General features: G+C 38.1%; 3 protein-coding genes, 1 non-coding gene and 1 pseudogene across 4 annotated transcripts; 3 read left to right on the plus strand and 2 right to left on the minus strand.

The window, feature by feature from the left end:
- Positions 1-7097: 7097 nt before the first annotated feature.
- Positions 7098-8058, plus strand: LOC144293277 (olfactory receptor 4C16-like). The gene is given in 3 exon segments (XM_077864363.1): positions 7098-7155; positions 7158-7846; positions 7849-8058. Coding segments are annotated over 3 exon segments (957 nt in total).
- A 1745-nt stretch (positions 8059-9803) lies between these two features.
- LOC144293161 (olfactory receptor 4P4-like) lies at positions 9804-23276 on the plus strand (annotated as a pseudogene).
- LOC144293517 (small nucleolar RNA SNORA18) lies at positions 10278-10403 on the plus strand. Its single transcript, XR_013360737.1, has one exon. It is a non-coding gene; the product is annotated as a small nucleolar RNA SNORA18 (small nucleolar RNA).
- A 5626-nt stretch (positions 23277-28902) lies between the features above and the next one.
- LOC144293278 (olfactory receptor 4S2) lies at positions 28903-29838 on the minus strand. Its single transcript, XM_077864364.1, has one exon. It carries the CDS (start codon positions 29836-29838, stop codon positions 28903-28905), a length of 936 nt encoding a protein of 311 aa, XP_077720490.1.
- A 19223-nt stretch (positions 29839-49061) lies between these two features.
- Positions 49062-49994, minus strand: LOC144293279 (olfactory receptor 4C11-like). Its single transcript, XM_077864365.1, has one exon. The coding sequence runs from the start codon at positions 49992-49994 to the stop codon at positions 49062-49064; it is 933 nt and encodes a 310-aa protein (XP_077720491.1).
- Positions 49995-72089: the final 22095 nt, after the last annotated feature.

The raw sequence follows: 72089 nt of genomic DNA on the forward strand, positions 1-72089 counted from the left end.
TGTTTCTCTTGCCTTCATGGATGAATCTTGCAAGAAGTTACTGTGGCCAAGTTCAAAAAGGGTGTTGCCTGTGTTCTCCTCTAGGATTTTGATGGAATCTTGTCTCACATTTAGATCTGGAAAACCATGTGGAGGTTCCTCAAAGAGTTAAAAATAGACAGAACATAAAGACTGCTAACTCTGGGAAACGAACTAGGGGTGGTAGAAGGGGAGGAGGGCGGGGGGTGGGAGTGAATGGGTGACGGGCACTGGGTGTTATTCTGTATGTTAGTAAATTGAACACCAATAAAAAAAAAAAAAAATAGATCTGCCCTAGTCCCAGCAATTGCACTGCTGGGGATTTACCCCAAAGATACAGATGCAGTGAAACGCCGGGACACCTGCACCTCAATGTTTATAGCAGCAATGTCCACAATAGCCAAACTGTGGAAGGAGCCTTGGTGTCCATCGAAAGATGAATGGATAAAGAAGATGTGGTCTATGTATACAATGGAATATTACTCAACCATTAGAAATGACAAATACCCACCATTTGCTTTGACGTGGATGAACTGGAGGGTATTATGCTGAGTGAAATAAGTCAGTCGGAGAAGGACATACATTATATGGTCTCATTCATTTGGGGAGTATAAAAAATAGTGAAAGGGTGTAAGGGGGAAAGGAGAAAAAATGAGTGGGAAATATCAGAAAGGGAGACAGAACATGAGAGTCTCCTAACTTTGGGAAACGAATAGGGGTGGTAGAAAGGAAGGTGGGCATGGGGTGGGGGTGACTGGGTGATGGGCACTGAGGGGGGCACTTGATGGGATGAGCACTGGGTGTTATGCCTATGTTGGCAAATTGGACTCCAAAAAATTAAATATATAAATACATAAATAAATGAAAGAAAGAAGGAAGGAAGGAAGGAAGGAAGGAAGGAAGGAAGGAAGGAAGGAGGGAGGGAGGGAGGAAGAAAGAAAGAAAGAAGGAAAGAAAGAAAGAAAGAAAGAAAGAAAGAAAGAAAGAAAGAAAGAAAGAAAGAAAGAAAGAAAGAGAGGTGATTAATGCCAAAAAAAAAAATTTGCATACATCTGAGTTTTAGGCATTAGTGCTTAGGTGGCCTTCTTATGCAGAAAATTCACCTGAAAGTCTCTTCCTTTGGATTCCAAATCACTGTCCTCTTGTGATTTTACTCATGATTCTTTGAACATGCTTCTTAAGAGTTTTTAGGTATTCTTTTAAACGTTGTTGTAACCCTATATTTTGTTGTTGCCTCACTTCTCCATACTACCTACCTAATTTTTTTTGGTGGGGCAGGGTGACCTCACCCAATTTCTTGATTTAATTTATCATTTACAAGTAGTAATATCAAAATCTAGTTTTACATTCCGATCTTGAAATTCATACTTAAAAAAATCCAGGTGTTTACTGAATATTTTCACTCATATATTATTTGGCTACCTACCTATGTTTCAAGCTAATCTTACTGCTTTACTATTACTTCTAAACTCCTCAACCTGAGATACCAATACTAGCCATTAGAAATTTCCTTCATCATCACTTTCTAGTACTTCCTGGTTTTCAATTTAGGCTGCTGTCAGAAAAATGTGTGGAATAAGGAAAAATGATGAAAAAAAGGAATTATTGATACAGACCTCCACGTTGAACTTAATAGATGTGCATCCTGACAAGCTGCTTAACTTCTGTGAATTTTAGGTATTTTTCACGTGAAATATCATTGCTAATACCTACTTCATGAAATAGTTATGCAAATGAAAAAGTATAACTTACATAAAATGATAAAAGGTAGTATTTAAAAGGCATTTAATAAATATTTGGTGAAATAAAATTATTTCAATAAAATGAATTCTTTAACAAGTATCTTTTTACTAATATAGTTAGCAAAACAAATGGAATGTACTTGAAAAAATATGAGATATTTTTCGGTATACATACTAATACTCAAATCACTTGCTCCAGATCTGTGGTTCTTTGGTGAGGGTTAGCTATAGCACACAGAACAGAACTTCTAGTTTTAGGACATCATACTGTCTTCCCTAGATTGTACTTTTGAATAAATTATTAGACATAGAGAAGCTTGTTTCCTAAAGAGCAGGAGGGCAACTTAGGACATTGAGTGGGATCAGAGTAATTTCTTGGAGGCTCAGATTCTCTTTTGCCAAGGATAGATTTTTCTTCTTCCTGTTCTCTAGCACTATTCATTTGTATTTTCCTTTATTTTCTCTGTATCTTTGGCCAGCATGAGGCACCTAATATCAACAAACGCTTATGTGTATTTGGTTCCTGAGTCTGAGGAGAGTTAACTTATTCTACTACGGGCTAAATGGATGAATCAAAAGTTAAATGTATTACAACATCTGAGATGTTTCTGATTAACAAAGAAGGGAATAGTTTAGGGAATCGTATTCTCTAGGGTGGTAATATTTTATATCATTATGTCTTAAAATATTCTCTCTGGGATGCAGAATGGGCTTTTTTTTTTTTTTTCTGGCGATCTATGGGAAGGCTGCTTTCAAAAAGGGTTGGAAATATTTGGCAACTAACTTACAGTGTTCTGACAGGTAAGTGACAGATTTCTTACATCTTTGTACTTGAGGCATCATTATAGAATAATCCAACAGATTAAAAATATGTTTCCATATATCTTGTGACTATTCCTTCCACTTCCTCTGAGAAGGGAACAGAAAAAAAGAGAATATTTTTTTTAATTTACTGTTAATATAGTAAAGAAATAAAATGAAATATAAGTTTGGGAATAAAGTAATCTTTGAACTCAGCAAATATTTTATGAGTACCAGGCATGTGAAAGCCTTTGTGTGGCTTCCCATTGTTGTGTGGGGATAGGAGGATGAGTTTCATGTCCTAAGGTTTGTTATAGTTTCTTGAGGTGGTTGATTGTAGAAAAGTTCACAAATGCTTTTCCCATAAGGTAGCTGAGGAGGATAAGTCCTCAGTCTGGACATTAAAAGTTAGAAGAGCTTATGGCTGGTGAGAAATTAGAGAAAAGGTCAATTGAGGCAGTGACCTTGACAGCTTTTGGAGAATACCAGCTATCCCATCTCTAAGTGACAGAAATAAATAGAAAGTTGTGAAGTGTCTGGGTGGTTCAGTCTGTTGAGCAGCTGACCTTTGATTTCAGCTCAGGTTGTGATGTCAGGGTCCTGGAATCAAGCCCTACTTTGGGCTCCATGCTCAGTGGGGAGTTTTCTTGAGATTCTCTTTCTTTTTCTCCCTCTGCCTCTCCCCTCCCCTGCTTTCTCTCTCTTTCTTTCTAAAATAAACAAATAAATAAATCAATCTAAAAAGTAAATAGAAAGTTGTGCAACTAACTCCAATATGGAATTAGTGTTCTTCACGTTTCCAAAATAATATCATAAGAATTTAATTTGCAGTTGACACACATCTGAGATTTAGTCCGAGACCTGAATAACTACTTCTCATGAAAAGTTCAGAGGAAACATGGCGATGTGGAGACAATGCAGTATTATGAAAATGAAAGGTAATGCACCATATATGTTGGAGGATTTCTTTTTGAATCCTTCTTCAATTTGGGCTTTTAAGGGTAAAGAATCTGGGGACAGTCTATTAACCTTTCCACAGAAATGGTGGATTTTGCATAGAAATGAGTGTAGGGATTTTCTCAAAGTTAGAAATGTAGTGTAACCGAATCAAGGAAGGTTGGCTAGTTGAAGAAAGCCCTCAGGGAAAGCAGTGGTTCTCACCATGGCTGTTGCAGTAAAACAGATTTTTAGGTCAGAATGATCCGCTTGATACTTTTTATTCCACCTTCATCTATCCTCCACTTTTTTTCTGTGTTTTTCTTTCAGCTCCTCTTTGTTATCTCCAAACGCAACATGCAATTTGTTCATTACTCTGCTGACAAATTGAACCATTCAAAAGTTGGCTAAAATTGTTTGAAAAGTCTACGTAGGTACAGTACTTATTAGAAGACTAGCTATTTTACTAGTGCTATTTGTCTCCAGGTCATTGCATCTCACCTTTGTATCAGATTCCTTGGAGAACCAGATGAAAGATGTTGATGTGTCTTTGGAAAAAATGGACATATGGTCATCCACAAAGACATGGGCAAAAACATGCCTCAGTTGCAGGAAGATATGAAAAATATCAAGGCTTTCCTTGCATTCTTTGTGAATTAAGGATTCATGTAAAAAATGTTAATGTTTAAGATGATCATTTTTTATGGATGTCAGAGTCTCACAATCTGACATGGCTGTGTGGTGCTCTTCAGAATACAACATCTGTTCCATGTTTACTACATTGTTGAAAATTGATCTCAGCTTACTTCCTGGATTTATAAATTGGGAGCATGTTTGTCTGTCTGCTATAGACAACAGTTAGAAGGCCACTGTAGACTAATGATGTGGATGTGTTTTATAATCAGAATATTAATAAAACAATCAGATAAATATTATATGTTAAGAGATAATTGAGAAAATGTAATTTAAAAATGCTAAGTATCTACATGGTACAAGGCATTGGGGTTGGATCTGTGGAGAATAAAATCTTGAGAATAAATAGTTTTCAAAGATTCTTATTCCAAAAAAGAAGTTAAACAAAGCACTCATGTAATTGACTTTAAGCATAGAATGTAATATTATAAGAAAAGCTGTAAAGGATGTCATTGGAGAACAGGAGTGAGAATTTCTTTTATCACAAAATAATTACTGAAGATCTCCAGAGGAGGGTTCTTAGAATTTGGGTCCTGAGGTTTTGAGAAAGTTGAAGTAGATAGAAATGAAATGATATTCCTGGTAAGAAGGAGATTATTGATTAAGCTGTTGGTTAAATATTTGATGAGGAATCACTGTTATTAATAAGTTAAAGAAACCATATGTATTTATGCTTCTTAATTTATTTAAAAATATATGTCCACATGTGTAAATAATTTTGTTTTATAAATGGACAGTCTAAAGGGATTGATAACATACAAACCAAAACCACACACTCAAAAGAGTAGTCACAATCATGGGCTATATTTTTCAAGTACAGATATTTTATGATGGATCACTCTTTCGAATGGATAAGGAAAGAATGAGCTTATTGTGATTATAACATCAAGACTCATTTTCCTTGTGGTTTGAAGTCTTTGCCAAAGATTACACAATTCAAAGAGATTTAAAAAACAACAACAAACTGAAATTCTAAAGTAAATAACATCATTAGACACTTTCCCAAGAGTGGTTTTTGTTTTGGAGGAAGATAAGGTACATTTCAAGTATGTTGGGGAGAAGAAACTTTACCAAGGGAGAGGAAAAAATATATAGGGGAAATTTTCTGTCTGTTTAGTCTATCTGTGCTATGGACACAACTGTCAAGACAGATATTGAAGGTATGATGAGTTTAGGAAGGAACACAATGGAATAAGTAAGTCTTCCAAATTGTATTTCAATATATCACATTTGCGTTTATACTTTTATTTGCTTGTAATGTCCCTCTCAACACAGATCTTTGAGAAGAAGGGTCTAGAGAAAAGATTATGTTTTTGGCAGTGAAGTCAGTGGTAATCTTTTTTATTTTTTTTCAGATTTGAAAAAGGAAATCTTCATTTGAAAGGAGTGAAATTTCAATGATGAATGATTCATTGACTTTGCCAGGATAGAAAACAAATGGAATGAAGTTCTTTTTTTTTTTTTAAGATTTTATTTATTTATTCATGAGAGATACACAGAGAGAGGCAGAGACATAGGCAGAGGTAGAAACAGACTCCCTGCAGGGAGCCCAGTGTAGGACTGGATCCCGGGACCCCTGGTTCCTGAACTGAGCCAAAGGCAGATACTCAACCGCTGAGCCACCCAGGTGCCCTGGAATGAAGTTAGTTCTGACTATTTACTATTCCTCTTGTCTAAATCTGTACCTGCTCACCTCTTCTGAATCTGCTGTGTTACAAGCAAGAATGTGGGATTTTTTTGGTACCTGGAAAATAAAAACCCTATTGGGGATTATAATCATGATTTGGTCCTACATGAACTGCCTGGTGATATCTCCCCAAATGAGCTCAGAATCAAAGTGCTTAAACTAAAATTTGGATTACTGAAAACATGAGCTATTGAGTAATAATATTTCCTTTTCATTTGCATGTAACCTCAGGGATTTTGGGTCTCCTAAGGAGTGCTTTTCAGAAATGGGAGGGAGAAAATTAGAAATGCAATATTTGAGATATTATCCACTATCAAAGAACATTCATTCACTTTCCTGCATCAGTTTATGTCAAGTACTAAATATCATAAAGATGTTTGAAGGTAATAGAATATTATTTAAGTTATAAGGGGCACCTGGGTGGCTCAGTGGTTGAGTGTCTGCCTTCGGCTCAGGTCATGATCCCGGAGTCCTGGGATCCAGTCCGACACTGGGCTCCCTGCAGGGAGCCTGCTTCTCCCTCTGCCTATGTCTCTGTCTCTCTGTTTCTATGCATCTTGTGAATAAGTAAATAAAAATTTTTTTTTAAAATTTTTTATTTATTTATGATAGGCACACAGTGAGAGAGAGAGAGAGGCAGAGACACAGGCAGAGGGAGAAGCAGGCTCCATGCACCGGAAGCCCGACGTGGGATTCGATCCCGGGTCTCCAGGATCGTGCCCTGGGCCAAAGGCAGGCGCCAAACCGCTGCGCCACCCAGGGATCCCCAGTAAATAAAATTTTAAAAAGGAATAAGTTATCAGTATTTCCTGTTCCTCTTTTCAAGCCATAATATCTGGGAGCAAGTGTTTAGTGAAGACGGACATATTATACATTTATAAAAATAAACATTCTCTTTAATATGTATAACAAATAGTTGAGCATCTGCCTTTGGCTCAGGACTGGACCCCTGCAGGGAGCCTGCTTCTCCCTCTGCCTTGTCTCTGCCTTCTCTCTGTGTCTCTCAAAATAAATAAATAAATAAAATCTTTAAAAAATAAAATAAATAAACAGAGGGACAAATGGTTGAAGTGACTTGTAGGAAAGTACCCCTAATACATCCATGATGAGGAATTTTTCTTAAAATATTCCATAAAACCACATATCACACCATGAATTAATTCCTTTATTTTTTACAGATCAGTAACTTCACACTCAGCCTTCTCCTCATTCGTGAAATCATGCACCTGAATAATAATGTGACTGAGTTCATTCTGCTTGGATTGACCCAGGATCCTGTTAGAAAAAAATAGTGTTTGTCACTTTTTTGTTTTTCTATTTGGGGACATTGCTGGGTAACTTTCTGATTATTACTACTATCAAGACCAGCCAGACACTAGGGAGTCCAATGTACTTCTTCCTTTTCCACCTATCCTTGTCTGACACCTGCTTCTGTACTTCCATAGCCCCTAGAATGATTGTTGATGCACTTTTGAAAAGGGCCACAATCTCTTTCAGGGAGTGCATGATACAAGTCTTTTCATTCCACTTCTTTGGCTGCCTGGAGATCTTCATCCTTATCCTCATGGCTGCTGACCGCTATGTGGCCATCTGTAAGCCCCTGCACTACACAACCATCATGAGTCGACAGGTCTGTGCTGTGCTGGTGGCTATTGCCTGGGTGGGGTCCTGTGTGCATTCTTTAGCTCAGATTTTTCTGGCCCTGAGTTTACCTTTCTGTGGTCCCAATGTGATCGATCACTATCATTGTGACTTGCAGCCCTTGTTGAAACTTGCCTGTGCAGATACCCATGTGATCAATCTACTGTTGGTATCCAATAGTGGGGCCATTTGTACACTGAGTTTTGTCATGCTGATGTGCTCCTATGTTGTCATCTTGTATTCTCTGAGAAATCACAGTGCTGAAGGGAGGAGGAAAGCCCTCTCCACCTGTATGTCCCACATCATTGTAGTCGTCTTGTTCTTTGGTCCTTGCATATTTCTTTCTTTTTTTTTTTTCCTTGCATATTTCTATACACACGCCCTGCAACCACCTTTCCCATGGATAAGATGATAGTTGTATTTTATACACTTGGAACACCTTTGATCAATCCTTTGATTTACACACTTAGGAATGCAGAAGTGAAAAATGCCATGAAGAAGTTATGGAGGAAGAAGTTGATTTCAGATGACAAAAGATGAATAGGAGTTTCAAATTTTTCTTCACAGTTTGGATTTGCCCCGAGTCCATAAAGAATGTTATCTTTTTATTGTGGTGTTAACATAATCTGGGGGCATGAGAACTCATTTCTTCAAGAATGAACATGTAAACTGGTCAATGTTGAGTCAGTTTCATGCAGAGGAAGAGACAGCATCAGGTACAAACAGCCATGTCATGACAAGTGCCTTAGATGTTCACTACTGTGTCTCCTCTTGCCTGCCTAGCATCACTGTGGTTTTAATTTAGTTTTTCCCTGTCCTTTTTCATGTTGACTTCTGGTATTCTCTTTATAGTTACACTTTTGTATGCTTGTATCTACAGCCTGGCTGGCTTTTCCTCTTTCAAATGTCTTCCTTTGTATTAGACACTTCAGTCATATCATATTTGATCATGGACTGTCAACTTGTATGTTTTTTTGTGATTGAGCAGAAAGCACCAGATTCAAATAATTGTAAAATCTTCATGTTTTAAGGGACAGTCTATAATCTAAGCAATCTCCCTTCTGTTTTTGGAGTTATACTACAAATTCTTCACATATTTATTTATATCCTTCTAGAATAGTGACAGAATATATTGTTAATATCACCCTTTTGAAGGAATCTTTTTACCTTAGGAAGGTTCTGAGAGTTGGGGTTGTACACATATTATTCTTTTTGTAAAAACTACTTTTTGCTTCTACATTGATCACTCCTAACTTGGAGGAAGCTTCAAGTTTTTCTTAGATCATACAAGTTATAAAAAATTTTGTACTATTGGGTTATTATGATTGAAGCATAGATGGCCCAAATTAAGCAGATATATTCATGAGGGCTAGAGGTAAAGCATACCAGCAACCAATGGTTGAAATCGGGAATTTGAATATAATAACTGATTAAGAATATTGGAACTCAGAAGACTCTTTTTAGGCTTTGAAACGGAAATAGTTAAATTGTAGATATGAATTGTCTTAGTGAGTTTTAATATAATCTAGAAAAGAGGGTAACATGAGAAATTTATTGGATTAAAACTGCATTTATGCAGTGAAGAGGGATATCACCCTTTGTTATCATTCATCAACATCACAGTATTGAAATACGTGATCACTAAGAATCTTTCTGATTTCAGTTTGTTTTCTTATTTGTATTTTTATCCATATAGAAAATTTAACATGAGTATTTTTATTTTGTACTTATTTTTATTTACAAATTACTAAATTATGTTATAATTATGAAATCTGTATTAACTTTTTCATACCAGGAACCTCAGAACTTCTTAGCTTGAGGAGCACCTGACTGGCTCATTTGGTAGAGCATGTGACTCTTGATCTCAGAGCTGAGTTCATCAAGCCCCATGTTTGGTGTGGAATCTACATAAAATAAAAATTTAAAAGGAAAAAAAGAACTTAGCTTGAAAAAAAAAAAAAAGATCATCTATTCTCTGCACTGCTTGGGAAAGAAATACTGTGAATTCCACAATGAACACTAGTGACATATATAGATCACTTTTTCTTTTCAGATTCAGAATTTATTCATCTCAAGCAGTTTATCATTGATAATAGCTGCTGATTTTCCTCTTGCAATGGTCGCACTTTAGTAAATCTCAGTTGGCAGCGTTTTATTTGAAGTCCTCTTCAATTTCAAGACAAGGCATATATGAAAAGGGGAGTATGTTGGATCTAATTTAGGTACCTCCCCAGAAACACTATCCAACATGCTTCCAATATGGAGTTCCCAAGGCTGCTGTCACCATGTCTCTTGCTAACAGAGATTATGATCTAATTCCAGTTCAGAATTTTTTAATAAAGAGTGGAACTGCAAAGGTGATAGAACATGCAACTTCACCAGGATTTTCTTTCTGAAGTCAGAATTTTGATACAGAGTAAGACTGTGATATCTAAAGTAGACACATTTGTGTGGGGAAGAGGGAGAACTCTGAACTCACAGATGATCTTACATCCTCTTGGTTGTCATAAGTAGCTCCCTCTCCCTTGAAAGAGGACAATATAGTCTTCCCTTGCTTAGACACATTGTGATTACCTCATTTGAACAAGTCAGACAATGATATTTGGTTATCTCATGAGCTTCCTCCTATACCCTTCTTTGCTTCCAAACATCTAATTAGGTACAAGTCACACGGAAGGCCAAGCAGGAAAGTCCTTTCTTGCTCTAGGAGGATATGTCATTACATGTGTTATTACAGTGTAGTATAATAGAAGTTTAGAGTTGAGGTCTATCCCAATTGGCTTTTTCTGCAGACCTACATTACTGGAGATGCATCATCAAATAACTATGTTGTTCACTTTACTCACAGAACTATTAGATCTTTTGAATAGAACTATAAGACAGAGCTACCAAAAGTATGAAAGACCTAATAGCGCTTTTTATTTTAATCTTAGGTATTAGCATGTCCTCAAATTCTGTTTAATTCTTGGATGTGCTAGTTTAGGAGTGAATATGATTTAAACTCATTCATACTCAGAGAGTCCTAAAGTAAATTGCTTAAAGAAATTAGATCCCAAAGTTTCTAGGTAGAAAAATATGCTCTCAGGAAGTCATCAGTGTGTCCATATTCAAATGGAGAAATAATAAGCCCAACTAACAGAATCACAGCTTGACATGGCAACTGAGGACTGAATATAGGGTATATATGTATGTATATATTATTTTTAATTTTTGCTTTTTAGCATTCTTAGAATCTTCTTTATTAAATTTTTAAATTTTTTAAAAGATTTCTATTTATTTGATAGAGAGCACACAAGCAGGGGGAGTGGTAGAGGGAGAAGCAGACTCTCCACTGAGCAGGGAGCCTGACATGGGGCTCAATCCCAGCACCCTGGGATCATATCTGAGCTGAAGACAGACACTTAACCAACTGAACCACCCAGGGGCCCCAGAAACATCTTTATTACAAATGCTTTTAAACACTTCTCCACCTGTATTGAAGAATGGAATAACTTCCATTTACTGATGCTACACAGTTCTCAATGCAACTTGCAAGTTCTTATTTTTTTTATGACAATCATATTACAAATATATTAATATATCAAATCAGCATGTTGTACACCATACAATTACATAAGATATTTTCCTTTTTTAAAAAGCAACATTCTTTTTAAAAGGGCTATGTTGAAGAGAAATTTTAGTTTAAATTTTGGAGGAACTTAGGCAATCTTAGTGGGAAGTGAGAAACAATCACATTGAGATTTTCTTAATAAAAATTTACTGACTTTAAATAATGTTGGCTACTGTTGTGCATAATAATTTTTAAAAAAACCTTTTACATTTAAAAAATGCATATGTCTGAAGACAGAATTTTTTTTTGACATGACGTACTTTCCTAGGTCTTAAAATTTGCTGTTAGGGGTTGAATTGTGTCCTCCAAGAAAAGAATAGTCCCTAGTACTTTAGAATGTGACCTTATTTAGGAATAGTGTGTCTGACAATTGACTTTTGATTGCAATGTAATGTACTAACATTAAGCTCTGATGGTTGAGACATCCATTTCAAAAACATCTCCTGTGCAGTGAATACAAGGCCAACTACAAAACTAGATGAGGAGCCACTGCCCCACTCATGAAGTACCCTTTCTGGAAAGCTCTGGGTGACCTAAAATGGACTATTTAAGTGACCCTGTGTTTTTCGTCCTGTACTTTAATCCAACTCCTATGTTTTAAATTCATTATTGGTGAACCCCCATACTCTGGGTACGCCATTCTTTTTTTTTTTTTTTTTTTTTTAAGATTTTATTTATTTATTCATGAGAAACAGAGAGAGAGAGGTAGAGACACAGGCAGAGGGAGAAACAGGCCCCGTCAGGAAGTCAGACTGCATCCCGGGTCTCCAGGATCATGTCCTGGGCCAAAAGCAGCGCTAAACCCCTGAGCCACCCAGGCTGCCCAGTACCCCACTCTTGACCTCAATAAAGGCAGAACCTCAGAGTGGCAAGCTCTTTCTGTCTCTCCCTGTCTCTAACTGTGACCAAACTGTGTGGCCCCAGGAGTGTCATGTACCTTTTGTGACTTGGTGAAAAATAAACCTTGTTTTGTCAAAGTGCTCACCTAATTGTTTCACTTGAGAAAAGGAGGAGAAACTGAAAAGAACACAGGCCTTTCTTTGGGGTCTCAGAATTGCAATTCGGGGTGCACAAATTTTGGAATAAACAAGTAAAGTGTCCTGCTCATGTGGGAAAAGCAAGAGTTTTTTTTTTTTTTTTTATGAGAAAGAAGAAAGGTACAATCAGATGATTTAGATTAAGAAAAAGAGAAGAAAATTTAATTTGGTACTGACAGATGAAGCCACTGTTGATTACTATCTTTTCTTTTTTCTTTTTTAAGAGACAGAGTTTGGAGATGGCAATCAGAGGAAGAGAGAGGGAGTCCTAAGTATTCTCCACACCCAATGCAGGGCTGGATCTCAGGACCTTGAGATCATGACTGAGCAGAAATCAAGAGTCTGATGCCTAACTGACTAAGCTACCCAGGCATTTGCTTTTGATTATCATCTAATTGATTATTCTACTGAAGCTGTCAAGCAAAACTATTCCTGGTTTGCAGTAGTTAACTCTTCTTTCCTCATAAAGTTCTTATCAGTAGTTTTATGGTCCTAATGACAGTTGTTTTGTTGGATTTTGTGAGAAAAATCTTGAAAAATTAGCACTGCTCTGGCCCAGTTAAAGAATTCATTCATTAGAAAGAAAAATGGAGCTTCAAAATGGAGTCTCTTGTCTCCAGAAATTTTCTAGCTTGCAGTTAGCAGGAAGGCAGGTAGAGAAGGTTGACTCTCAGCTCCCAGATGTCTTTGCATGTGTGGCCCCTTTGTCTTCAAAGCTAGGAATGGGAAATTTTATTCTAATTGTACTTTGAATCTTTTTTATTCTTCTGTTACCAATCAGGAAAAAAAAAAATTTTCTTTCTTTCTTTCTTTCTTTCTTTCTTTCTTTCTTTCTTTCTTTCTTTCTCTCTTTCTTTCTTTCTTTTCTTCTTTCTTTTCTTTCTTCTTTCATTTAAATTCTATTAGCCAACATACAGTACATCATTAGACACAGATGTAGTGTTCAACAATTGTGGGATTAGATAAGATCCAAACATTTAACTCAAAGTCAGCATATATCAGTAATCTTAATTACATTTAGAAATCCCTTTGGACATGTAATTCTTCATTTAAAATTTTTAAAAAATATTTTATTTATTTATTCATGAGATACAGAGAAAGAGAGGCAGAACGTAGACAGCGGGAAAAGCAAGTTCCATGCAGGGAGCCCGATGTAGGACTAGATTCCAGGAGTACGGGATCACACCCTGAGCCAAAGGCAGATGCTCAACCCCTGAGCCACCTAGGTGCCCCTACATTTAACATTTAACATATGATATATTATCACATTTCCAGTCCCAGGGGCTACGGCAGGAAATCCTGAGGGGCATTTTGGAATTATGTCTACCACAGTGTTAAAGAAGTTTTGAAAAATTATGGCTTTAACCCCAAAATGGAGAATGTACAACTCAGTGTTTCTAAAATGAGGATAGCTTTATCTCTATTAAATATGCCACCTTTGCATCCCATTCCAAATGTTATCCATGAGGAAAATACGACATTCCCTTAGGTGTGGAGTAGCCTTAGAGGAAGTATAAGTAACATTTTATATTTACTTAATCATTGAATCCAACTAAATATATGATCTTCATCACGTATCTTATACAATTAACTCAGCTATAAAAAATTGTCTACATAAATGGACATATCAATGCCATGGATGAGGGCCTGGAGTGAGGAACTGACATTTCAGGATGACAGAGTTTTGCACAGTGACCTATTGTCTGATCTTGTCCTTAATTGTCAATGACTTCTGTCTACAGATTGTGATCTGAATGCTTTGTCCTGTAGATATTTCCAAGTTTCTTTGTAAATTGTATCAGAAAGTTTCTAATAATAATAATAAATAATAGCAGTAATACTAATTCTAATAATAATAGTGACTAAGTATTACTGATGTACAAAATAATTGTACTTATAGGTAAAGAATCTAAATTTCAATGAGATAAGTGTCTTACTCAAAGTCACATAGCTGGTAAAAGGTACACCTGGGATTCAAATTCAGACCCTTTGTGTTCAGTGACTGAGGTGGTAAACATGAAATCATCCTGGACATCTGGCAAACGTATGTCATATAAAATTACTTCTTCTTCTAAAGATGCATATCTAATTAGGTTTTGATGCCGTTGTTATGGTGCATCCTTCAGCCATCTCTCTGTTTTCATTCACATGCACACATACATGCCCCCACACACAAAATAATCAGTCTTCCTTGCAGTGTTTCTGACATCAAAAACACAAAAATGGGATCCCTGGGTGGCGCAGCGGTTTGGCGCCTGCCTTTGGCCCAGGGCGCGATCCTGGAGACCCGGGATCGAATCCCACATCAGGCTCCTGGTGCATGGAGCCTGCTTCTCCCTCTGCCTATGTCTCTGCCTCTCTTTCTCTCTCTCTCTGTGACTATCATAAATAAATAAAAATTAAAAAAAAAACACAAAAATGAAATTGCTTAGGTAGTGAAATAGAACTATAAGTGTAATTCAATAAAAACTGAAAACCAAATCCTTTAAATTTTATGTTACTTCACTTCACCATCATCAATTAATCAAAACTATAAAAAACATCTTAGCAATTTATTTTGTTGGTGCTTTTGAGGTTGTACTATGAGTGGAATGTATATTCTGGGAAAAAATGTATCCTAAATTTACAATTCAAATTTAAGGGTAATTTTGAAATATTTAGTACATTATTTTATTATTTTAGTAAAAATCTAGATATACTTATTAAGTACTTACTTTGTGTGAAGTGTGATAGTACTTGTCACAGTCATTGTAGGATCAGTAAAGTATCTTAGCCAGGGTCACATTCTACTGTACTAGTTACTAGCTGCCTAGTCTTGTCAATTATTTCTTTGTGTCTCTATGGAAATATTAATCATATCATCTCATGGGGTCATTATGTGCATTACATTTTAAAACTCCCTTTAAAGTCCTTAGCACAATTACTGGCACATTGTAATGACTTTCCAATGACTTCTGTTACACTGGTCATCATTGAAATTTAAATGAGAAACAATAGACCTTATTTTCATTGAGTTAATAGTCTGTTGAGAAGATAAGAGAAGAATACCAATATTTAAAAAATAGCCACAAAACCCCTCAAAACAAAACATAAAACCCTTGGACTATCTATGAAATGGGATTCAAACAATCTGGTGAAATCAGGTATTAGGAATGTAATGGGATGACTTGGAGTATGGAATTAAGTTTCAGAAAGGTGATATAATGAGGATGAGCCTTGTGGGAATGGGGACATTTAAGTTTGACCTTAAGTATTTTAAGCAAAAGCCCAATACCTTCAATACTAATAAATAATTAGCCTTGGTAATGGAAGCAATGAAAGACCCTTCATAAATATAATGAATGCATTAGGGTTTATTCCTTTTGTAGAAAGTAATAAGACATTTCACTGACCATAAAACCTACATTTGATGTTCAATATCATATATTTGAAGCAATCTAAAACAAATCTATATTTAAAAGCACATTTCAAAAACCAAAGCAATAACAAATTAAAATCACCAGAGTTTATGTTTACTAGGCTTGTCCAAGAATTCCTATAGGGATTGCCATTGACACTGCACCCACATGTTGGCAGTGTCTTGAAACACTTTTCCTGGCAGTTCCCTTGCAGCTTCTCCAACAGCCCCCAGACTCCAAACATTTAGGGAAATAGACATTTCTGCTCATTTTTGTGCCAAAGGGAAAAAAAAGGCAAGATAGAAAGACCCAAACACAATTGTGATTTTCCTTCCAGTTTTATGATACACTTCTCATTTCCTATTCTGAGTATACATAGTCAGTTTTTTAGATATATTTTGTAGTTTCAAGTTTTTATTTAAATTCCAGTTAGTTAACAAATAGTGTAATATTAGTTATAGGAGTAGAATTCAATGCTTTATTTCATTTTAAATATAATTTGAAAACTACTTACCAAGTATGAGACTTTTTTCATTACTTTTTTTGTCCTAATATATCTATTCATTCTTTTAATTTTGAAGATTTTTTTTTCATTTATTGTCATGAGTTTAAGAAGACAGTGATATTCCTTTAAATGTTAACTGGAATCGGCTGATACTAAAAATGTGAGTTCTTATTTTTTTTCTTTTCCATCTTTTCTTTATTCTTACCTTTTCTATTTTTGCATGCCTGAGCCTGTGTTCTCTCTCTGAGCAGCTATAGAATCATCTATCCTTATCCACTTGTTTTCTAAGGTAATTTTTTTGCATGAATAATATTATAGAAATATATCTCCTTGATAATGATTTCTTTTATAACCTTTTAAGCTTCTAATTCATGTAACAATTTGGCATTTTAATAGTTGACAAAACAACTTTAAAATGTCTGTGTAATAAAAAATGAAAAGTGGGAATGCTATTTTGAAATCTTGATTTCAAACTTGAGAATGTTTAGCTGCCAGATCAGGAGGCTAAGAGAAATTGTGAAATGTTGTGTACTCTACTTTAGATAGAAAAGCAATGATAAAAAAATACCATAAAAGTTTGGGAAAAATCAAATAATTGAATAAAATAGATGATAAAGTGAATAAAGATAGTAAGAAAATGATTGAAAATCAATTGATTATTTTGATAAACTGGTAAATGAGTCAGTAAATCACTTGATTAAAAAAATTAGGTCTTTGCAGCTGGAAGGATCCATGGAAAGTGTAATTCCTAATTTTCTTATGGAGAAATAGGTACCCCAAGAATTTGAGGAACTTCTTCCTAATTCACATGGTCCAGGAAGTAGCAGATCAGGACAAGAACCTCTATTTCTCACCTCACTGTGCCATAGGTCTGTTATACTGAACAATAATCTGTGATATTTGAAATGAAGAGGAATAATTTGGAAAAAATTTTAGTCATCACAGAGTTTATTATGTAATTTATGACTATTCATTTAAAAAGATAGATTAGATATATATTAAAATTTCAAAAACCTTCAGAAAACTACAAAATGACCTAAGTAAAATAGTGGCACGAAAAAAAAAAAAGAAAAAAAGAAAAAAAATAGTGGCACGAAATTATTGTTTGCTTGAAGTGTTTGATTCACTTATTCTAAACAGTAAGAGAGAGATTATATTTTGCAGGTATTGGAGGTCTTCATGAATAAATTTTTACCTTGGTTTTAGTTCTCCCATCTATGAAAGGGGAAATCCTATTACCTACTCCAAGTCTTGGTCATTAGTCTGGTATTTTCAGTAGTGGTGAATTGTCAAAATACTTTATGACTTCTGTAGAAATTTATATTCTGTGGCATGTTAAACTCACTATTCCCAGAGCCCCCTTTGTCCTATGAATGGTGAAGCATTTATAGAATATTAAACATTTTAAAATTATAATGAGTTAATATTTAGCTAATTTTCATAATGTATTAAATGCACATATCTGTACCTAATTTTTTTTAAGATTTTATTTATTCATGAGAGTCACACACAGAGAGAGGCAGAGACACAGGCAGAGGAGAAGCAGGTTCCACGCAGGGAGCCCAATGTGAGACTCAATTCCGGGTCTCCAGGATCACACCCTGGGCTTAAGGCAGGTGCTAAACCCCTAAGCCACCAAGGGATCCCTGTACCTAAATGTTTTATAGGAATATTTTAATCTGATTTTCACAATAATCCTATGTGGTTGGTCTTATTATTATCACTGCTTTGCAGATGAAAAAAAACAATGCTCAGAGGCTTTGTAACTTGCTTAAGATTATTTAAATTTAGTGGACCATATATTGGAATGCATCAGCCAAATTCTAGCACTCTCTTCCACCAGGATGACCTGTCTCCTTTGAAAATAAAATTGCCAATTTTATTTTAGGAACTGAAGATTAGCCATTCAGTCTTGTGCCCTATGAAATATTTTCTGTGAGACTAAGGACACCAAGATGATCCTGAACATCAGGGGTTGGGTATTTTCCTCCCCTTTAAATGCCTTTTTAGAGGTTGTAGTAAGGCAGAGCAAACATCAATGTCCTGACTGTCCCTTTTAGGATGCTGTCTGGTGTAGATTTTCTTAATGAACATGTTCCAGCAGAGATGAAAATTTTAGGTAATCAGAAGTTTTATGTATGGTATGTAAGGTGGCATTTCTAACAAGCCCATACCTATCAGAGGCCGTTAACCTTTTGCGTAGCACCTCTTGATTATTTATCAATCTCTGTTGCAGATTTGCTGTTTCCTTCAGTTAAAAGTAAAATAAGAGCTAAAGTTAGTTCAGCAGGGGATCCCTGGGTGTCTCAGCGGTTTAGTGCCTGCCTTTGGCCCAGGGAGAGATCCTGAAGCACCGGGATCGGGTCCCACATCGGGGTCCCCGTATTGAGCCTGCTTGTCTCTCTGCCTGTGTCTCTGCCTCTCTCTCTCTCTCTCTCTGTCTATCATAAATCAATCAATCAATCAATCAATCAATCAAAAAAATAAAGTTAGTTCAGCAAAACAAGGAGCCATGAAAAGAGCTAATTATGAACTTGTGTCCTCATAAATAAGAGCTAGAGATTTGATAAATCACCTTGAAATCTCTTTAAATCCTATTAGGATTGCAAAAGTATAACTAAATGTGCTAGTGCTGATATAAAGACCAAATCCAGATATAGGTGTAAAAGAGATACAGATATTAGTGCGAAGGTAGATGCAGATATAAATGTGTTTCCTGTTTCCTTATATCAAATATCTCCTCATGAAAGAGTGTGGAAATTGGTTACATATGTGTCAGTATAGTTATATTTACATTTTTATTTTTATTTTTTATTTTTTAAAGATTTTATTTATGAGAGAGAGAGAGAGAGAGAGACAGGCAGAGGAAGAAGCAGGCTCTATGCAGGGAAGCCTGACATGGGACTCCATCCTTGGTCTCCAGGATCATGCCCTGGGTTGAAGGCATCATTAAACCACTGAGCCACCCAGGCTGCCCAATATATTTACATTTTTAAATGACAATTGATGACATATGATGCTTGAGGAAGAGTATCTATGTCTAAACATGCTAAAGTCTTTGAGGAAACAATGTAGTAATTAGTGATAAACAAGTTATTTGAGTTTACTGAATTACTCTTCATTCTGCTTTATTTCATTCCTTATGTATTGTGTTCTTCTTAAACCATATTATAAAATGATGAATTTGGAATTAACTTTAAGTACAGAAGTAATAATGAAATATAATCTCTTTAATAAAGAAATTAAAACATTGTATAACACTAAAATCCCTTTTGGCCATCACCTTTATTTCTGAGAATTAAATCTTTCCTTCCACACTTTTTTTCTATTAATTTATAAGTACAGAGGTTCTCACAGAAACTAAATGGCATTCTGTGACTGTGATCTTTTTTTTTTTTTTTTTTTTTTTTAGCATGCACATTATCATACTGTGGTTATTTTCGTGTACTTCATTATGTTTTCCACATGAAAGTATGTTTTAGTGATTGGTATCATGTTAGATGTCTCCTAGGTATCATCAAACTATTGCCTAGTTTTCCATAATGAGAACATACTAGCCCTTATTTCCATTCTATTTTCAGGTTTTAGATCAATTCTATTTTCCAAATTTGAATGAGTCTGTGAAGAATATCCTTTTGTATAGTTTCTGAGGTAGTTTTGCTGGGTCACTCATAAAAAATTTTAATGAATACCTTTTGAAATTTTAGTTTTATGAAGTTGATGAGTGAGAATATAATATCTCATTCCTGTTTCATCTGCATCTCCCTAATTCTAATGAGGTTGAATATTTTTATATATATTTGGGCAGTTGTGATTTTCTTTCTGTGTATTGCCTTCCCAAAATTTTGCTCTTTTAGAAAATTGGGCTACTTATCTTTATGTGATCAATTCACAGGATTTATAAATAATTACTCCCATTTGCTGCTTTTAAAAATATTTGGTTTATATGAAGTTTTGTCATATGGAAGATTTTAAAATAGATTTTATATTTTTATGAATTTGTTTTATGTTCTTTGCTTTAAAAATGTTCCTACATAAGATATAAACCCATTCTAATTATTCTCATTTTTTTTTCTTTTTTTTGATACATTTGTGTTTTTTGACCATCTGGATTATAATTTTTTGTGCCTTATGAGTGATATTTTTTTCAGAGAGAGATTTAAAGTCCTCAGTTATTAAAATTCAAATCAAATTGATTTCCTGGAGTTTAAATCAATTTGAAATTTCAACTTAAATATGGAACAAATTCCGATATATATGTATTTATTTATTGACTGTCTTCAAGTCCAGCAGTCTGTCTTTACCTACAACTTTTTAAAAAAGATTTATTTATTTATTCTTGATACAGAGAGAGAACACAGCCAAGAGGGGCAGACACAGAGGGAGAGAGAATCTCAAGCAGACCCTGTGTTGAGTATGGAGCCCAACTTGGGGCTTGATCTCATGACCTTAAGATCACAAGAGTTGGACACTTAACCAACTGAACCACCCAGATGCCTCTACCTACAACTTTTTAATTGCTATAGCTTTATAGTATATTTCAATTCTGAAAGATATGTCTATCCTCTTTGATCTCTTTGAAAAAGTTAGATTAGCTACTCTGGCTATTCTTTCTAAATTTTAGAACCAGATTTTTGATGAAAAATGTCAGAATTTTTGTTTAAATTATTGAATGTATTAATTGGGAAGAATTGACATCTTTCTTATATTGATCCTCCCTAGCCATAAACATGGTATAATCTTTTAATTCGTTATAATCTTTTTAATCTTGTAATACAATTCTATATTCAATGAGGGAATTCTGTTTTTAAGGACAGAATAGGGAAGCCTGGGTGGCTTAGCGGTTGAGCGTCTACCTTTGACTTAGGGAGTGTTCCTGGAGTTGCGGGATCAAGTCCCACATCAGGCTTCCTGCATGGAGCCTGCTTCTCCCTCTTCCTATGTCTCTGCCTCTCCCTCTGTATCTCTCATGAAGAAATAAATAAAATCTTTTTAAAAAAGGACAGAATAGATAACTCACAGATTAAGTAATATTGAACTGTTTATTTTAAACAAATAACACCATATCCCAGAATCATTGCAATTGGTTTTATTTATGTGACAGTGATATTTTTCAGAGATTTTTTTCAAGAAATTAGACCACAGGTTGTTAATTTGTGGTTCATGGATGGAATTCAAACTGAAAGTCCACAAACTCCATCAAATCCTATTAAAAATCTCTTTGCCAAATGTACCTTTTTCTAAAAATAAAAAGTATTGTTCAAATGTTGTTATAACCCTTCACAAACTGGCTGACACCTGTTAATCAGTCTGTAGTGTTTATGTTTTATAGAGCTGGGCATTGAGTTTAGCAGTTTTGTGGTACATTTTTTGCCAAAAGGAAGTAAGAGATATAGTTTAATATTTTGCACCAAAGCAATATGTTATTTTTAGTTAAAATATTTCAGGACTGGGACCCATGAGTCTGTTAAGGAAAGAAAGTGCTTAAATTAAAAGAAATACATGGTTTTAAAACAGACCTAGTGAAAAAGGATCTCTGGATGCAATTTGACCCTGCAGGGGTGCTGTCTTACTGGAAAGTGACAGAAAGTGGGACTAAGGGATGAAAACTCCTGGGTTAGACTGAAAAGTGAACTGGGAAATGAGGTCAATTCCAGGAAGCCACAAATATACTGGAACCTCATACAGTGGAGCAACTCTTCCCCAACGATCTAATCTTTGCTCAATGTTTGCAAAAGGTGTTAAAGGCACTTTATTAAATTGTCATTTAGAGATCTAATATTTAAAATGATGAACTCACTAATGATTAATGATGCTACTGAATTTTCAAGGTTCAGCACAGATTTAGTTCCTGGGAAGGACTGAGAATGGTAAGAATGCCATTGATGAAGAGATAACCTCATACTGTTTATACATAACAGAGACTCAAAAATTACTCTTAAGGTATACTTCTGAAATCACATCTCAAAATTAACCTAAAAAAGAACATTGCATCTTCCAATTATTCATCATTTTATTCATTCATAGTAAGCATGAGACTTTGGGATTTATTATATTTTCAATTAATTATTTGAGCTATTATTATTAGCTATGGCTACTCTAAAGAACTATATCTACTTGTTGATAGATTGTAGGTATTTTGTATAGCTGCACCCTTAGCATTAATTTTGGTGTTTTCATCATAATAACCTACGTATATTTATCAAATAAATGAATGACTTTTAAAATAAATCAATAATTTAAAAAAGTTGGGTGTTTCCAGTATGTTAACTTTCCCCTCTACATAATCACACCCCCAGAAGAATTGGGACATGAAAATATCACAGAATTTAATCTCTTGGGACTTTTTAGTGAGGAGGATGCAAAGGCTGCCTACTTTGTGCTGTTCGTACTTTGCTACATTGCAATTCTCTCAGGAAACTTGCTCTATCTTCTCACAATCAGGGGCAGCCGTCTCCGTGAACAGCTCATGTACTTTTTCCTGAGCTACCTATCTTTCATGGATGTCTGCTTCACTTCACAGACCTACTGGCCCAGCAGAAGACCATCTCCTACAATGGCTGCATGGCCCAGATGTTTTATGCCCATTTTTTTGGTGCCACTGAGATCTTCATCTTGGTGGCCATGGCCTATGACCGATATGCAGCCATCTGCAGACCCCTTCACTATATGGTCATTATGAGCAGACAGGTGTGCTATGTCCTTGTAATGGCCTCAATTCTCGGAGCATTTACCCATTCAATCATGCAAGTATTGATTATTATTGAATTTCCCTTCTGTGGCCCCAATCAGAAGACCACTATTTCTGTGATGTTTTCCCCTTGCTGAAGCTGGCCTGCATGGATACTAGCTTGTTGGTTATTGTGATCATTACTACCACAGGAGTGCTGTCCATTTTGACCTTTGTTGCCTTGGTAATTTCTTACATCATCATCCTGTCTACCCTGAGGACCTACTCATCCCAGGGCTGCCGCAAAGCCCTCTCTACCTGTGGCTCACACATCACTGTTGTGTTCATGTTCTTCTTGCCTCTCATCTTCACATATGTCCCCATGACTGATTCCGTCAGTAATGACAAAGTGTTTGCCCTATTTTATACCATGATTGCCCACATGTTCAACCCTCTCATCTACACATTGAGAAACACAGACATGAAGAATGCCATGAGGAAAATGTGGTGCCGGGATGCACGATTTGAAGGGAAATGAAGTCCCTGGTGTTCAAACCATCCTCTGGATCACCTTCTATCCACAGCATCCTAATGTCAGCAAATATGGCAGGTACAGAGAAGTGGTGTGTTGTCATCAAAAGTTGCAAGACTTGAAGAGAGAGGGCCCTTAACCACCTTCTTTCTGTTACTTTATTTTTCTGAACCTATGTAAAGGGGATGAATCATATGACCTCCATGTCCCTGCCAGCTTTAACATTCTGGAACTTATGTCTGGCATTTTGGAATATTCTGTCCATCATGATCCCAGACATAGTGGACATATAGCACTATTATCAGGGCACGCTATAAAGACTGCGTGGTCTGACAGTTATGCCTTGCTTTAGGAAACAGATTTTCGACTGAGACACCTCTTACAAAGACAGAGAGGTCTTAAGCACTCCATTTTTTACTGGTGTCCATTGCAATAGAAGAAGCAAGCAATGCCCCCAAATTTGCAAGTGTTATTGTATATTTTAACCCTTTACATAAACAGATAATGCTTGTAAAATAATGGAATTCAGGTAATTACACTATTCACACTGTCGTTATTGTAATTAATTCTTAGTACCCTAATGATGGTGTATTCCAGGAATTAGAAGTTTCAAATTAAAAAAAAAAAAAGAAGTTTCAAATAGGATAATGAACACCACTTTTCAATCCTTTGAATGTAACTCCATGACCTCATAAAATAACCTCATTTTAAAATCCTTCATGAATGTGCAAATTGATGCTTTTTGTAAATGTGCAATGTGGAAAATCTCCCATTCTGTAAAAGACCCTGAGCTTAAGCAGCCACACAGCTGAGTGTTGCCTAGGTGGCTCAGTTGGTTAAGTATCTGACTTTAGCTCAGGTCATGATTTCAAGATGCTCGAATTGAGCTCTGCACTGGAATTTCAATGGGGAGCCAGCTTGTCCCTCTGCTCTTACCTCCCCCTCCCAATAAATAAATAATATTTTTTTAAAAAGGGAAGCTATATAGCTGAAGACATAGATGTCCCTGGGGTACATTCTGTAGATCCTCACTGCTCTTAATGCAAATGGCATATTTTGACATTTTCCTTCTACCATTTGTGCGATGCAAATCTGTCTCACTTAGACTCAGGCAGTCCCTTATACTAGTGAGAAACAGAGAAAGTTAGTTTGAGAAGCAGATGCAACTCACTGAAAACTGGAGTATAGGCCAAGATCAACTTCGGTGCATTGAGGTGTTTCCAGTTTATACAAGAATTCTCAAATTTTCTGAATTGGAAGGGGCCTCTGACATCATCTAGGGCCATCCACGAACATGAGAAGAGGAACCAAGACCCAGAGAATGGGTTCATCAAGTTTCCAAATATGAGAGGCACAGACTTGTTATTTTCTGGTGCTCCATCCTCTTCAGTAAGTCCCCGTAAAGAAATTGAATTGTATTTACTTCAAGTATTCCTGTCCTTTGTGCACCAGAAATCTGTTTCTTTTGTTTGTTTCTTTGTTTGGGATTACAGTTGATACCGAATGTTGCTTTAGTTTCAGGTGTACAGCATAAAGATTCTACCAATCTCTGTTTTGCTGTGCTCACCACAAGTGTAGCTACCACCTGTCCCTCTGCACTGCTACTATAATACCAATAGACTACATTCACTATGCTATGCCTTTTATTCCTGTGACTTATTCATTCCATAACCAGAAGCCTGTATCTTCCAATTCCCTCCCATTTTGCCTGACTCCACTCCATCTACATTCCCTCTGGCAGCCATGGGCTTGTTCTCTTTATTAATGGGTCTGAAGGAATCTGGGTTTTAAGGTGAGGAGTACATTTACAGGAATTAGCCATAGTTGATGATATTTCAGCAAATTTTTTCCTTCCCCAAAAGACCTTGACATGGGTACTGTCTGCAAATTAAGAAACTTAGAACATAATGGGAGGCAGAAAAATAATGAAGTATATTGAAAAGGAGGTAAGAAGGACAATAGCAGATTAAGTCAGGATTCATGTTTTGATGTTGATCTGGTGGCAGTTATGTCCAAAAAAAAAAATGTGTATAGCTGTATGGGCTTTTGCCTAATTCTGGTGCTTATTTTTAATAAGCCTGTTATTGATGCATATACAGGCTACATTCTCTGATAATGAATTAAATTTGCTCACTGTGACAAATTTGCTGTTTGGTTTTTCCCCAAAGAAGACAGGCCTTTCAGAAGTCCATTTGAACCTGGCTGTTATTTATCCTTTGTTAACATTCTTCTCATAATTTATCAACAAGTGAGGGTTGGAATGGAAGCTACCCAAGAATAATAAATATGTCATTCTTTTCCTATTTGTTATCCATAGTTGAAATAGTGAAAGGGAAGTTGGATGTATATTTAGGTTAGAATTGGTCCCTTATGTGTATAATCAAGGTTATGTGCTGTCCCTCATATCCATTCCTTCTTACTTGGCCTTTTATACTACTCCTTTCAAGTTATCTTACACTAAACATACTGGAGGTGTTACTAGCTCAGGAGTAGGCCTTCGAATCCCCACTTCTACAGTTTGACCATGCTATTCTTGGATCAGACAGCTCAATAATATTGTGTAAACAAGCCTTTGGAATATTTGTAGCTTATACAACAAGCATTTAGTTTTTGCTCATGTGTCTTTGCAAAAGGTGGGGTGTAGCTGATCTAGGGTAAGTTCAGGTATACCTAATGCGGCTCTATTTTTATAAGGCATAAAAGAAAAATGCTATCTTAATCTTTGTTAAAATGAAAATTTATATTCTGTGCATGTGATGTTTGACATTACCCTTGACTTAGGAAGTTCGGCTTTGTCTGTCTCTCTTTATACTGTGGTGCACTTCTCTGGTGGATTTTTAAATACTAGAATGTAAAATAAGACATATTTTGAAGATTTGAAAAAAGTAACGAAGTTTGCATTATACCTCAGAACAAAACTGGTCACTATGAAAGATACGGATATATTGAAACACTGTCAAAGTGAGGTACTCCCACAATGTTATTATAAAAATGATAAATTGTAGAGCCTCTGACATATGATAAATGTTTTAATTTCCAGGATATGTTAAAATGAATAAAGGGATTACATATGGAGGAAGATGAAAATATTTTACATATTAAACTGAGCAGTGCAAGAAACCATGTTAAAAATGTTTTGCTACTCCTAAGGACAGAAGTATAAACACTAGTTGTAAGATAAAAGGAGATACATTTTTATTTTCTACTGTGAAACAGACTAATTTATCTATCTGGAAAATCAGAAGGGTTGCCATTTATTTCAATCAATGAAGGCTTTAAACAAAGTCAATCTGTCATCTTATAACAGCAAGGTTGAAAAACTACAAAAAATATAAAACTCCAGGGGTTGGCAGGCAAGGCTGTGATCACATGTCTATGAAATAAAATGGTATAAACCAGAATCACCCTTACTGAAACTGGGGAGAGTCTAATGAAAGAAATGATCTTTTTCCAAGGAACCAAGAATAGACCATCTGAGCACCTCTGATTGGGATTGACTCTGAGGACCTTTTGTGAACAAGAGTAAATGTAGAAAAAAAAAAAGAGTAAATGTAGAAAGTCATTGATAGAAATCTAAATACCATTTACTATGTCCTTCTTCTTAGTCTCTGAGAGTAATAAATCTGTAAGTTTTTATTTTCTAAGGGATGTCAGATGTTCAATAAAATGAATATCCCTTGGGGATCCCTGGCTGGCTCAGCAGTTTAGAGCCTGCCTTCAGCCCAGGGCATGATCCTGGAGGCTCAGGATTGAGTCCCACTTCGGGCTCTCTGCATGGAGCCTGCTTCTCCCTCTGCCTGCTTCTCCCTCTGCTTGTGTCTCTGCCTCTCTCTCTCTGTGTCTCTCATGAATAAATAAATAAAACCTTTAAAAAACAAAAAGAATGAATATCCCTTACCAGTCAAAACTTTAGTTCAAAGGCATGACTAAAAGAGTGTTGTGGAGGAAAGTTACAAATGGATACTTTCATTTATTGCACTCTTTTCTAAATTTAGTTCAAATTTAGTTCCTTTGCATCAGTTAGTAGAATAGACAGGGGCATATATTTAAAGGTGCGACTCCTTGGATTTCATTGACTCAGAGTTCTCCTGTGCTCTAAGAACATCAAGTATCATCTATTCCCAGTATTTCCAAATTGAAGTGCTCAGATGTGCCACTGTCTGTATAGCAATTACAAGATGAGCTTATTAAAATATGGATTTTGAATGGCCCTTAACTATGGCTTAATAAATTGGAAACTCATAACACAGATACTTTATCTCTTCAAAAGTTTCTCCAAATGACTCCCATGATCAAACAAACTAGAGAAGTACTGATCTAGTCATCATTAAAAACTGAGCAAGTGGAAGTCCATTGAGATTCCAAACTGGGACAATAAACATGATTTTGTGTATTTCCAGGGCTAAAGTTTCTTAATTGTAACGTCTATTCCAGATATGGTACTACTTTTAGTCTTTCTCTTCTTTATCTATGTGAATGCATCAACAGCAGAGATAATCTTTTTATTTATTTATTTTATTTTTTATTTTATTTTTTTCAGGGATGATCTTTTCAAAGACTATGTACAGATCTTAATGTAATGTGCACACACACACATACACACTCTACCATAAACACTTACCCAGGTACAGGCAGTAACAGAATAATCAGATCTTTGCAAAAGACAAGGAAGTAATAAGAAGAATAATCAGTGATGTGTTCATTTGTTATAGAAAAATAAAGCTCAGATTGCAGGAAGTGAAGAAGAGATGTGTGATAAAGGGCTCACTGTGTTCAGTAAAACTGCTTGGTTCAAACACTGGAGAAAATACAGTTTCCCAGTCAGTCCTTTCAGTATTTTATTTGCCCTGTTGTTTGAATCAAGTCACTTACTCATCACATGTGTATTTATTTTCAATTTCCTCAGTTTTTCCTTTTAGTAACTGCATGTCAATTGGAGACCAGTGGCTACAGACAAGTCAAGATTAGTCAGGTAGCAGGAGCATATGAATGGGATATTAGAATTACAATGCAGATCTTTGAGGCAATTTTTCCTCCAGTTTCCTTACTATTTGGGTAAAGAAAATGAGTCCTAGAGAATGGAAAGCTTTCTCTCCAGAGCAGAGGATTAGGACAGATCTTTTGTTTTTTAAGTGTATTTTATCTCTTTTTCATATGCACATAGCTCCCCTCCTTTTGAAGCCTTGCTAGGTTTAGTTTCTACTGTGTTTTGGCTTAGATCAGAACCCTATAGCTCAGATCTCTCTTATTCTTCCTGTATCCTATTGTGCAAGTAACATATTCATATTGAGTGCTCAATATGTTTCCATCACAGTTCTAAATGATAGAAAATGGCCTTAAATACTTCCAGTAGACTCTCATTCTTTAAGGAAAATGGCAGAGTCCAAAATGGGAAGAAGAAAACAATGGTGCTGAGCTTCTGATTTTAATAAGATTCCTCTAGCCTAGGTCTTTCAGAAAATTTACCTACATATGAAATATTAGAATATAATGATGATAAATAATACCTCAGTTGTGTAGAATGTTTTATTATCTCTTTTGTTCCTCCAAAACCCATGTGAAGTCGTTGTTACTGTCGTCTTTGAACAGAAAAGAAAATTTAAGATCATTCATCTTAAATTATTATTTTCAGCTATTTATCGTTAGCCTCTGAGAAAACCTTCCTGCCCCACAGTCTTTTTATTGTATTTTTTATTTCTGCATTTCTGAGTGTATAGATCAGAGGATTTAACATGGGGGTGATAATCGTGTAAAATACAGCTACCATCTTATCCTCTGAAAAGGTAGTATCAGGGCGCATGTACATGAAAGTACATGGGCCAAAAAAGATTATGACCACAGCAATGTGGGAGCCACAGGTGGAGAGTGCTTTGCGCCTACCTTCTGCTGAGTGTTTTCTCAGGGACACCAGGATGACAGTATAGGAAATTATCAAGATAACAAAGCTCCCTAGAGCAATGGTACCACTGTTGGCTGTCACCACAACACCAACAATATATGTATCTGTGCAGGCAAGTTTCAACACAGGGTGGACATCACAAAAGTAGTGATCGATCTCACTGGGTCCACAAAAGGGTAACTGAACTACCAGAGCCACCTGGATAATGGAGTGTAAGAACCCTCCTATCCAGGTTCCCAACAACATTTTATTGCATCTGTTCCGGTCCATGATGGTGGTATAGTGTAGGGGTTTACAGATAGCCACGTAACGATCATAGGCCATTACAGTAAGGATGAAGATCTCTGTGCAACCAAAGAAATGTACTCCAAAGAGTTGCAACATGCACCCTACATAGGAAATAGTTTTGCTCTTGGCTAATAGATCAACAATCATCTTGGGAGCTGTGACTGAAGAGTAACAAATATCCACAAAAGACAAGTAGTTGAGGAAGAAATACATGGGAAACTTGAAAAGGTTGCCCATGTAAACAGTCAGCATGATGAGGAGGTTGCCAAGAAGAATGACCGTATAGAAGAAAGAAAACACCACGAAACAAACTTCTTCAACCTCTAGGTTCTGAGAAAGACCCCAGAAAATGAACTCAGTTACATTATTCCTTTTTTCCATGGAATTAGTCTAGCACACCCAGTTCCCAAGAGACAATGAAATTATCTGAAAGAAAAACATAACAAGGAACAATGACATTTATTTCTGACTTAAAATTATTGGAGAATCATAGTAGCTGGAACTTGAAAAATGTGTAGTTATGGCTGCTTGGCCAAAATACTTACAGAAATTGATGTGTGATCATCTTACCTGCATTTTTAGTCAATTCATTCACATCAGATGAGGAAATAAATCCCAAAGAGATAAAGCAAATCCTCTAAGTCTCATATCTAATCAAGAATCTTGCTTTTATGAAAAGTTTTACTCATCTGTTTGTTTCTAGAAATTTGCTAGTTCTAATTCTGTATAGGAACCTAATGTGATTTTGAAACAACTCAATGTTGGGGGATATGGTAATATTTATATATCTGGAAAAGCTCATCTTATTTTTGGTACAGAAATGAAAACATACACCCATATTTTCCCTTCTGAATACTGCCATGAGAGTTCAGTAATTGAATGTGGATGACCTCCACAGATTCTCCTTAGGATACTCTAATCTTTGAGTACGTGAATTTATGGTCCCCATTTGATACCAGGCTCTTTTTATCAAGAGGTGGTGGGTACAGTCAGAAAGAGGACAAAAATTATACATGTCTCATTCTGAGACTTGGTGCTGTATTTCTAGATAAATCATTTAGCCTCACAGGACTTCTGTCATCCTATTTGTGAAATGAGAAAGTTTCAGTTCAATGCCATCTATCATATGAACAGTTATTTCTACTATGAAAGGAAATCCATTCTGTCAGCTTGGAATAGTCATGAAATCCTGATGAAGAGGCAGAGATAAAAGAAGACAAAGCAATGAAAGGAACCACTGGACACACATCAAGACAAAGGAGAAAAAGTAAAATCTGGGGTGATTTCTCATCTTCAGACTCGGTGTTTGAGGTTTCCTCAGGAATTACTTTTAAGTAACTATTATATAAAACAAATGTCAGAGAGAAAGAAAAAAGGAAGGACTCTGCCCTTCATCTCACTAATTCCTTCAGGTGTCCTTTGAATCTTTCAAGTTTTATGCTAGTTTATATTAATTCTCCCACTCGGGATGCATTAGATATTTTGAAGCGGTCATCACTGGAAATACTTTTAATACTTTAGATTTAGAAATGGACCATATCAGATGCATCTTCAGTGCTGGGATTTTAGGTCCTCTAGTGAGGTCATTGGAGTATTGGAAAGAAGTATGTGCAATAGTTTTGATTGAAAACTAAAATTTGGGCAGCCCCGGTGGCGCAGTGGTTTAGCGCCGCCTGCAGCCCGGGGTGTGATCCTGGAAACCCAGGATCGAGTCCCACATCGGGCTCCCTGCATGGAGCCTGCTTCTACCTCTGCCTGTGTCTCTGCCTCTCTCTTCGCTCTCTCTGAATGAATAAATAAACAAATCTTTAAAAAAAAAAAAAAAAAGAAAACTAAAATTTCTCCTCAAGCTAAGCCACAAATGTAAACGATTCCTTGAGTAGTAGGTTGGGATGGAATTGCACAGTGTCTAATGTCATTAGGAATTTTGTCTAGGGGATCCCTGGGTGGCTCAGCAGTTTGGCTCCTGCCTTCAGCCCAGGGCGTGATCCTGGAGTACTGGGATCGAGTCCCACATCAGGGTCCCTGCATAGAGCCTGCTTCTCCCTCTGCCTGTGTCTCTGCCTCTCTCTCTCTCTCTGTGTCTCTCATGAATGAATAAATAAAATCTTAAAAAAAAAGAAGGAATTTTGTCTGTCTGAGGCCATATCCCCTCATGACCTGTCACGTGTATCACATATAGCTTCTGCTAAACTGTGTGCTCTCAGCTGTCCCTTTGCAGCAACAGTGTGTTTGGCTCTTCCAGCTTTTGGGAAACTACAGCACTATGTTTTCTGTATATTAGAGCTGACAGAGTCATTGTTACATGTGTGCCTTTCCTTATAGGACACAAAATAATGATAATAATAACAATGGTAAAAATCATAATAGTAATAATAATTCAGATTCGGACACAAGAATACTTCACCCTGCTTTGACATGTTCATTCTCTTTTTCCTTCCGAATTAAAAGAACAAAAAAAATATCCCAAAACACTATTTCCACTGGGAAAGTCCTTCAATTTAAGAGGTCTCAATACTAGTAGTTTTTGATACCTGTAAATTACATTGTTTGGCTTTCAACTAGAAGAATCTGGGCATATAAACAGAAACCTCGGTTTTGTGCTTCTGTTATTCAATCTATATGGTCCTTGAGGAACTCTTATTATTCCTTGAATTAAGACTCATCTCAAAGAATTTCTTCCTCCATTTTCTGAGCATTTCAAACTTGACAATGTCAATTTGTTTTGAAATTATTTATATTTTCATGTTCACAATCCTTCTACTTATTTTATAATCATGTATAGATGCACATTATTATCTGATCATCATTTTAATAATTTTATTTTCTGCTTACTTCTGAGACTAGTTTCTTGCAATTGTCTTTACAGGGAACAGTAAAGCAATTTTATTTAATCCCCTTTTTCTATATTCTTTTTTACTTTAATTTTAGAAGAAAATAAATCTCACCAGTATTGTCCAGGGCTTGAATTTTTATTTATTTTGCCATTTCTTCTGAGGCAGTTTGGGTGCAGCGCTCCACAACAGACTAATGCCTTAGGAATTGCTTTGTGAATAATTAGTATCAGAAATTCCTAGAACCCCCAACTCAAGGTCTGGTAAAAGTCATATTGTCCTTGCTGATTCTGTCACCCACTGAAACCTGCCATTTGTAGTATGTTTACTATGCTCCTTTCTCATCTTCTTACAAGGTCTATTATAAGAGAATGATGAAAATGTTAATGACCTTGGGGAAAGCTTTCTCCCAAAGTCTCCCTCCATATTCAGAACCACAACGGAGAACTAACAATGAGCTACAATTTCAAGATGTCTTTAACAACTTTTTAAAAATGTTAAATTTATCTTTATTTGCTAAATTTGAAAACAAATCAATTATTGATTTAGGGCCATAGCAAGAATCCAAATGAAGAATTGTTTTATGAGTGATATCTTGCTCATGGGATTAATGTGTTTAAATATGCATAAATATGCTAAATATTTAATGTAATGCATATATTAAAATATCTATTTTGGAGGTATTTTCCTATTGAAATTTATTTCCTCTGCTCTTTTGACAGTTCTATTTGATTGGAAAAGAGTTGGTTCAATAGTGCCATTGGAGTTTATTGCTTTTCTTTTTAATTGAATCTCTGCTGATATCTGGAGAAATTGCTGGGAAAGTCACTTATAGTTTATACTTGGAACAACTTTTTTTTTTTTGTATATTTTTTATTGGAGTTTGATTGCCAACATATAGCATAACACCCAGGGCTCATTCTGTCAAGTGCCCCCTTAGTACCCATCACCCAGTCACCCCATCTCCCTGCCCACCTCCCTTTCCACCACCCCTTGTGGGTTTCCAAGAATTAGGTGTCTGTCTCTCATTTTCTGTCTCCCTCTCTGATTTAACCACTCATTTTCTCTCCTCTCCCCTATAATCCCTTTCACTATTTTTTATATTCCCCAAATGAATGAGACCATATAATGTTTGTCCTTCTCCGATTGACTTACTTCACTCAGCATAATACCCTCTAGTTCTATCCATGTTGAAGCAAATGGTGGGTATTTGTCATTTCTAATGGCTGAGAAACATTCCATTGTATATATAGACCACATCCTTATCCATTCATCTTTTGATGGACACTGAGGCTCCTTCCACAGTTTGGCTATTGTGGACCTTGCTGCTATAAACATTGGGGTGGAGGTGTCCTGCCATTTCACTGCATCTTTATCTTTGGGGTAAATTCCCAGCAGTGCAATTGCTGGGTCGTAGGGTAGTTCTATTTTTGACTGTTTGAGGAATCTCCACACAGTTTTCCAGAGTGGCTGTACCAGTATTCCCACAACAGTGCAAGAGGGTTCCCCTTTCTCCACACGCTCTCCAACATTTGTTGTTTCCTGTCTTAATTTTCCCCATTCTCACTGGTGTGAGGTGGTATCTCATTGTGGTTTTGATTTGTATTTCCCTCTTTTGCCATCACTCCCTGATGGCAAGTGATGCAGAGCATTTTCTCATGTGCTTGTTGGCCATGTCTATGTCTTCTTTAGTGAAATTTCTGTTCAAGTCTTTTGCCCATTTCATGATTGGGTTGTTTGTTTCTTTGCTGTAGAGTAATAAGTTCTTTATAGATCTTGGATACTAGGCCTTTATCTGATAGGTCATTTGCAAATATCTTCTCCTATTCTGTAGGTTGTCTTTTAGCTTTCTTGTCTGTTTGTTTTGCTGTGCAGAAGCTTGTTATCTTGAAGAGTCCAAATAATTCACTTTTGCTTTTGTTTCCCTTGCCTTTAGAGGTGTATCTTGCAAGAAGTTGCTGTGGCCAAGTTCAAAAAGGGTGTTGCCTGTGTTCTCCTCTAGGATTTTGATGGATTCTTGTCTCACATTTAGATCTTTCATCCATTTTGAGTTTATCTTTGTGTATGGCGTAAGAGAATGGTGTAGTTTCATTCTTCTGCATGTGGCTGTCCAATTTTCCCAGCACAATTTATTGAAGAGATTGTCCTTTTTCCAGTGGATGGTCTTTCCTGTTTTGTCGAATATTAGTTGACCATAGACTTGAGGGTCCATTTCTGGGTTCTCTATTCTGTTCCATTGATCTATGTGTCTGTTTTTGTGCCAGTACCACACTGTCTTGAAGATCACAGCTTTGTAGTACAACCTTGAAATCAGGCATTGTGGTGTTCCCGGCTCTGGTTTTCTTTTTCAATATACCCTTGGCTATTAGGGGTCTCTTCTGATTCCACACAAATCTTAAGATGATTTGTTCCAACTCTCTGAAGAAAGTCCATGGTTTTTTGATAGGGATTGCATTGAATGTGTAAATTGCCCTGGGTAGCATAGACATTTTCATAGTATTAATTCTTCCAATCCATAAGTTGGAATATTTTTCCATCTCTTTGTGTCTTCCTCAATTTCTTTCAAAAGTGTTCTGTAGTTTTTAGGGTATAGATCCTTTACCTCTTTGGTTAGGTTTATTCCTAGGTATCTTATGCTTTTGGGTGCAATTATAGATGGGATTGACTCCTTAATTTCTCTTTCTTCAGTTTCATTGTTAGTGTATAGAAATGCCACTGATTTCTGGGCATTGATTTTGTATCCTGCCACACTGACAAATTTCTGTATGAGTTCTAACAATCTTGGTGAGGAGTCTTTTGGGCTTTCTTTTTTTTAAGATTTTTTATTTATTTATTCATGACAGATACAGAGAGAGAGAGAGAGAAGCAGAGACACAAGCAGAGGGAGAAGCAGACTCCATGCAGGGGGCCCAATATGGGACTCGATCCTGGGACTCTAGGATCACGGCCTGGGCCGAAGGCAGGTACTAAACCACTGACCCACCCAGGTATCCCCTCTTTTGGGTTTTCTATGTACAGTATCATATCACCTGCAAAGAGGGAGAGTTTCACTTCTTCTCTGCCGATTTGATTGCCTTTTATTTCTTTTTGTTGCCTCATTGCTGAGGCTAGGACTTCTAGTACTATGTTGAATAGTAGTGGTGAGAGTGGACATCCCTGTCGTGTTCCTGATCTAAGGAAGATCCTCCCAGTGTTTCCCCATTGAGGATAATATTTGCTGTGAACTTTTCGTAGATGGCTTTTAAGATGCTGAGGTGTGTTCCCTCTATCTCTACACTCTGAAGAGTTTTGATCAGGAATGGATGCTGTATTTTGTCAAATACTTTTTCTGCATCTATTGAGACGATCAAATGGTTCTTGTTTTTCTCTTGTTGATATGATCTATCACGTTGATTGCTTTATGAGTGTTGAACCAGGCTTGCATCCCGGGGATAAATCCCACTTGTTCATGATGAATAATCTTCTTAATGTATTGTTGGATCCTATTGGCTAGTATCTTGTCGAGAATTTTTGCATCTGTGTTCATCAGGGATATTGAGCTATAATTCTCCTTTTTGTTGGAGTCTTCATCTGGGGAATTAAGGTGATGCTGGCCTCATAGAATGAGTTCGGAAGTATTCCATCCCTTTCTATCTTTTAGAACAGCTTTAGTAGAATAGGTATTGTTTCTTCCTTAAACTTTTGATAAAATTCCTTGGGAAGCCATCTGGCCCTGGACTTTTGTGTCTTGGAGGTTTTTGATGACTGCTTCAATTTCCTCTTTGGTTATTGACCCGTTCAGGTTTTCTATTCCTTCCTGTTCCAGTTTTGGTAGTTTGTGGTTTTCTAGAAATGTGCCCATTTCTTCTAGATTGCCTAATTTATTGGCGTATAGCCACTCATAATCTGTTTTTAAAATCGTTTGTATTTCCTTGGAATTGGTTGTGATATCTCCCTTTTCAATCATGATGTTATTAATTTGAATCTATTCTCTTTTGTTTTTAGTAAGGCTGGCAATGGTTTATCTATCTTATTAATTCTTTCAAAGAACCAACTCCTGGTCTTGTTGATATGTTCTACAGTTCTTCTGGTCTCTATTTCATTGAGTTCTGCTCGAATCTCTATTAACTCTCTTCTTCTGCTTGGTGTAGGTTTTATTTGCTGTTCTTTCTCCAGTTCCTTTACGTGCAAGGTTAGCTTGCATATGTGAGTTTTTCCAATTTTTTGAGGGATGCTTTTATTGCAATGTATTTCCCTCTGAGGACAGTTTTTGCTGTATCCCAAAGATTTTAAATAGTTGTGATTTCATTTTCATTAGTTTCCATGAATATTTTTAATTATTCTCTAATTTTCTTGGTGACCCTTTCATCTTTTAGCAGAATGCTTTTAACCTTCACGTGTTGAGTTTCTTCCAAATTTCTTCTTGTGATTAAGTTCAAGTTACAAAGCATTATGGCCTGAATATATGCAAGGGACAATTCCAATCTTTTGGTATCAGTTAAGATCTGATTTGTGACCCAGTATGTGGTCTATTCTGGAGAAAGTTCCATGTGCACTTGAGAAGAATGTGTATTCAGTTGTGTTTGGATGTAAAGTTCTGAAAATATCTGTGAAATCCATCTGGTCCAGTGTACCATTGAAAGCTCTTGTTTCTTTGGAGAGGTTGTGCTTATAAAATCTGTTATTTGCAGAAAGTGCTGTGTTGAAGTCTCTCAGTATTAGTGTTTTATTATCTAAGTATGTCTTTAGTTTGGTTACTAATTAATTGATATACTTGGCAGCTCCCACATTAGAAGCATAAGTATTCATGATTGTTAGGTCCTTTTGTTGCATAGATAGTTTAAGTACGATATAGTGTCCTTCTTCCCTCTTACTATAGTCTTCGCAATAAACTTTAATTTATCTGCTATGAGGATTGCTACCTCAGCTTTCTTTTGAAGACCTTTTGAATGGTAAATGGTTCTCCAATCTCTCCTTTTTCAGGCTGTAGGTGTCCTTATGTCTAAAATGAGTCTCTTCAAGAAAGCAAATAGATAGATCTTGCTTTTTTATCCAGTCTGAATCCCTGCATCTTTTAATGTGGTCTTTTAGCTGATTCATGTTCAGAGTTACTATTAAAGATATGAATTTAGTGTCATCATAATACCTATTCAGTCCTTGTTTTTCTGGACTATTTCTTTGGGCTCCCTCTTTCTTTTACAGAGTCCCTCTTAATATTTCTTGCGAAGCTGGTTTGGTGGTCACATATTCTTTCAGTTCCTGCCTGTCTTGGAAGCTCTTTATCTCTCTTTCTGAATGAGAACTTTGCTGGATAAAGTATTCTTGGCTGCATGTTCTTCTCATTTAGGACCCTGAACATATCCTGCCAGCCCTTTCTGGCCTTCCAGGTCTCTGGAGAGGTCTGCTGTTAATCTAATATTTCTCCCCATATAAGTTAGGGATCTCTTGTCTCTTGCCACTTTAAGGATTTTCTTTTTATATTTGGAATTTGCAAGTTTCACTATTAAATGTTGAAGTGTTGAGAACTTTTTATTGATTTTAGGGGGAGACCTCTCTATCTCCTGGATCTGAATTAGGGAAGTTCTCAGCTATGATTTGTTCAAATATGCTTTCTGTTCCTTTGTTCCTCTCAGTGCTCTCTGGAACCCCAATTAAATGTAGACTTTTTCCTTCTGAGGCTGTCATTTATTTCCCATAACCTTTCCTCATGGTTTTTAATTGTTTTTTCTTTTTTCCTCAGCTTCCTTCCTTGCCATAAACTTGTCTTCTATGTCATACACTTTTCTTCCACCTCATTAACCCTCATTGTTACCAGTTTGGATTGCAACTCATTTAATTGATTTTTAATTTCAGCCTGATTAGATCTAAATGCTGCAGTCATGAAGTCTCTCGAATCCTTTAAGGTTTTTCCCAGAGCCACCAGTAGCTTGATAATTTTGCTTCTGAAATGGCTTTCTGACGTCAAATTGTAATCCAAATTTTGTAACTCTGAGGCATAGAGTACTGCTTCTGATTCTTTTGTGGTGAGTTTTTCTTTCTAGTCATTTTGCTCCGTCCAGACTGGGTGTATGAGTGGGCTACATCAAGAATATCTACCATGACCTAAGTAAATTTCACCCTAAAAGATTCTGCTGAGGTTAGTGGCCAGAAATCGAAAACAAGACCAGAATGAAATAAGACAATAGGACCACTAAAGTGAGAAACAAATTTTAACACAAATTAGTAAAAAATAAAAGGCCAGGAATCCTAAAGAAGAAGAGAAGAAAAAGAAAGAAAAAAAGGAAAAAAAAGGAGAAAAAAAAAGGGGGGGTAGTGGGAGATGGTGGTGGTGTAGAAGTTGTAGTGGAGAGATAATGCAGTCTACCTGAGGGCTTATAGAGGGTGATCCTCTTGTTTCTGAGTATATTAAGTTCTGTATATTAGAAGATGCTCAATCCCAAATTTATAATAAACCAGAAATACTTGTAGAAAGCCCCAACATTGACCACCAAAACATAAATGAGATACAAGAGGGGGGCAGAATGGGAACGAGGAATCTCACAGAATGAGCCAGCATGGTATATCACTTGGTTCTGGGTTAATTCTGGTCATGTGTAGAAGGTATTAACTTCCGCCATTGTAGAACAAGATGAAACAGAGAAAACAAAAAACACAAAACAAACAAACAAAACAAAACATATCGTATATCTCCCCAAATTAAGTTGAGTATGTTGAAAGGAATCTAGAAGTGAAAAATATATCTAAGACCTGTAATTATAGAAATATGAAAGTCAAAAAGGAAGAATCTTAAAAAATGAAGAGGTGGTAAGATACTGTAGTTAAGGTGAGAAAAGAGAAAAAAATTGGAAATTTACAGTCTGATATAAAAACAATTTTTACTGGAAAAGGGAAGAAGAAATAAAAGGAGGGGTATTCTCTGATTTTGTATACTGTAAATCCTTTGACTTCCCCTGGAGCTGCATGGTAAAGAACTTGCTCTTCCCCTGTCCTTCCAGCTGGTCTTCTGGGGGAGGGGCCTGTTGTGCTGATTTTCAGGTGTGTGCACCTGGGGGAGCTGCCTCTCCCCCCCGCCGGTTCCGGGCTCAGTGGGAGCTGTTTACCCCATGAGGCCCCTCCTCCCTGGTGGCCCCACTCTGTCCCAGGCATACGGTGACACCGAGGAACAACAACAGTGGCAGCAGCCAGCTCTCCAGCCCTTGAGTCAGCTCCTGCAGTAACTCCCCTAGCTCCCAACCCCCAGGGGCCTGGATGCTCCAGGGGCGGGGGCGCTGACCTGCACAGCTCAGGGCATCCTGCAGCAGGAGCGCCCTCGCTGTCCTGGGCCCTCCCTACCTCTGCCTGTCCCGGGGGAGCGCAGGATTCTGGGCTGTGTCCCTCGGCGCCCTGGGATCCAGGGCCTGTGCTGCTGGAATTGCGCTCCCGGGGTGCACAGCCTCCTCCGCGGGTGGAGCCGCCTCCAAGCCGCTCCCGGTCGCGCTCCAGCCCTTAACCGCTTGGGCTGGGGCGTGCTGCGGGCTCTCCCCCAGGGCTCACCTCCTCTGCTAGTGACCCCGGGGACCTGGGGGCTCCACTGCCCCTCCTGCGATCCTGCCTGGTTTCCCTGCTGAGCTTCTTTCTGTCCAGGAAGAATCCGGTGTGGGTTTTTAAAGTTCCTGCTTCTCTGGGCCTGGGCTTTCCTGCCCCGGAGGCTCTTGCCGCCCTCTTAGTCTGACTCCTTGTGGGGCCCCTCTCCCACTTGATTCTTTTTTTTTTTTTTTTAATTTCCACACGTTCCTTCCTTGGTAGAAGCGAAAACTCCTCTCTGTAGCATTCAGGCTGTTCTCTCTTTAAATCTCAGGTCGAATTCGTGGGTTTTCAGGATGATTTGAAAATTATCTAGGTAAGTTGGTGGGGACAGGTGAGTTGGGGCCCCTACTCCTCCACCATCCTGCCCCGCCCCCTATACTTGGAGCAAATTGTACTGCAGGCTTTCATTCTTCTACTTTTTTGAGTATAAGTCATTAAAATTGACTCTTGACCACTAATATTCTTTCTTATTCTTCTCCCATTCCTGATCTTTCCTTTGTCCTCATTCTTTCTTTTCTTTCTTTTCTCTTCCTACTCTAATCAAACCTCCTCTTCCTTTTTCTTTTTTTTTAAATTTTTATTTATTTATGATAGTCACAGAGAGAGAGAGAGAGAGAGAGAGAGAGAGAGAGAGGCAGAGACACAGGCAGAGGGAGAAGCAGGCTCCATGCACCGGGAGCCCGACGTGGGACTCGATCCCGTGGCTCCAAGATCGCTCCCTGGGCCAAAGGCAGGCGCTAACCCGCTGCGCCACCCAGAGATCCCCCCTTTTTCATATAATATCCCAAATGCCGGACCCTTACATGTTTGTACTCTTAGAGGAAACTTAAATGCTTCCTATGCAGTGTAAGGGTAGTTTCACCACTTTCACAGATAATTTCTTGACCTCACTAGTCCTTTTAAGAGAGACTATATATTCTTTTTCTTTAGCCAGAAATCTGGGATAATGTAGCCATTGTCTTTCTCTTCCCACTGGCCAAAGTTCACCACACAGTGGGCCATTTGCACTGCTATCTGGCCATGACCCTGGACCCATAAAATAGTGTGTCACTTTCCAACTGGTAGGAGATGTGAATAGAAAACACTTCTTTTTTTTATTGTGGAATTCCTCAGGCCACAGAACTTTAAGAACTCTACCCATGTGACAGCCCCCTGAAACTTCACAGTGTTTATCTTCTGCTTTCTGCCTTGTGTGAACTTAGTAGGTGTGTAAGATATCTATTGTTACATACTGGGAAATAGCACTAAGCAAAAATTAGTGGCTAACAATCACAAAATATAATATCCAAATTAATAGTTTTATTTTTTCATTTATTTTAAGATTATTTATTTAATTATTTGAGACAGAGCACAGAGGGAGAGAGAGTGGGAGTAGCAGACTGCCCACTGAGCAGGGAGCTCTAGGCAGAGCTAGATCCTAGGACCCTGAAACCATGATCTGAGCTGAAGGTAGATGCTTAACAGACTGAGCCACCCAGGTACCTCCAGCCCCCTGAATTAGTAGTTTTAAGTTGCAAAACCAAAATTTAAAGTCTTTAAATAAATACAATATTTGATTATGATTCTACAATGTGGCTGGATTCAGCTGGGTGATCCGTGTTCTGGTTTCACCTGGAGACACTCTCTGTGGAATGAATGGAGTACATGGTCCAAGATGGCCTCATTCAGACATCTGGCAATTGACACAGGTATGTCAGTTCTCATTCATTTCACGGGTGTAGATTGGGCTATACCAAACCACAGTTGTTGCAGGGCATTGGTTGTTTCACAAAAGGAAAAGCTTTAATGCCTCTCACACCAACTTTTAGGGATTATACAACATGACTTTTACCACCCTCTTTTCCTTTGGGAAGAGTTTACATGTGACATGTGTCAAGACATTAGCCCAGATGAAAGCATGGAGAGATAGATTCCACATTTTTTCATTGAAATATAATTAGCATATAACATTATTAGTGGTTTCAGGTATACAACCAAATGATTTGATACTGTATATATTTCAAAATTATCATCACAATAAATCTAGATAGCAACCATCACCACACGATTATAATTTTTTCTTATGATGAAACTTTTGGATCTACTCTTTGCAATTTTCAAATAAATATTATAGTGTTATTAGCTATATACATTATGCTGTATTTTAATCATAGTAGTAATCCGAAGTCACTGATATACACTAATTTTTAATTCAATATTAACATACTTTTATTCATGGGAAATAATTTTTTGATAAAAGTTACTGTATGGCCATTTATTCTGTGCAAATAATCATTATATTTAATGTTTTTGTTTTTAATAGCTTTATTGAGAAATAATCCACATACTAAACAATTCGCTCATTTAAAGTATATGATTTAATGGTATTTAGTATAGAAGCCTATGAAACAATCAAGACTATCTACTTTCACAACATTTTGCCACCCTAAAAGAAATTCCATGCCTATTCATAGTGACTTATTCCTCTCCATCATCATCACAGGCAGTCCTAGGTAAATACCAATCGAGTTTCTTTCTTTCTTTCTTTTTCTTTCTTTCTTTCTTTCTTTCTTTCTTTCTTTCTTCTTTCTTTCTTTTTTTCTTCTTTCTTTCTTTCTTTCTTTTCTTCTTTCTTTCTTCTTTCTTTCTTTCTTTCTTTCTTTCTTTCTTTCTTTCTTTCTCTTTCTTTCTTCTCTTTCTTTCTGTATCCCACTGAGCAGGGACTCTTTCTTTCTTTCTTTCTTTCTTTCTTTCTTTCTTTCTTCTTTCTTTTTCTTTCTTTCTTCTTTTCTGTATTCCTTTTTTTTTCTTTTTTGAGAGAGAGAGGGTGAGTGTACATGAAAACCAGGGATAAGGAAGTGGGTGGGGAACTGCAGCATGGAGGTTAGGGAGGGGCAGAGGGAGAGAGGCAATCTCAAGCAGATTCCATGTTGAGCACAGAGCTTGACTTGAGTCTTGATGCCATGACCCTGAAATCCTGACCTGAGCCAAAATCAAGAGTCCCTTGCTTAACCAACTGAGCCACCCAGGCACTCCATAATCTACTTTCTTTCAGTATATTTTTAAAAGATTTTATTTATTTATTCATGAAAGACAGAGAGAGAGAGAGAGAGAGAGAGAGGCAGAGATACAGGCAGAGGGAGAAGCAGGTTCCCTGCAAGGAGCCTCATGTGGGACTCTATCTGGGGTCTCCAGGATCACATCCTGGGCTGAAGGCGGCGCTAAACTGCTGAGCCATCCAGGCTGCCCTTTTCTAGACTTTTAGTATAAAAGATATTATACAATATGTTACTTTTTGTAACCTGTTTCTTAATTTACTGTAATGTTCTTAGCATAAATGCAAGTTGTGGCAAGTTATCAGTATTTCTTTCCTTTTTGTTGATGAATAAAATTCCCTTATATGAATATATAAGTTACCCATTCACTAGTTGATTGACAAGTAGATTGTTTCCCCATTTTAGCCATTATGAATAATGTTGCTGTGAACATTGGTGTACAACTTTTTGTGTGCATATATATTTAATTTCTCTTAGGTAGATGCCTAAGAGTAGAATTGCTAGGTCATTATAATTATGTTTAACATTTTGAGGAGCTGCCACATTGCTTTCCAAAATGGTTGCACTATTTTACATTGCCACCAATAATTTATGAGAACTCTACTTTCTCTACCTCTTCACTAAAACTTGTTAATGTCTGCCTTTTTTGATTCTAGACATTCTAGCAGATGTAAAGTGATATCTCATTATGGCCGAGGTTTGTATTTCCTACTACTTAATGGTATTAAACATCTTTTCATATTCTTTTGGCCATTTATATATTCTTGTGGAGTTATGTTTATTCAGATATTTTTTTTAATTTTATAAATTTATTTTTTATTGGTGTTCAATTTGCCAACATATAGAATAACACCCAGTGCTCATCCCATCAAGTGCCCCCCCTCAGTGACCGTCACCCAGTCACCCCCACCCCCCAGCCCACCTCCCCTTCCACCACCCCTAGTTCGTTTCCCAGAGTTAGGAGTCTCTCATGTTCTGTCTCCCTTTTTGGTATTTCCCACTCATTTTTTCTCCTTTCCCCTTTATTCCCTTTCACTATATTTTATATTCCCCAAATGATTGAGACCATATAATGTTTGATCTTCTCTGATTGACTTATTCAGATATTTTGCCAAGTTTTAATTTGGGTTATTAAGTGGTAGGAGTTCTTTATATAGTCTGAAAACAAGTTCCTCATTTGAGACATGATTAGCAAGTATTTTCTCCCAATCTGTGGGTTGGCTTTTCACTTTGTTGATGACATAATTTTCAGTACAAAAGATTTTCATTGGGGGAAGCCCAGGTGGCTCAGCAGTTTAGCGCCGCCTTCAGCCCAGGGCGTGATCCTGGAGTCCCGGGATCGAGTCCCACATCAGGCTCCCTGCATGGAGCCTGCATCTCCCTCTGTCTGTGTCTCTGCCTCTCTCTGTGTGTGTGTGTGTCCCTCATGAATAAATAAATAAATAAATAAATAAATAAATAAATAAATAAATCTTTTAAAAAAAGTTTTTCATTTTGGTGAAGTCTAATGCAGCTATTCAAAGTCCGTATTGTGTAATTGTTTCCAATAAAATATTCATACATCTTCCATTCATGGGAATGAAATACTTAATGAGAGTTACTGTTCTGTTTTGAAGTCACCAAGTATAAGTGTATTATTATCTAAGTATTTCTTCACTTTGGTTAATAATTGATTTATATATTTGGCAGCTCCCACATTCGGAGCATATATATTGAGGATTGTTAAGTCCTCTTGTTGAATAGATCCTTTAAGTATGATATAGTGTCCCTCTTCATCTCTCACTACAGTCTTTGGGGTAAATTTTAGTTTATCTGATATAAGGATGGCTACCCCTGCTTTCTTTTGAGGACCATTCGAATGGTAAATGGTTCTCCAACCTTTTATTTTCAGGCTGTAGGTGTCCTTCTGTCTAAAATGAGTCTCTTGTAGACAGCAAATAGATGGGTCCTGCTTTTTTATCCAGTCTGAAACCCTGCGCCTTTTGATGGGGTCATTAAGCCCGTTCACATTCAGAGTTACTATTGAGAGATATGAGTTTAGTGTCATCATGATATCTATTCAGTCTTTGTTTTTGTGGACTGGAACTGGAGGGTATTATGCTGAGTGAAGTAAGTCAGTCGGAGAAGGACAAACATTATATGTTCTCATTCATTTGGGGAATATAAATAATAGTGAAAGGGAAAATAAGGGAAGGGAGAAGAAATGTGTGGGAAATATCAGAAACGGAGACAGAACGTAAAGACTGCTAACTCTGGGAAACGAACTAGGGGTGGTAGAAGGGGAGGAGGGCGGGGGGTGGGAGTGAATGGGTGACGGGCACTGGGTGTTATTCTGTATGTTAGTAAATTGAACACCAATAAAAAATAAAAATAAAAAAAAATAAAAATAAAAAAAAAGAGAGTTACTGTTCTGTTTTCTTTTCTCTGGAAATGATCACTATATTTGATATGCATTTGTGGGGGGAACTTAGAGATATTGATAAGCTTTCTTTTTGGTAACATACCTCTTATTCTGAGAAAAAATTTACATACAATGAAATGCAGTCTTTTAATTATATGAATTGATGAGTTTTGATAAATGTATATACTCACATAGCCATTAACAAATTCAAGATTAGAATATTGTCATTAACCCAGAAAGTTCTGTCATGCCCCCTTTCAGAAAATTCCTTTGAGGCAACTATCGTCTTGATTTGTATCACTCTGTTGTAGTGTTGCCTATTCTATAACTTCATGTACATTGAATCACACCATTTACTCATCGTGCATGGTCTCTTTGTTCAGGGATTTATTACACTAACATGTATATCATTAATCCATTACTTAGCTGAAGATTATTCTGTCTATCCTAACAACTTCTGTCTTTCAAGTGTAGTGTATTTGCATTTAATGTAATTGTTAAATTTGGGGGGGGGAGTTCATTTTATTGTAGTTTACTTTTCCCCCTTTATAACCTATTTTTATTTCTTTTCTATATACTTTTGAGCTAATTGAGTAAATGGTTTTTGTCTAATATTCCATTACATCTTTTTCTTAGCACCTTTTAGATAGTAGACTCTATTTTTTAGAGCAGTTTCGGGTTCATGGGACAATTGAGCTGAAACTATGGAGATTTCCTTCATCTCCTCTGATTTATAAACAGGCAGAGGGACTGAATGGACATTTTCCAAGGGCATACAAATGGCTAACAGGTGCATCTAAAGGTGCTCAGCAAAACTTATCATCAGGGAAAGGCAAATCAAAGTTATAATGAGTTATCTCTTCACATCTGTTAGAATGACTATCATAGAGAAGATAGGAGATCAGAAATGTTGGTGAGAATGTGGAGAAAAGGGATCTGATCGGTGCTACTACTGATGGGTCTGTAAATTGGTGCAGTCATTATGGAAAAGAGTGTAGAGGTTCCTCAAAAAATTAATAGTAGGACTATCGTCCATCAATTCTACCATTGGGTATATATCCAAAGGATCTGAAATCATGATTGTGAACAGCTAGGTTCATGATTGTGCATTTCTATGTTCATTGCATCAGTATTCACATTATTCACCATATCATGGTGTAGAAACAACCTCATCCTTGACTGATGAATCAATATAGAAAATGTGAGATATATATGATTCAGACTTTAAAAAGAAGAGTAGAATGATGAGTACTAGGGGCCAGGGATTGGGTAAAAAGGTGAGATATTGACCCAAGGGTGCAAAGTTTCAGTTATGTAGAATGAATAAATTCTTGAGATATAATATATAGGGTGGTCACTATAGTTAACAGTACCATAACGTTTACTTGAAATTGCAAAATGGATAGATCTTAAATGAAATCTTCTTACACACAGAAACACACACAATGGTAACTATATAGAGAATATAGGTGTCCCAATTACTTAGATTGTAGGGATTTTTTCACATTATATGTATATCAAAAAATAAAGCTTTATAACAGAAAAATACATAATTTTTGTACATTAACATGTCAACTTCAGCACACTAGTGCAGCCACGAAGCTTCATAATATCCCAGAAAGGAAAAAAGTAGCGAGAACACTGAAAACATTGCATTTTAAAAATGAATTTATTTTAAAATAATCTTTGGCAAGCAGAAAATATTGTATCGAAAAAGTTTTCCAGGTAAATAATGAGAAACAGCATTAAAAACGAAATGGCATCTTATAACACTCACAAAGGATGTGATATACTTGAATACACTGAAATCAATGAACTTTATTTATTTTTAAAGTTTAATTTAAATTCCAGTTACTTAACCTGTAGTATTATATGGCTTACAGTTGTACAGTTTAGTGATTCAACACTTATATACCACACCCAGCTCATAACAAGAAGTGCACTCCAATATTCCCATCACCTATTTAATTTGTTCTACCACCCACCTCCCTCTGTTAACCATCAATTTGTTTTCCTAGTAAGAGTCTATTTCTTGGTTTGCTCTCTCTCTCTTTCTCACTCACTCTTTTTCCCTATAATTTTTCTCCCCAAATTCCACGTGAGTATAATCACATGGTATTTGTCTTTCTCTGACTAGATTGTTTTGCTTAGCAGAATATACTAAACATACCAGACCTTTATCCATTCATCAGTCTAAGGATACTTGGGCTGTTTGCATAAATTGGCTATTGTAGATAATGCTGCTGTAAACATTTGGATGCACATATCCCTTTGATTTAGTATTTTTGTACCCACAGAAATCAATGAATTTTAAAAGTTCATGATATAACCCAGGCATGCACATATTCAATGCATAGATACTAATCTGCTCTGCTCACTATGAGCATCAACATTCTATTGGCAATTCTAACTTGTGAATAGACTCTACTCCTTTACTAGGAAAGCACAAACAAAAGAAAGAAAGTGGCTTCCTGTTGCCAAAGTAGGTTCTCTAGATGCCTGGGTGACTCAGCAGTTGAGTGTCTGCCTTTGGCTCAGGGAATCATCCCGGCATCCGGGGATCCAGTCCTGCATCGGGCTTCCTGCATGGAGTTTGCTTCTACCTCTACCTATGTCTCTGCCTCTCTCTCTCTCTCTCTCTCTGTCTGTCTCTCATGAATAAATAAATAAAAACTTTTTAAAAAGTATGTTATATCTAACTGCATTAACTAAAGACAAGTCAAGTGAGTATTTCTGAATGTCCCTGGTACTTTCTTTTATTCAATTCGTACAACCCAACTTTAAGTGCAATAACATACATTTTTTGCCTTCAATCTAGGTTACAGTACTTCAATACCAGAAAATATGCTGTGTCTATGGTTTATTTTATTTTATTTTATTTGTCTATGGTTTATTTTAAATTCGTATTTAGTCTTGATGACATACATCATTTTACTTCATTCTCTCTTAGAGTTAATAGAATTCTCTTGTTAAAGCTCCTATATATCAATCATAAAAATTAGCTGAATATCCCAAGACCTTTTAATGCTACATTAAAAAATACCACACATAATGCCTCAGTTTTCTTTTTTTTTAAAAGATTTTATTTATTTATTCATGAGAGACACAGAGAGAGGCAGAAACATAGGCAGAGGGAGAAGCAGGCTCTATGCAGGGAGTCCGGTGTGGGACTCGATCCTCAAACTGGGATCATGCCCTGAGCCAAAGGCAGACACTCAACCAATGAGCCACCCAGGCATTCCTTGCCTCAGTTTTCTTAATAGTCAAAGGAAACAATAAGAAAAATTATTTTAGAACAGTAAGAAAAAGTATTTTGTAAAACCGTTTGGCCTTTGGTTAACTAGTATGGAACTTTTCAAAGATAAACTAATGATAAAATGAAAATAATTTCTTAACACAAAATATTAGTTCCTTTGCTCTGAATGTGTTCAAGAGAAAGCCCGATACCTCGTTTGAAATGTGCTATAGAGAGAATTGCAAGTCATAGAGAACAGGCTATTCTTTATTTATGGATGCTCATTTTTGAACAGTTGTGATTATATAAATATCTCACTTATTATCAAACCAGAGTGTAGACTGAGATTTGAGGAGTACTTCACAATCAGCAATGTCAGAATGGAGCTCTCTGGAAAGAAAAAAACAGGCTGACGGAATCTACTAGTTTCAGAGCAGACGTACAGAAAAAAAGTAAGGAAATAAGATGCATTATATTAGAGTACATTGGGAAAGTCAGGATATACACTATATTTGATATCTGTACAGATTAAGTAATCATCCAAAGTCCTCAATTCATCTTCTGCTCTCTGAGGTAATTTTGACACGCCATAGCTTTCTCATGGCATTTTTCACTTCTGCATTTCTCAGTGTGTAGATGAGTGGGTTGAGAAAAGGTGTCCCAATAGTATAAAATACAGCCACCATCTTGTCCATGGGGTAAGTGGTTGGGGGGCGTGTGTATGTGAATATACACGGACCAAAGAATATGATTACTACGATGATGTGAGAAGTGCAAGTAGAGAGAGCTTTTTTCTTCCCTTCTGCACTATAGTTTCTCAGTGAATGCAAGATGACAATATAGGAGATCATCAGAATCACAAAACTGCCTGTGCAAATGGCCCCGCTATTAGACACCCATTCTAGGTTAATCAGATAAGTGTCCATGCAAGCAAGTTTCAGCAAGGGTTGCAAATCACAGCAGTAATGATCAATCAAATTGGGTCCACAGAAGGGCAATCTCAAGGCTGGGACAACCTCGGCTATAGAATGGAAAAAAGATCCTATCCATGCAAGAACAATCATGATAGTGCAGACCTGCCGGCTCATGATGGTTGGGTAACGTAAGGGCTTACAGATGGCCACATAGCGATCAATGGCCATGAGGATGAGGACAAAGACCTCCATGCAACCAAAGAAATGTAGTGCAAAGACCTGAGTCATGCACTCATTGTAAGTTATGATTTTTTTTGCAGAGAGTGAATCCACAATTAGTCTGGGGGCTGTGGAAGTTGAAAAGCAGGAATCCGCAAGAGACAAATAAAATAAGAAATAGTACATGGGGGTCCCAAGTGTCCGGCTAAACCTGATGGTCACAATAATAAGCAAATTCCCTACCACAGTTCCCATATATAAAATGAAGAATATTATAAATACCATTTTCTTTTTCATAGGATCTTGAGTCAATCCTAACAGTATGAACTCAGTAACGCTGTTATTTTGTTGCATTATTTCATTCAAAGCAGAGAAAATGCAGGTTAGAAATAATTAATCTGCAAAGAAAAAAATATGAAATGAATAATTCACTTGGAGGTCAGATGCATAAACTTGATGATGGAAATGCCACTTACCAGTCTGTAATCCCTTACCATCTGTGTTGTTTTCTTCTGAATAAAGTGGAAATCATGGTATTTATACACTATTCACTTCATTGCTTTTGGAAACAATGAAATATATCAATAATGAAAGAGTACCTGATTCTTCAGGCATAATAAACATTCATTTAGGGGATTTTCTATGAGAAAGTATCTTTTTGAGCTGAATGTCTTTATTTACAGCAAGGACCTATTAGTGTAGAATGATGTAAAATGGGGAAAACTCATGCATATTTTGCATAATGCAATTTCATACTACTTCATCCTGGCAGTTCACTTTAAAATATCTTATAGTAAATAGTCTAAACATTCAAGGAATTATGTAGAAAGATTTGATAGTGTTTTCCTTAAGAAAACTAAAAGAGAGAGAGAGAGTGAGACAGAGGACAAGAGAGAAACAACCAGAATTTTTGCAGTGAACATTCAGTCAATTACTCCATTCTATCATGAACTTTATTTTAATCTGTTTCCTTGAATTGTTACTTTAACAATTTATTTGTATTTCCTGTTACTTTAACTCTCCATAATTTCTAGTTGATTGCCGTTCTAAATTCAGCTTCTATCATAAAACTTTGTGCTCTGTAAATTGTACCGTGTTGTCCAAAGTTAAATTCTTCACCTTGTTCAGTATTTTCATCAGTCTTTCAGCATACTTTCTTAAGAACAGAAGGAGAAACTGATTGTAAATAAAGGATAAATGGAGAACTTTTGGCCTAAATCAAAATATTCTTTCACGTTTTATGTATTTCAAACACCAGGGGTCTAAAAATGAGCTAAGGAGGTCACAAGTCATAGCTGGAACTTTTCAATAGAATTCTTGGAATCTATATTCTTGAGTGTCGCATACTCTAAGTTCAGTAAGAGAAGACAGATAAAGGAAGGGAACTAACATTTATTTATATATATAAAACAGTAGAAAAGTCCTTTTCTGTCCTCATCACATATAATTTCCATTAGTAGCATACTTAAATGCATAAAGGCCAAGTCATTTATTTACAACATGTACTCCAGACAGATAAATAATTTTTTCAAATATAAATGGATTTCAGAGATTGGTCTTTAAAATCAACTGCACTGGGGGAACCTGGATGGCTCAGTCATTTAAGCATCTGCCTTTGGCTCAGGTCATGATACAGGGGTCCTGGGATTGAGCACCATCTTGCTCCTTGCTCAGAGTAGAGCGTGCTTCTGCCTCTCTTCCCCAGCGCAGATCTACTGTCTTTTGCTATCTCTCTCTTTCAAAAAAAAAATCTTTAAAACAACAACAAAACCCCTACAATGCATAGGATGCCTGAATGGGTCAGTCAACTAAGCATCTGATTCTCAGTTTTCACTTGGGACATGATCTTAGGGTTGTGAGATTGAGCCTCAGGTCAGGTTCCATGAGAAGCATGGGACCTGTAAGATTTTCTCTCTCTGCCCCTTCCTTCATTCATACTCTCTCTAAATAGATAGGATATTAAAACACACACACACACACACACACACACACACACACACAGTATAATTGATAAAGGACAAAAGAACTGATTTCAAAAGAAATTTTTCTTATTAAAATAATGTTGGGGCACCTGGATGGCTCAGTCAGTTAAGCATCTGCCTTCAGCTCAGGTCATGATCTTAGGATCCTGAGGTTGAGTCCCAAGTTAGGCTTCCTGCTCAGCTGGGAGTCTGCTTTTCCCTCTCCCCCTGCTCATGCTCTTTCTTTCTCTTTTTGTCACTCACTATTTCTCTCAAATAAAATATTTTTTGAAACGTCAAAAGATACCCAATTTCATTCACGGAAAAATACATTGAAATTTAAATTCCAATTATATATCATTTCACCTATTAGATTAACAAATTGACCTTTTTTTTTTTTAATAAATGTCTTTTAACAAACAATGCAGAAAGTGATGTGGGAAACAACTAACCCTGTACAACTGCATTTTTGGTAATTGTCTAAGGAGAGGCAATCTCTTGGGGAGTGATTTTCACCATTGATGATATTTCAATGTCACATAGACATAGGTCTGTTGATTTCATTTGTTGCAAGCAATCTCACTCACAGGCACAAAGACAATCATAGCAGTCCTTTCCATGTTGACAAAAGGAAAGAAACTTCAATGCTCATCACGAAGGAAGCTAAATGAATCAGGGATGGTATTTTACACAATCAACAAAAAATGTAATCTACTGTATGGATATATATGCAATGGTTTCTAAAATATGTTTTAAAGTGATAGAGTTCAGGACTGTATGCGGGGGATGGTAATATTTTCATTAACTGCAGAATAATATATCTCACACACACTTGGACTCATATCAATTAATTGTATTTAAGAGAGTACCAAATAGCATAAAATTTGTGGCTTCCAGGTGGGGAATTGCATTTTTGGAATCAGAGATAGGATGACTTACCTTTTAAAATATTCCCATTGGTAATGAAAATATGTCATTATCATGCTCCATTAAAAATAAAGCTTTTATAATTATCATTATTAACTATACATCTAATCCCCACATCTGACTCTAATGATGCACTATAGGTTGGCTAATTGAATTTAAATTAAAAAAAGGAATAAAGTAAAAGAAAAAGCTTTTAAAGATCTTCTATTAGTAGATTGTTGTTAATTACATTGGCATATTACTGGTTCATACCAGCTATCTTCTGACAACAAGATTTCCAGGGCCAGAGTAAGATTTAAATGTCTGAGAAAGGGCTGAGTAAAAGCTTCAGGGTCTTTACCACTCGTGCCCCAACCACACTGCCATTCACTATAGGTTCCCCGGCACTCTTATAATCATTTCCCATTTAGGCTCTTTGTCCAAATCTTCAGCAATAAGAATGAAAGCTTGTTTGTGGTTTCTAACAATTAAATAAAAAGATATCTATCTATCGATCTACCATTCCATGTACCTATCATCTATTTACCAACTATATCTAATAGAGATATAGTTTGAGACTTTTGTGTAGTTCATAATAATAGATATGAGTGGCATACATTCAAAAGAAGCAATGTAAGGAAGGTGATTTTTATCTGTTCACTGCTGAATTTTAGCATCTAGATGAAAGTACATATTTAATAATAAGTATTCATAGTGTTAAGGAAATAATTAAGAATATTTCCTATAGATACAATCTAATAGTGTTTGGTCCTATTCAATAATCAGTTACTACTCAAAAAGGAAGCCTACTCCACCCAAAGTAAAATCATTATCTCCATGGAGCATTTCCTAAAATACTCAAATAGATATTATTTCTGTTTGTTTATATCCTTAGCAGGAGCTGCTATGCATTTCTCTTATTCCAACTTCTCACCTTAGATTGTAAAACACTTCCAGAAAATTCCCTAAACTTTCTATCCTTCCGCAAATGCCTTTATGTGTTAGACACACACTGTGGCATTGATCAGATAAATTTTCTCTGCAAATCAAATACAACTAAGTTAACTCCCAACACAAATCTTACCTGTTTTTTTTATAAAGTTGTTTTTTTTTTAATTTTTATTTATTTATGATAGTCACACAGAGAGAGAGAGAGGCAGAGACATAGGCAGAGGGAGAAGCAGGCTCCATGCACCGGGAGCCCGACATGGGATTCGATCCCGGGTCTCCAGGATCGCGCCCTGGGCCAAAGGCAGGCGCTAAACCTCTGCGCCACCCAGGGTTCCCATTCTTACCTGTTTTGATAAGAGCTTATGCAAAGGTTAGGATGTTCAGTCGTCCTCTTTTCTTCTCAATGTAATTTGGCCATTCTTTATTCAAATGAGAATTTTTTTTAAAAAAAAGTGTTTCTAAAACTCTGTCTGAGCTGTTTGATGTCACTGAAGCTCAGGTTCTTGCATGCATAGCAGAAGACAAAGTTGGTCCCAGATTCATTCCACACTTTCTGAAATCGAATTTCACCAGGCGTTTGAATGGGAGATGCTCTCTTTTGCTTTCCCTGCAGCAGTATTTAAACAGGAATGATGCAGAATATGGGAGTCTGGGGAAGGTCATTCCCTAAAGTGTCCCTTCCCTATTAATTAGGACACTTGAGCTAAGTGTGACAAAGAAAAGAACTTAATCTTCAATATGTATTAATAGATTATGAGGAAAAGATAATCTCTTCCTGAAATTAATTTATTTGGAAGAGATCAGCTTATTTGGGCCATAAATGACCTCTTTTGACTAGAAAAAAAAAAAACAAAACTTGATTATCTAGTGATCTAGTGCCCAGGACATGGTATCTGATACTGTTCCAAGAAAGTAAATTAGGACTTTTTAAAGAAATGGCTGAATCTAGGCCTGGGGCAGAGAATGTACAAGATGAATTGGAGTATCTTGTAACGCTAAAAGGTACGGATGCTAACACACATGTAGTCACTGACACTGTAGTGAGAATATGCCAAAGGGACACAAGAGCCAATGGAAAGACCCCCTAGTTTCAAAAGCTGCAAAAGAAAGCTACAAAATCAGTGACACTGAAATGGATTATAACTCATACTTTAAAAAATCCACAAGTTCATATTGATATAACCACTTAAATAAATAACTAATAAAGAGATGATGATAGACAAATCTCCCATTAAAAAATTCTTAATGATGTTGTAGTATTCTGCTCTCAAAGGGTTATAGATAACTCTCAATCTCTTATTTGTGGGCTGTACACAGGTGAGTTTCTGCCAAAAGGCACATTGTGGAATGGGGCAGGGGGAGTAATTTTACAGAGGAGAAATATTTCAACACCACCTCAACCAGATGATCAAGGCTAAACACAATGGCAATGAGTCATATTGAAAGCATGTACCTACTGGTATTTTGTAATGCAAATGGAACTTTACTACGGTGAAGTTTTTCCCTATAACCCACTACCCAATTCTACTCTAGAGTAAAGTACCAGACTAACCTCAAATGAAGGTTTTATGTAAAATGTCAGAGTAGCTCTCCTCAAAACTGCCAAGTTCATCATAAATAGGAAAAGTTAAGGGGCTTCTGGGTTGCTCAGTAGGATAAGCCTCCCACTCTTTTTTTTTTTTTTTTTTGGCTTGGGTCATGATCTCAAGGTCCTGGATCCAGCCCAACGAGTGGTCCAAAGTCAGTAAGGAATCTCCTTCTCTACCTCTCCTAGCCTCTCCCTCTGCTCCTCCCTCTAATTGTACACATACCTTCTCTCTCTCAATAAATAAATAAATAAATCTTAAAAAATGTTAATACACTTATTGTAATGGGCACTGAGTAAGCTATAGAATTGTTGAATCATAATATTACACACCTGAAACAACTTTAATGCTGTATGTTAATCATACTTGAAATAAAAAAAAATAAAGTACATACAGAAAAACTGTCACTATCTGGAGGTGCTGAAGAAGACATGACAGTGACATGCAATGTGGTATGATATCTGAGATTCTGGTGAATAAAACGGCATTGGTTAAAAACTAAGCTGAATAAAGTATGGATGTTAGGTAAAAATAATGTATTTATAGTTGTGAAGATGTACCATAATATTTAGGATGGTAACTGGGGAAACCGAGAGTAGAGTATATGGGAATTCTGTATCATTTCCACAATTTTCCTGTAAACATAAGTCTGTTATAAAACATAAAGTTTATTAACAATAGAGACCTTAGTTCATTTAATGTGTCATCAATATTTATCTGTTTCTAGCATGGGTCAGAAATTCCTTCCTTTTCAATGCTGAATAATATTCCATTGTACAGATACCAGAAATGTGCACTGTAAGATCTATGTCCCATTTTGAGTCTAAAGACCAGAAACTGCTATAAACCAGTTCAGGTCCATAGCAGGAGGCTGCTGTAGAATCAGCAAGAGTTACTGTGTCAGTGGCAAGCCCTCCAACATGAAGAGCTAAGGGTTCAGTCTGATGGCCCTCAGGTAGGAAAAATCCTCTTACTCAGGGGAGGTTAGCCTTTTCTGATTATAAGGCCTTCATCTGGTTGGATGAGGACCCAACACTAGTGAAAACAATCTACTTTATATATTCTGCCAATTCAAAAGTCACTGTCATCCAGAAAAGTCTCATAGTCACAACGCAAAGCAATAGTCAAACAAATATTTGTGCACCCTGTGGCCCAGGCAAGATGAAACATAAAATTAGCCAGTACAAGTTCATTGCTTATCCACCTAGCACCTATACACATCTCCTTAAACTCTACTTGATCTCAAAATAAAGACAACACAAGGTCATAATTCCACCTAACATCATACAACTAACCTGCATACAACTGAAAATGAATTAAAATATCAAAAAAAGGAATGTGATGTTTGGGGTGATTTTTACTTTGTCCTTGATATTCAGTAAGTTGAATACTATAGTGAAAAAAAAATAAAGATACTACCATCCAATGATAGAAAGCCTATATAACTTCAGTTACATGATAAGGTAATATGAAAGGAAAGAAACTTAAATGTTTTTTATATATTCACACACACAAATACACTCTTAAGGAGTAAATACAATAATAGTCTTCACTTCTGTAACAGTCACATGGTCATAGTTGATATTTACACCTGTTTTCTTCTGTTAATCATTCTGTATTCAATGTGCCTTCAGTTAGCACCAACTTGATCATGGTTCCTTAGCCGGTGAGGTGACAGAGACCTTCATTACTGAAAGGTCTGGTCATTAGTAATTCTGTCTCGATGGTTGTAGTTTTTCATTGACCTTATCACAGAACATGGTGACACCAACAGTGGTCCTACAGGATCTCCTGTATTGTTGCTATACTCTTCCATAGCTCCATTCAGGAGTAGTTGTCCAATTCCCTTGGTCGCCAGGATCAATCACCACAGCCAGCACAGCAACTTACTTCTTTGCCTATTCATTCAAAGTCATGAGTAGCCCAAGGGGTGAGAAGGCAGTCTCATCTCTCTGTTCAGTTGAATCTTGTTGTGTCTTCTGCTGGGAGCATTTCTCCCTTTGGAATAAAGACTTCAAAGCAAGAAGAACATAAGTTAATTGGAACAGGAAGCAAACATTTTGCTGGTGGGTCACTCAGGTAATATGAGTGGTGCCTCTTCCATTTCTATCTATTGGTTACAGGACTTTATTTGGGAGGAAGAACAATATGTAATGAGTGCTGATTCAGAGCATATATGGCCTTCCAGAGATCTGAACATGCTTGCTCCAGCCCTGGAAAGTATTGCTACTTAGCTGGTAGTATAACTAGTTCTGCAAAAGTTCACTGCACCATCTTATCAGGCAAATTGCTTCAAGATAGTATAAAATGTAGTAAGACCAGTGAATTCCATGAGCATGGGACAACTGTGACACTGCATTGGCTGTGAAGTGAGTTAATTGAAGAGACGCAATGCTGTGTGCAATACAGTAATGGTGGATTAAAGGTTCTCTACACCCTTGGATGGTAGTTTTGGCAGAAGAGTTGCATGCAGAGAAGGCAAATCTGTATCCAAAGAAAGTCTCTATGCCATTAGCTACTGCACTTCTATTATGGAAGCAACAATGTAATGAACCTATAACCAGGCTCATCATGCCATGGAATCATGTCCTATGGGGGGGCTTGCTTTTGCTGCTGGAAGATTGGGCACTTAGTAATGGTCATGGTAAGGATAACTTTGGTCAGTGAACTCCATATTGTTGAACTCCTGTACAACCTCCATGCCTGCCACCAGGGCCACTTTGTTCATGAGCCCAATGGGTGATGAGAGAAGTGGTAGGTAAAGAGGCTGAGTAGTATGCACGAAATGTGTCACTCTATCCACTAATCAAGTTAAAATTAAAATTAAAATCCTCCTCCGCTGATCATTCTTTGATGAGCATTCATGGGAGTCGTAAATATCTTGTGTGTTTTTACTGATTCAGAAAGGCATGTAAATATATCTCTTCCTCAAATTTTCTTGTTGTTACCAATTTTCCAATAGTGTTTTCTTCATGTCCCTGATCATTCAACTAAATCCTTGGCCCAAGCACATGAATCAGTATACATTGTTACATCTGGCCTTTTCTCTTTCCAAGGAAGTGAACACCAGGTGCATTGCTTAAAGTTCTCCCCATTGAAAGAATTGCTCTTCACTACAGACCTTTGTGGATTTTTCAGAATGGGGCTGTAGTGCTACATCTATTCACTTTTGAGCTCTACCCACATATCACTGCTGAGCTTTCTGTATACCAAACCCAAATCTTTTCCTCTTTTGTCAGTTTAATAAAGTGATCCCCCAACAAGGTTTTGGGCTCAGTCAGGTAGAGAGAAGGTATCATAGCAAAAAGTAGAGACTGTGAGCATTTGGCTACTTCTTCATATGAATTTTCTGCAGTTCTTGCTTGGGCCAGATCACATATATGGTAATCAGTCCTTATATTGGTGTGAAGGGATGTGTTTCAAGATCCTAGGTGGATGTCTGCAACTGTGTAGAGTACTGAATCCTATATATACTTTGCTCTTCTATACATACATACTTGTGATGACGTTTAATTTATAAACTAGGCACAGTAAGAGATTAACAACAACAATAATAAAATACAAAAATCCACAACAGTATAGTAATACAAATTATGTGAATATGGTCTTCGTCTCTATCAAAATACCTGATTGTACTGTACTCACCTTCCTTCTTATGATAATGTGAGATGACAAAATGCTGTCCTAGTGAGATGAAGTGCTATGAATAACACAGACATGGTGAGGTAGCATTAGGCCACTAAAGACCTTCTGAACATATCTCAGAAGGATCATCTGCTTCTGAACATCAGGTAATAGCAACCATGGAAGGCAAAATCATATATAAATGAAGACTATTCTATTTGATAATGGACTGTTGCACGGCATTCCCAATTTTATGGTTTTGGGGGTTAGAAAACACCATGTTCAAGATGAGTAGTTAGGTTTCACAGAGAATTGGTGACCTATGGTTAAGTGTTTAGTCTCTACCAAGGCCCAGTAGCAGGCAAGAGGCATTTCTCAAATGGAGAGTAGTTGCCTATAGAGGACGTCAGGAATTTGCTCCAAAATCCTAAGGGCCTGCCCTGCAGTTCATACATGGAGGACTGCCAAAGACTCCAGCAGCATCCCTTTCTACCATTGACATATCAACCACCATTGGATGTGCTGAATCATAGCACCCATGGAATAGTAGCTTACACCACAGTCTCGACTTGAGACAGAGACATTTCTTTTTTTTTTTATTTTTATTTATTTATGATAGTCACAGAGAGAGAAAGAGAGAGAGGCAGAGACATAGGCAGAGGGAGAAGCAGGCTCCATGCACCGGGAGCCCGATGTGGGATTCGATCCCGGGTCTCCAGGATCGCACCCTGGGCCAAAGGCAGGCGCCAAACCGCTGCGCCACCCAGGGATCCCCACATTTCTTTTTTCTGAGCTCCACTCAAATTAGAAGCTTTTTGAGTCACTTAATAAATAGACCAGAGTAAAATATCCAAATGAAGACTCTTGGATTCTTGGATTGCCTTCCCTATCCAAGATACCTACTGGGTATTGTACATCGTTTGGTATTGGAGGGCATAGTTGAACCAACATACACTTTTCCTTAAAAGGGAAATATTCTATTGGTTTTATTAAGTTCAAATTAGCATATAGTGTATTATTCTTTTAATAATAAATTTATATTTTATTGGTGTTAAATTTGTCAACATACAGAATAACACTAACATTATCAGGGGTAATGGTCTGTAATTCTCCCTTTTGGTGGGGTCTTTGCCTGTTTTTGGAATTAAGGTGATGCTGGCCTCATAGAACGAATTTGGAAGTACTCCATCTTTTTCTATCTTTCCAAACAGCTTTAGGAGAATAGGTATGGTTTCTTCTTTAAACATTTGATAGAATTCCCCTGGGAAGCCATCTGGCCCCAGACTCTTGTGTCTTGGGAGGTTTTTGATGACTGCTTCAATTTCCTCCCTGGTTATTGGCCTGTTCAGGTTTTCTATTTCTTCCTGTTCCAGTTTTGGTAGTTTGTGGCTTTCCAGGAATGCATCCATTTCTTCTAGATTGCCTAATTTATTGGCGTATAGCTGTTCATAATATGTTTTTAAAATCGTTTGTATTTCCTTGGTATTGGTTTTGATCTCTCCTTTCTCATTCATGATTTTATTAATTTGAGTCTTCTTTTTAATAAGGCTGGCTAACGGTTTATCTATCTTATTAATTCTTTCAAAGAACCAACTCCTGGCTCTCCAGGTCCAGGATGCTGGGTGGGGGGAGTGGGGGGGGGTGCTCTGATCCCCTCAGCTCCGGGCAGGAGCGTCCTTGCTGTCCTGGGCCCTCCCAGCCTCTGCCTCTGTCCCGGGGGGAGGCCGATCCTGGGCTGTGTCCCGGCGCCCTGTGCTCCGGAGCCTGCGCTGTTGGATTCGCGCTCCCGCCCCGCAGCCCCCTCCGCGGAGCCGCCCCCGAGCCCCCCGAGCTGCTCCGGGTCCCGCCGTGCACCCTGCAGCCCTTAGGTAGCTCGGCGCACTCTCCCGGGCGCAGGTGTCTGTTAGTGTCCCAGGGAGCCTGAGGGCATCCCCGCCCTCCTGGGGTCCTGCTCCACCTCCCCGCGAGCCCCTCTCCGCCCGGGAAGGTTGGTGCAGCTCCTGCTTCTCCGGGACGGGGCTCTCCTGTCCTGGGGACACTCGCCCAGGCCTTAGCCCGGCTCCTGGGGGGCCCCTCCCCCTTGGAGGCCTTTTGTTTCTTTATTTCTTCCCCCCCCCCCCCCCCCCCCCCCCCGTCTTCCTACCTTGATAGAAGCGCGAACTCTTCTCACTGTAGCGTTCCAGCTGTTCTCTCTTTAAATCACAGGCCGAATTCATAGATTTTCAGGATGATTTGAAGGTTATCTAGGTAATTTGGTGGGGACAAGTGACTTGGGGACCCGGCTCTTCCGCCACTTGCCCCTCCTCCCTATATAAGTTAGTCTTAAACAAGAAAAGATTTTGTCCATATTTTCCAGTTCTTATACCTTACAAATAAAATAAATGATCCTCCTTTAAAATTACCTGAGAAAATACTCTTAATGTTCTGGGAATGAATCCTGAAGAAATGCACATTTGTTTAAAGATCCAGTTTGAACTACTGAACTTTGATTTCTGTAGAGCATACTATATTTTCCTACATGGTCAAATATTGTCAATGGATCATGTTAAACCAACGCAATTTGTCTTACATTAAAAAGCAAAGTGTTTGAAAACAAGACTGCAAAAGAAAGAATATCAATTAATGACTGAAATTTTTAGAAATATTCAGGAAGCCCATTAATTTGTCAAATTTTTATTTTATGAGTTAAATACAATTTTAAAAATACATAGGATCATTGAAGTTTGTGATAGCAATTGATCAAGGAAAGATAAGATTGTTGAATTGCCCAAATATATTTGAATTATGCATGAATCATGGCTCTTGCTGAAAATTTCATTCTTTAGTTACAATGTGAAAAATCAAATGCCAATTAAAGGAAATAAAGGTGAAAGCAACTTGAAGACAAACTTTGTGGTAAGTAGCACTTGGTAGTATTTGTTGCAATAATGACTAAATGTAATATTCAGGAAATCACATCTTTGTTTGTAACATTTATCTTAAGACATTATTTAATTGGGGCAAAATGAGTGTAGGATAATGAAAAAACAACTAGAAAAGCTATTTTACCCACTAAGGAGAAAATATCCGGGTTTGCAAGAACTAACACATCTTCTACCTTAGTCTGATTCTGAAGTGACAGACACATCTGACCATCAGATGTTTATTTTGAAAATAAGAAATGTGGGCACCTGTGTGGCTCAATCCATTGAGTAGCTGCCTTTGGCTCAGGTCTTCATCCTGGGGTCCTGGGATCGAGTCCCAAGTTGGGCTCCCTACTTGGCCAAGAGTCTGCTTCTTCCTCTACTACTTCCCCCTCCTTGTGCTCTCTCACATGCTTTCCCACTCTCAAACAAAATTTTAAAAAATAAAAGAATAAAAAATTGTAAATCATGTTGCAATATTGTTTAGCAACCATCATCTGGAGTGACTCACAAATTTAACATCAATGTTATTGATAGGCTTCAAGATTTTACAAGGCAAATAATTGACAGCTATGACATTTTTAGAATGGTCTCTACCTTACCACATCAATTCTATTTTAAATTACTACTCACAATTCTAACCTCATAAAAGTAGAAATTTTCAATTTGTTCCTACTTTGCTTTCAGAATCACTAACAAGGCTTCCTATCCTTCATTATATAACAAATAAAATAATTATATCACTACTTATATCATAGAGTGTTCAGCAATTAACAGTAACTAAAGAAAGTGAGAAGTTTTAGGAGTGTGAGGATCATTGACTTATCTTCTGTTCATTACAACTGGTACTGGTATGTGTTCATGAGTTAGAAACAATGTTAATTCTTAAGATATACCTAATTACTATAACAAACTGATTTATATGTAAGTAATTTTTCTCTGAGTCTAAAAAGGAGACATTAAGAGAATCCTAGTAATTTCTCAGATTTGAAAAGGAATACACTGTAAATATTAAAAGACAGAAATTCTGTTTCTTCCTCAATCTGGGGCTATCTTTCATGGGAGAGAACTGATAGGAATGTCATGAAGGAGAGCATGAAAGAATTCTTTTGGTTCCTCATCTGAGCAGAAAGGAATATGCAAGACAACGGGTTAACAGACAACCCGTCTGTCTTTTGAGTATTTATGTTAGTAAAGAGGTAGGGAATATTTAATATACACACATATTATAGAATTCTCTGATTCTAAAACATTTGAAATAATTTGCCTTCAGTTTTACAAAGACAAATATTCCTAATCAAGATTCCTGCTTGTTGGGACACCTGGATGGCTCAGCAGTTGAGCGTTCTGCCTTTGGCTCAGGTCCTTATTTCGGTCCGAGATTGAGTTCCCAATCGAGCTCCCTGAGAGGACTGTGCTTCTCCCTCTGCTTCTTTCTGCCTCTCTCTCTGTGTGTGTCTCTTATGAATAAATAAATAAATCTTAGAAGAAGAAGAAGAAAAAAACAGGATCCTGCTTGTCTTCCTAATCATCATTAGGATTTTATCTCCAATAGCTCAAAACCTCATCCTGTATTCTAAGAATTGCTTTGTAATCAGTGCTGTTTGTAGAGGTAAAGGGGAAGAGGGAAGAGTCAGTTGATGAGAATTATTGTCATAAAACAACATAGTGATACTGAGGAATCCTCCCATGAGAAAAGTGAAGTCACAGTTGGTGAGGTAAGAACTTCAGGGAACCATGAACAAAAGATTGCTTAAGACCACAGATTGTCATGCGTGCACACACAACCAATGGAAAAATAAAGGAAATTAAAAAGAACATTCATAACATGGATTTAGCAAGTATGATCATGATAAACTCCCATTTCAGTAATCTGTTACTGAAAGTGTGTTAATGTCATAATCAATTGGTTATTGTAGCATTTTTCTTGACACTAATCACTAGTCTAATTTTTTTCCTCTACAAAAAGCTATTCAAAGGATTACTTTGGTTTTTGGTATTGCTGAATAAAAATTATGTATGTCTTTTGAATTACAGTATTCATAAAGAAGTTCTTATATTTGAATAAAAGTTTCTACCACACATTCAAACTTTCTTAGTGTAACAGAAGGTGGGATGCTATAAATTTACCGTAGTTGGCTCAAATGAAACTACTCTATTTTAGGATGGCAGATGTTTTGAAATAATAAGAAATTCTTTGTCATTGTACATATTCAAGCATAAAGTCTGTTTCTTAATAATAATAATACGGAGGACTGCCTGTAAGCAAGATTCGGGGTCACAATGAAATTCAATGTCATTTGGAACATGTTTCAACTAACTCTACTGTTTTGCTCTCCAAAAAGGGGAATTTTGCTTAAAGCTAATGTCCCATTAAAACTGAAGTAAGCTAAAACATTTGTATAGTAATCAAATTGTCATATGCTGCAGGAGAAGTTGTAGCCTTTAGGATGAATTTATATACAATAATTGTAAAGAACACACAATTAGCCTAGCACATGTGGGGTGGTACCCTTCCCAAACCAAGATGACAAGGGGTAATCCATTAACCATAAGATCTCAGTGTCTGTCCGGTTAGTTTGGGGCTGCATTCAGTCCTCAGATATTCACTCTGCCACTTTGTCTCTAGTATCAAAACCTGGAATAAAAGAAGGCAATTGCAAAGCCATAATTCAAACACATTCAGATTAATTCTCTACAAATACTTTGAAAGTTTCAACATGTCTTAAACCTTCTACAGTTTACAAGGGAAGTGGACTTCAAGTATTCACTTAGACTTGGTGATGAGAGAACTGGATCTTCATCCCACAGGAAGGAAGGCTGGGAATTTTCAGAGTTGATTTAACTCCTTAAAAATAGCTCAGAAGAAAAAATAAGCAAAATGTGTTTTTATATGCCTGCAAAAGCTAACACAAGTACTTAGGTTTTAGGAATCATCCACTTATTTTATGCCTATGCCTAAAGATAATTCATTCAGAGGGACAAATGAATGAAATGAAATCAGATGGCTTAAGTTCACCAACTTTGTTCTTTTTTAAAGTTGTGGGACCCAGTTTAAGGCCCTTTCATTTCCATATAAGTTTTAAATCAATTTTGAAAATTTTTAAAGATGTGCATATAATTCTGCTTTTGAAAATGCTTGACTCTGGAGGTTCCTTTGGGGTGAATTCACATCTTAATAACGTTGAGTCATCTGTCCATGAACACAGTGTATTTTCTGTGTTAAGGTGTTTATATTCTCTTAACAAATATTTGGCTTTCAGAGAAAATGTATGCCTTATATCTTGCTATAGTCATCCTTAATTATTTTATAATTTTATAATATTATGATATTACAAACGGGATTTAAAATCTAATTTTTAAAATATAATTTTTATTTGTTAGTTACTAGTATATGCTATGTAATTAATTTTTAAATATTGATATTGTCAGGTTTAATCAGATCGGTAGTGAAATGGAATAGAGAGGACAGGCAAAAGTTGGTCAAAACAGGCTTTTAATGGGACACGCTCTCAGGTGAGGTTCCACAGCCCACAGGGGAGAGGGAGAGTGAGAGAGCAAGGAAGTTGCGGGCCAGGGAAGTCGGGCCCAAGTGAACTGCAGGGGGTCTATAAAGAGTTTTCGGTGGGAAGATGGGAGCAGGGCAGCATTCCGATTAGGGCAAGGGTTACAGGTCTTTGTGTGCTAAGGTAGGGCAGCAAAGTGGTGTTAGTGGGAAGATGGGGGTAGGGCGGCATTCCAGTTAGGACAAGAGTTACAGGTCTTTGTCTGTAAAGTTAGGGTAAGGCGGCAAGGTGGCCTTTTTGGGAAGTTGCTGGCCTGGGGTCGGCCGTTTTTGAGGTCCCCAGTCTTGCCAGCCCAACATTCCGATCTTTTTGTTATGTTATAATTGGGTGAAGATTCAGATCTTGCTGCTTCCTGCTGATATAGGGGCTTAGTGGGGCCTGTCGGAGGTGGGCAGGAGTGTAGGGGTGTAAAAGAAGTTGATTGACTGATACCCGAGATATTTTGCAGATTCATTCCTTGATGAATCGGGGAAAGCAAGGGGCCACCATTAATAGTATGCCAATGATTAGGAGTGGTCTTAGAGAGGGGGGAGCCATGTGGTTAGTGGGGTCTGCCACCATTGGGGTGTAGATGGGTTGAGAGGGTGATATTGTTTTTGGAGAGACTCACGAACTTTGGCGAGGATGTGGAGATTGGTTTCAACTACGCCTGTTTCATTGATGTGGTAGCAGCAATCTTCATTGAAAGACATACAAGTTCCTCCTTTCTCGGCTGTGAGGAGGTCCAAAGCACGTCGGTTCTGAAGAGCTACCTGGGCCACCGAGGTTATTTGGCATTGTAGGGAAGCAAAAGACTCTGCCAAAGCCTCTATAGCCATTTGAAGCCTCTCAGATAGGTCCTTGGAGGAATCTACAGAGTGGATTAAGGCCCCCGTATCCAACCTTGTGGCCACCAGTGTTGAGGCCAGAGAGACCCTGACAACCAGTGGGAGAAAGATCACTCGTTTCTGCTTTTCCGGGGAGCTGATGAGGAGGGCTACTTCTGCCTGACTATAGATAGTTAATCACGGAACTAGTGAGACAGGCAGACAGGAGCAAGGCAGAGGTATTGGGAAATTTAGATAGGGTGCCGCTGGACCAAAAGAAATGGCCAATAGGAGCATGAGGAGAGGTGACGTTTGACCAGGTAATGTTGCAAAGGGATGAGTTAGGGATGGAATAACAGAAGGGCAATTGATGGTTGAGAGGGTCAGGAAATAGGGGAATATTAGTGAGAGAGAGATGAGGCACTGGAGGTGTGGGTGAATGCACTGGGGAGGGGAATGGCCATAAGGGGAGTTTTGCCTAAAGCAGCACAGATAAAACAGTGGGACAGATTGCCCATGCAGGAATTGCTGGCAAGGGAAGGGCCTTGTTGGATAAGTTTTATCCAGAAGGGGCCCTGGTCCTGAGCTGGGCTAGCCTGTAGGTGGGTTCTCCTGGAGTAGGGGTGACTGAATCCACATGGGCCCGCAGGAGGGCTCTTAGAAGAATTAGGTAAGGTAGGTAAGATAGGAGTAGAGGAGGTGATGATGGAAGATTTTAAGTGAGCAGGAAGGGCCGCCCCATAGAGAAGCCCAAAGGGACTTAGAACCTATGGCCCTCTAGGGGTAGCTCTGAGTCTTGTTAAAGCCAGTGGGAGGAGGGTTGTCCAGAACAGGCGGGTTTCAAGGGTAAGTTCGGTGAGATGTTCCTTGAGAAGGACGTTGGCACACTCTAACTTACCCGAAGACTGGGGGTGATATGGGATATGGAGTTTCCAGGTAATATTTGGGCTCCCGGAAACCTGCTGGGTGAGGCTGGAGATGAAAGCCAGGCCATTGTCAAATTGTAGGATCTGCAGGAGGCTGAATCTCGGAATGATGTGTTCGATAAGTATGGTGGCCACCACATCTACCATCTCCCGAGCTGTGGGGAAAGCCTCTATCCACCCTGTAAAGGTGTCCACTAAGGTTAATAGGTAGCAAAAGGATTTATGGCACAGCATGTGGGAAAAGTCAATCTGCCAGTCCTTGCCAGATTGGTAGCCATGATTGGAGCTGGTGATTGGGTCCTGGCCTGCGAATTCCCCCTTGAGCATTTACAGTGGAGCAGGTTTTGCAAGACTAATGCACCTCTCCAATTACCTTTCAGAGATGTGGATAGTGGAAAAGGGGTTCTGGGAATTGGTGTAAGGCCTTGGGACCAATGTGTAGGGATTGATGTATGTCTGAAATGATCATAGGCGCTAAATGGTTTGGAAGAGCGAGTTTCTTTTGAATGAAGATCCAGTCTTTTCCCCCGGCTATTCTTCCCATCTTTTTTAGTGTCTGAGTTTCCTTGTCTGTGTAAAAGTGGGAATGTGGTGTGTTGAGGAAGAGGAGGGGAGCTGGTGAGGAGCCTAAGGCAGTGGCTCGGGCAATTGAGTCGGCTTTGTTGTTGGCCCGGGACACCAGGTCTTTGGAGGATTGATGTCTGTGACAGTGGACAATGGCTACTACAGTGGGAAGGCTGAGGGCCTCTAGTAGTTTTGAAATGAGGGGCCCATAGATTATGGGGGTTTCCTTTGTTGTAAGAAACCTTTGTTCTTGCCAGAGGACAGAATGTGTATGTGAGATGAGGGAGGCATATTTGGAGTCAGTGTATATGGTAACTCATTGCCCTTTGGACAGGTGAAGAGCCCTGGTGAGAGCTCTAAGTTCTGCCTTCCGAGAGCTTGTCCCAAGGGGGAGGGAACTGCCTCCAGGATGGCATCGAGGGTAACAACGGCCTATGCTGCATGTCTCTGGCCACAAAGAGGATTTGGTCAGGGTTAGGGAGGGGCTAATTTGAAAGTCCTGGATGTGGGGGAGTCAGCTCTTCAGGAGTTGAGAGCAGGAATGGGACGGTTCAGGGTTAGTAGAGGAGGGAAGTAGGAGGGTAGCAGGATTTAGACGAGGAGAAGTTGATAGATAGATGTCAGGATTTTCGATGAAGAGGAGGGGAGTAGAAAGAGTGGGTGAGGGAGAAAGACGAATGGTGGCCTTGAGGTTGTATAGGATATCCTGGCCGAGGAGAGGAGCTGGGCAGAAAGGAATTATAAGGAAGGAGTGTGAGGGGTGAACCCATCCAGGCTGCAAGAGAGGAGTGGGGTAGTCCATGGAATAGAGGAGGTACCATCAATTCCCATCACCACTACTGGAGAGGGAAAGCTGGCCCCCGAGTAGGAAGGCAGAACGGAGTCAGTAGCCCCCGTGTCCAACAGGAAAGAGATGGACTTACCCGCTACCTGGAACAGGACCCTGGGCTCAGCCTGGGTTAGGGGGTGTCCAAGTCTGCGCCCCTTCAGTCATCGTCCAATCTGAGTAGTTGGAAGGATGGACTTCCCGGGTCAGGGTTTCCTTTGCATGGAGGCGCCAAGGATCCCTTGAGACCAGGGCAGGTGGATTTCCAGTAGCCCATCATTCGACATTGAGGGCATGGCCACATTGGCAATTGGGACATTGACGGGCCAGCGTCCCTCGGTGCCGCATCTGAAGCAAGCCCCAGGTGGGGTGCAGTTGGATCCCCCTTTCTGTGGGCTCCCGGAGCCCACCAGCCTCAGGGCTGCCACCAACGCTTGGGTCTGGAGTTGGACCTTCTGCTGGAGCCTGGCCTGCCTCTTAAGTTCAGCCACTTCCTCTCGGGTGTTAAAGACTTTAAATGCCATTTTCACCAGGTCAGGAATGGGAGTTTGAGGACCCTCCTCAGTCTTCTTTAATATTTTTACAGATATCGGAGGAGGACTGAGTGATAAAATGGGTTGCCAGGACAGTAGCCCCGGCTGGGGAGACAGGCTCCAGGCAAGTGTACTGGGTTAAGGCCTCAGTGAGCCTAATAAGGAAAACTGCAGGCATCTGCGGCCCTCCTGGCCAGCCTGATAATCCCATCCGGGATCCACGGGTGGGAACTGAGCACTGATGGGCATACCAGCTTCGGTTAAATGGACCTGGTCAGCGTGTTCTCGGGCAGCAGCCTTCCCTCTCCACTGGCGTAAGGGTGGTGGTCTGGACAACATGCAAATCATGCCAAGTCAAGTCCTATGCCTGGGCCAAATATTGGAATGCCTTGATATAGTTTCCTGCGATAGCAGACCAAGAGCCCAGCCGCTTTTTAATTTGGGAAAGGTCTTGGAGAGAGAAAGGAGCATGGCCCCGAACAACCCCTTCAGCTCCTGCCACCTCTCGCAGGGGGCAGGCTGGGTTAGGAGTGGACTCAAGGTGGACCTTGTGGGATCTGGTGCGCTGGAGATCAGAGGGAGGTATAGGCTGAAGGTCGGGGGTCAGAAACGGGTAAAGAGGTATGTGGTTGGGAGACAGGAGGAGAAGGAGAGGGGGCAAGGGATTCCGGATAGGGAGGGGGGAGGGCTGGCTTCCACCTAGTAGGTGGATGGGCCAAGGTCTCAGGAGACTCCGAGGGAGGGGCAGGGGGAAAGGATTCTGGGGCTTTTGGAGCTGAGGGAATAGGTAGAAGGGAGGGAGGGAGCAGTGCCGGTGCCAAAGGACCTGAGTGGTAGAGCATTGGGAGCAGAGGGAGGAGCGAGAGTGGCGGTCCCAGAAAGCCTGCACTTGTGGGACCTTGGCCCACTTGCCCTGGCTAGAGATTGTCCAGGTCCATGAGAATTGGGTAGTCAAAAGTACCCTCAGGGGGCCGTTGAGACTGATTGTCTAGGCGATATTGGGGCCAGGCCACTGTACAGTAATGAATGAGGTGGCGCCTTTTTAGGTCCTGGGAAAGGCCCAGAGTTTTGAAATTGGCCAGTAAAATGGAGTTTTTACCCAACGGAGTAAAAAACCAACAGAGTTTCGGGGTCAAATTTGGATTGGGCAGTTCCCATGATTCCCGCTGGGTAACCCAGAGACTGAAAACAGGCGTCCCCGTTTGCAGCTCAGGGTCACGGACAGAAACAGAGATCACCGTGAGGATGAGGACCTCTCCTGATCCCCAGGGACCCGTGGAGAGCCACCCGGTGGCTCGGTGGAGGTGCCCTGGCGCGGCCAGGGCTTCAGGCAGGACCACCCGGAGGGAGGCAGGGAATCGGGGAACTTACCCGATGTTTCCAGATACTGGGTTCAGTTAAGGTCCTGGTGGTGAGAGGAGAGAGGCTCCCCACCAGCGTGGGGCCTCGATCTCCTGGGTCTCAGCTGAGGTCTTGGTGGCGAGAGGAGAGAGGCCCTCTCCTGGAGCGATCCTTAAATCTCCTCCCGGGTTTCGGCACCAAATGTCAGGTTTAATCGGATCGGTAGTGTAATGGAATAGAGAGGCCAGGCAAAAGTTGGTTGAAACAGGCTTTTAATAGGACGCCCTCTCGGTGGAGATTCCATGGCCTGCAGGGGAGGGAAAGAGCAAGAGAGCAGGGAAGTCTAGGGCCAAGGAAGTCATGCCCAAGCAAACTGCTGGGGAGTCCATAAAGAGTTTTCAGTGGGAAGATGGGAGCAGGCCAGCATTCCGATTAGGGCAAGGGTTACAGGTCTTTGTGTGCTAAGTTAGGGTAGGGTGGCAAGCGGCCTTATTGGGAGGTTGCTGGCTTGGGTTTGGCCGTTTTGAGGTCCCCAGGCTCGCCAGCCCAACAGATATTATATCCTGCAATCATGCTAAATTCACATTAAAATGTAGAAGAACTAAAACTGTCCACAATGACAGTGAAGTGATTGAAAGGTCTAAGGAAGGTTCAGAGAAGCTAGTACAATTGATAAGTCTCAAAGATGTGTTAGACTAGTACGTTCAGTGCAGAACATTTGCTTCTGTTCTTTTTAAAAGAGTTTGTATAAAATGAATATTACTGTTTTCTTTAAAGTTTGAAGCTATGAAGCTATGAAATTTGAAGCTATGTGGACAGGGCGTAGGGAGACAAAACAATATACTAAGTTTCTTTGGAAATACAAACTATTGAGAGTATCTTATTTTATTTTACATATTTATTTATTATGTATTTGATTGGGAGAGGGAGAGAGAGAATCCCAAGCAGTTCCACACTTGTAAGCCTGATATCGTGACCTGAGTTGAAATCAAGACTTGGATGCTTAATCAACTGAGCCACTCAGGTGCCCCAAATATCTATTATTTTTTAATGTGCTTGGGTAATTAATACTAAAGGATTTGCCCACCTATCTAAATTGTTGAATATATTGATATTGTTATGATCACTATATTCCTTTATTATACATCTAAAATCTGTAGAATGTGTAGTGATACTGCCTCTATCATGAAAAATAAGTGTTTAGTGATCAATGGTCTACAAATATCCTAGAAAGTATATCTCGAAATATAGAAGTAAATTAAGACCAAATATGAAAATAGGACATACTAGATTATAAATTTATTTACTAGTTATAATAGGAATGAAGTCAAGGATATAGCTAGCAGCCTTAAATAGGGAATTAAAAAAAGAAAATATATGGGATGGAAACTATCTCTTCTCCCTTCTCCCTTCTGGATCTAATATTAGATCTCCCTTGGCTGATCTAATAATTAAATTGACACAGAACAGATTAAAAAGAAATTTAATTTTGTACATATAGGAATCCTAAAGATATAAGACTCCCTGAGAGTCAGGCAATTAAAATTTGTGCAGTCTTGAGCTCAGGAGAAGGGATTGGGCTCTAGAGCTTCAAAGGCAAAGAAGACAATTCACAAGAAGATAGAAGAGCAAAACTTTGGTAAACAGATGTTTGTCCTGCCAATCAGATAAGTCTTTCTGATGTAAAAATCTGTGTCTATTGTTAGCTCTCTTCCTGATACAGCCCTCTACCTAAATTATCTTAGGCACTTCAAGGAGAGGTAAAACAACTCTACCTGAGTCTGTTGGACTTTGCTTGCCTTCAGCTCCTATTTTGAGCTGAAGGGGCATATTCTGGGATCACATATTCTGCTCCCCTTCAAAAACAAAAGTTGGTCCTCTAAAGAGATGAATAAAACCAAGAAAAACTTATCAAGATCAATAGAGAGAATAAAAAGAGAGAGAAAGAAAAACAAA

The sequence above is a fragment of the Canis aureus genome, chromosome 21, assembly GCF_053574225.1.
Source record: "Canis aureus isolate CA01 chromosome 21, VMU_Caureus_v.1.0, whole genome shotgun sequence".
Taxonomy (NCBI): Eukaryota; Metazoa; Chordata; class Mammalia; order Carnivora; family Canidae; genus Canis; species Canis aureus.

Coding starts and splice junctions, on each gene's coding strand:
- LOC144293279 (XM_077864365.1), bottom strand. CDS start 49,994: ATGCAACAAAATAACAGCGTTACTGAGTTCATACTGTTAGGATTGACT.
- LOC144293278 (XM_077864364.1), bottom strand. CDS start 29,838: ATGGAAAAAAGGAATAATGTAACTGAGTTCATTTTCTGGGGTCTTTCT.